General features: G+C 42.3%; 1 protein-coding gene and 1 long non-coding RNA gene across 5 annotated transcripts; both read right to left on the bottom strand.

Annotated features, from left to right (window-relative positions):
• Positions 1 to 11,171: 11,171 nt before the first annotated feature.
• Positions 11,172 to 13,930, bottom strand: LOC135420143 (uncharacterized). The gene is made up of 2 exons (XR_010433392.1): positions 12,988 to 13,930; positions 11,172 to 11,768 (listed from the first exon to the last, which is right to left on the bottom strand). It is a non-coding gene; the product is annotated as an uncharacterized LOC135420143 (long non-coding RNA).
• A 2,663-nt stretch (positions 13,931 to 16,593) lies between these two features.
• Positions 16,594 to 59,245, bottom strand: SHQ1 (SHQ1, H/ACA ribonucleoprotein assembly factor). 4 transcript variants are annotated; one of them, XM_064667173.1, is made up of 12 exons: positions 59,186 to 59,245; positions 57,366 to 57,544; positions 56,839 to 56,903; positions 56,244 to 56,366; positions 55,326 to 55,483; positions 54,250 to 54,362; positions 52,129 to 52,256; positions 46,245 to 46,399; positions 44,898 to 44,951; positions 43,001 to 43,124; positions 37,769 to 37,889; positions 16,594 to 17,497 (listed from the first exon to the last, which is right to left on the bottom strand). In XM_064667173.1, the coding sequence occupies exons 2-12, from the start codon at positions 57,506 to 57,508 to the stop codon at positions 16,855 to 16,857; spliced, it is 1,827 nt and encodes a 608-aa protein (XP_064523243.1). In that variant the 5' UTR covers positions 57,509 to 57,544; positions 59,186 to 59,245; the 3' UTR covers positions 16,594 to 16,854. The 4 variants fall into 4 exon arrangements, with proteins under 4 accessions (XP_064523243.1, XP_064523245.1, XP_064523244.1 ...); XM_064667175.1 differs by lacking the exon at positions 59,186 to 59,245 and adding an exon at positions 58,980 to 59,130; XM_064667174.1 differs by lacking the exon at positions 59,186 to 59,245 and adding an exon at positions 59,016 to 59,097.
• Between the last annotated feature and the right edge of the window lie 365 nt (positions 59,246 to 59,610).

Genomic DNA, 59,610 nt, shown 5'->3' with positions numbered 1-59,610 from the left:
AGTGAGATTTTCATCATTCAGTGGGATAACAAGAGGCAGAGATAAATACTCCTGCGCGCTGCAAGGCTGGGAGGAGTGGTCTTATCTCACACCTCATTAAGTTGCCTGAAACCCTCATCTGCTGTCACTGAGTGCTACTCTAACGGGGCTGGGTGGTTTTCCAGGGACTTGGCTCCGGGAGACACAGCAAAACTTGTATCAAGCAGCTCTTTAAGCCACGGCCTCAGTGATGACTAATAGAAAAAAAAAAACAAACAACTGGCAGAAGAGCAAAATGCAGGTCAGTCAAAGCTGTAGGGGTGGTTCTGCCACCAATTTGCTGCACCAGGAAGGACAGACAGTGGGAGGAAGGAAGGAAACCTGGAGCAGAGGCATCTCAAAGCCTTATTGCAAGATCTGGCATGGGAAGACAAGGACACAGAGTACTGTGGGCAGCAAAGGATTATGAAAGACCATAATTTTCTGGCTTAAATCAGTGTAAATTGGGACTGCCTGTGGAGTTATTAAGGTAAAGCCCAAAGTAACAACTGAGCAACAGAAATATCCATCCCAGAGAGCTGGACTGTGCTGAACTGATCCCAAACATGAGGATGCTGGCCCAGGTCCCCTCCCCCAATACTCCTGCCAGTGCCTCTCAGCAGACCAGTCATGTGCAGGGACTGGGGGATTCAGTCCTGCTCACACAGGACCTTGGAAGTGCCCAGGGCAGCTGTCCCCAAGGATGACAGTGGCCACTGAAGGCCTTGGGTCAGGCTCAGCCCCACTTCCCCCCATCCCACACACCCTGGAGACCTGGGGCCAGCACATCCATCATCTCCTTCACGAGCTTCTGCCACTTTTCTGCCTGGTTTTCCTTCTCATTCAGCACACACAGGGAGGGGTTAAAACCTAAAGCCATTTATAGTAATTATGCTGAAGGTTGTCTACAGATAATGCAGCAAATAACACTGGATTTGGAAAAAAAAAATCACTCTTAGCTTTAATAAAAGCATTTCAAAGCCCTGGAAGGTTATTTATAGGGTGTGTAAATGTAACTGGAGGGGAGGCAGAGTAAAGGGAGTTCAAAGGGTGTCTGTGAAAAGAAAAAACCCACTGTGTTATTGACACTGCTTCCTGCTTTCTCACACTCAACAACCTTCTTAAAACAAACTAGAGGAAACAACAGCAACAACAACTAAAAAAAGCTACTGAGAGCTGTTTGAGATTAAATAATACTTTTTGACAGCTGGTAGGAAAAGGACTGGTTCTGCATTCATGCTTACAATAGCGTGCTGCTCCCGACCCTTACTTGCATTGTAGAAGCATCTGAAAGCCCAGAGGGGGCTGCTGGTCAGGGCTGGCAGGGGGACAGGATGGCAGGGACACAGGGATGGCAGGGAGATGGGGACAGGGATGGCAGGGACGTGGTGTCTGTGGGAAGAGCTGAGCTCTCACCTGCACCATCAGCAGACTGAGGTGACAACAAGGGGCTCCCAAAGGTTCTCCCTGGCACCATCATCCCCTGGCACCACCCACGGCTCGTGCCTGGGGTGTCTGTGTAGGACAAGTGGGTTTCATTCCCCCAGACTGAGGTCCCTGGTTTCCATCTCATGAGGACCCCAGTTATTTCGGGATGCAGCTCTGGCCTGCCCGCCACACTCGCTGCCAGTGGGCTTTGGTGGGAGACAGCACCAGCTGCTGGGGGCTGCCCACGCAGGCTCCGATCAGGATGCGTGGGAGAAGTTTTCCTGGCAGAAACTTGGCTTGAGGCAAAAATAAAATCATGTGGTGCCTTCGTTTCCTCACGGCTTTGGAGCATCCGTAGGCTGAGCAGGGCTAAGGGGAAGGCTGAGGTCTGCCCTGCAGCTCCCAACTTCTCCAAGGAGCAACTGCATCTTCCAGCTCCTGCTCCCTGGCTGTGTCTGGCCCTCAGGAAAGCCAGCCCCGTGCACCCAGAGAAAACCCTCAGATTTTTCCTTCAGCAAGTTCAATTGTAAATCCATCCAGAGCACTTTCCTTGCAGGATCTTTCCAAACCCAATGGCTCACCTCTTTTCTTCTGGCCTGCCCAGGGAATGGGAAGAAGCCTACGTGGGGTTTTAAGAAATGTTCTCTATCCTAGCAGTAAGGAAAAAAAGTCCTTGGAAAGTGATGGAGGAGAAAGAGGCAGTTAAATTCCTTGCAAGAACCAGGATGGGGAGGGAGGCACACTTTGATAAGGACAAGGATTACATCTCTTCTATTCATGCAGTCCCAAGAAGGAAACAGAGGCAGGTTCCCTGAGGTCCCACCAGGAAACCTGCCCCAGTCCTCCAGAGGTGACCCTCCTGCTTCCAACAATTCACACCGAGTGCTAATGAAGCCGGGAGGATTGGAAGCACAGGACACTGAAACTTCACAAACATATACCCTGTAAAATGTGTTTTCTTCTTTTTCTTTTGCTGTTCCCTTAAAATAAAAACAAATCAAGCCACATTACACACTGGATTACTAAATGGACAGAGCGCCCAGGGGCCTGGGAGCCCGTATTCCAAATGAGGAAATCGCAGTGGCCGAGGCCAGCCAGAAGCAGCCTGTGAGCCCCAGGCTTTGCTAATGAGCACTCCCAGCACAGCCAGGGTACACAACATCAGCTGAGTTCGGGGGGGTCCATCCCAGCCCCACATCTTGCCTGGTTTGGGGCAGAGGCATCTTTGAGCAGTGGAGGGAAGGGTTTGGCTGCGCTTGGCTGAGCAGCGCAGAGAGGAGGTGCTGGCAGAAAACAAGGGGCTGTGGGGCACCTTCCTCTTCTCAAAACCCAGCCTGCTGCAGCAGGGCCGGCGGCTCAGCTGGCTGCTCCCTCCTGCTCGGGAGAGCCAGCCAGTGTGCAAGAGATTCATTCATTTTGGGTTAACTATCTTTTCCATTTCTGAACAGCTTCAATTTTCCTGATGTCTCGGGGAATGGTTTATGAGGAAATAGAGCCTTGAGGGTGGACAGATGGAGAAAAATCTCCCTTCTCACCAAATTGATCACTCTAATCTTTCATCTGCTCAGCACAGACCCAGGCTGCTGGCACGTGGAGGTGCCACAGCTCTACCTGTGGAGCTGCTTGTCCAGCAGGATGGTGCATCCAGGTGCCACTTGTTCCTTCCCTGGAATGAGACCTGGGAGAAGAATGCACAGCACAAAGCCAAATCATTTCACCTGACAGAAGGAAGAGGAAAGGAGATGGGAGGGTTCAGATCCAGGGTCCTGCTCCGGTGCTGAGCAGCCTCAGGGTTTGCCCACAGACAGCACCTGCACAGATTTAATTGCTGCCCTTGTCCCCTCCCTGCTAAAAAGGAGAGGAAGAGAAACCCACTGTCCTTATTATGAAGCACTTGTATAACAACATATCCACGCCACAGGCTGTAACCAAAACTGTCAGTGAGACACTGTGGGGTATCCAGTGTTGGCAGAGCTCAAGGATGGGTTAAATAAACAGATGCTGGGAATGATTTTGACACAGATTAACCTGCCTGAGGGCAGGAAAATGGACCTTGCAAGGTCTGTTCCCTTCCCATGTTCCCTGATGCAATGGCTTCACAGGCACAGTTTTCCCTCCCCAGGCCTGGAAAGTTCTGGGGATGCTGAAAACGTGAGCAGCTCAAGCTGGCCACAGATCTGCCAGTGGTAGAAACCATCTTCCCTCAAAGGGAAACCTTGGTTAGCTGGCATTGAGCAGAATAAGTATGTAGAAAGGAACATGCAAGGATCAATGATGATACACAACATTCAACCAGGTCTGAGCTAAGTTTACAGACACCAGCCTACACATGGTGTAATTCAAGTGCCTGCACCCAGATACGCAGGGTGGAGATGCAGTGACTCATTTGACTATCACCCTTCTGGTCCTGAGACTGTTTCTCAATCCTCCTCCTCCCCCAGGGCTCACTTTTCACTTCCAGGCCGTCCAAGCTGCTCTGGAGAGCAGCCCCATCCCACCCAGCTAAACCCAACCTGCTCATTGGTGGCAGGGTGGCAGCACAATTGCCCAGCCACAGGAAGAGGTTTCTTGCCAGGGTCCCCATCAGCAGAAGTTAATACAGACCTGGGATGAACATATCCATGGGAAAGCTGTTGGTAAAGCACCCCATGGGGTGACACAGCCCCTGAGCCAGCACCCAGCTCATCCCCCTGTGCCCTTCTCTCCTTCGGCTCGAGTCACTCCCGTGACTCTCAATTAACATTTAAGATTTCACTGAATAGCTGGCTGATTTATTTTATTTCTAGGGCCAGTAATTTATGGAAATATATTCTTAAAAATCAAATAGAATGCACTTTACTAATAGATGGGCCATTCTCTGACATTTTGCAGAGTAAATGAGCATTTGTGCCCAGTGGCGTGTTGTCCCATGACTGAACCCCTATAAAGGGCTTCAAAAATATCTATTAGCCAAGCTCATTAGCTTAAATATCATTAAAATAAATTATATTTCTCTATACATAGGCCCCAAAGTGAACACTACTCTCAGTGGTTACAGGTCAAACACTCACTTACTCTAAGGACTCTGTGCTGAAAATAGAAAGGGTGTTAAAATTAGTTTACAAAACTGCAGTGGTACAGAAGACTCCTGGTACAGAAATGATGAGTCCGTGCCTCAGTTTAAGAGCATTAACATCGAATATGCAGAATTTATGACAGATTTTCTTTTCCAGAAAAAAACACTTTAAGATTTCCTGCTGGTTCTCTGAACATTAAGAAGATCTTTACCTTAATTTTACTGCTTTTTAGATTTATTCATGTATCCATCTTGCCTGTTTAGAGACCCAGCTTAAGGGAATGCTTTAAGGCGGGTTTATTTTGGTGTAGCTCAGTTTCTTACATTCCTGGTTTCAGTTGTGAGGGGGGGTGGTTTGTTTGTTTTTCCATTAGTCAGGCCAAAAAAACTAAACAAAAGTAGCGCCAGCTCCATTCAAACCACACAAACTCAATTAGGCTGATTTAAACCACTCCCCATCACCAGGGCTGATTTACTGCCCCTGCCGGGCGCCGCGAGGGCACTGCCCCCGCATCCCGCTGGGATCCCACCCTCCTCTGCTGCCAGCAGCTCCCACTGAAGGTCTTGCTGCCCAACCCAGCCCTTGCCCCGAGCCAGGATGTGGCAATGGGCTCACTGGTGGCCCTCAAAGTGCCACCCTCACAAAACAGAGGGCACAAACAAGGCAGGTGTGTGCAAGGAGACCTGGAGATGATGCAGCGACAGCAAATGGACCTTCAGTCCATAAACCAAGTATTTCTGAGGAGCAGAAATGTAGCTGATTTACATTTTCATTGTGGTCGGCTTTGCTGAGCCCAGGCTGCCAAAAGGCTGTGTGTCCTTCTCGTTCTTGTCTTACCATCAAATTATTTCCAAAACTCTAAAGAGTTACATTTATATGATGGTAGGGGCTTACAAGAAGGCTGGAGAGGGGCCTTTTACAAGGGCATGTAGTGATAGGATGAGGGGGAATGGCCTTAAGCTGAAGAAGGGCAGATCTAGGTGGGATATTAGGAAGAAATTCTTCCCTGTGAGGGTGAGGAGGCCCTGGCACAGGTTGCCCAGAGAAGCCGTGGCTGCCCCATCCCTGGAAGTGTTCAAAGCCAGGCTGGACAGGGCTCAGAGCAACCCGATCTAGTGGAAGATATCCCTACCCAGGGCAGGGGTACTGGATGAACTTTAAGGTCCCTTCCAAACCAAACCATTCTGGGATTCTGGGTGGTTTTTTTTTTTTTTTTGTTAGAATATGGAAGTTAATACGATGCAGTGGCATCAGTAAAGACATTACTGGGGGGTGTGTGGTTGCAGAGAGGTCACACAAGCCTTGCTGTGCTCTGCTCAACACCTCTGCTACGGGCAAAGGGATCTCAGGTGGCTCCAACGGCCACGGGCTGAATTTGCAGAACTAATAGTTACCGATGAATAATTTCGTCACGGCACAGTGAGCACGACAACCCTCAGAGTGATTTTCACAGCCCGACAGGCTGAAGCAACGAGACCTTCTGGCCTCGAAAGAACACCCTCCCAAAGCGCTGCTCCCACCTCGGGCAGGTACCTCCCCCAGCCCCGCAGCTGCTCTGACTGCAAACACAAACCAGGCAGCGGGCGGGTACGAGGGCCGGCTCTCAGTCATCTCGGGAGTGAAAAGTACATGTTATTACCGGAGCAATTTGTATGTTGCTATTCTCAAAGCATCACATGAGTTGTATTTTCCTTGTTAGCAGCACCTCGAGAACATTACTGCCAGTGTAACAGAAATCCAGCCCTGAGGTCCCCCCGCCCAGGCTGTGACAGATTGCTCGGAGAAACAACGCGGTGATTGAGGACCTGGACTAATCACGGCAATTGATATAAATTACCATGTCAGCTACACCGATGCCGCAGTCTGCAGGTTCACACCTCATTAAGCTTCCAAGTGCCAAATGAATCAACAGGGTTCAGCAGAACCATTCTTAATTAATTGTTGTAGCAATAGGGAAAAAAGTAACGGAAAAAGAGAATCAGAACTCCCAGCGCAGGCGGGCGGGCTTGCACAGACTGAAACCTTCTCCGATTTAGCATTTGAGATTAAAGCCGCCCACGGACTAATCTCAGCCAGCAAAGAACTGCCAGGGGCTGGTTTTGGACTAGGGTGGAGTGAAAATTCAGGCTGGCGACTTGGAGAAGTTTTTCCTCGAGTTGTGCAGTGTGTTTTGCATAGAGCTCTTCAGGCTCCGAGTTCTGTTGCCTGTGAAATCTCCAGGTTTCGATTTCCCACCCCACCCCAGCGGGCAGAGGCCACTGCTGGGCACCTTGGAGTCTCTTGGAGCTGATGGAAATTGCAATTCAGCAGCTTATTTTTAAACCAAATGTGTCCATTTTTTCCTGTCTATGTTCCCCGAAGCAAGTTGCAAAGTTACCAGTGATGCAAGAAGCCAGGAAAGCTGTGGTCTCACCTCTGGCAAAGCTCCCAGCCTCCTGCTCCATGGAATCCACTGTGCCAGGCTGCTGGAAGGACACAAGTTGAGCTCAGGGGACAAAAGATCAGCAGCGGCAAGAGGCTGAAAAGCAAAGGACTCTCCAGCCACAATGCCCTTGTCCTCACAGGGAGCTCTCCTCCAGCACACAGCCAGAAAGTCTCATCAGAGCCTGGAAGTTCTGGAGCTCAGGGAATGCTGCAGAAAGGCCAGCACAGCCTGTGGGATCACGGCATCTCCTGTGGCTGAACCCAGAGCCAGCCTCTACAGGCATCTTTAGGATGGATTAAACACAGCAGCAGCATCCAGCTCCCCAGAGCAGAGTCACACCCGCACGCCCGTGGAGCAGATCCAGCCCGGGCTGCGGCGAGCGCGGCTCGTGCTCTCCGGAGGAGTTTTGTGTATCTCCTCCTGCCTTCCCTCGCGCGTTCCGCCAGCTTAAACCCTCCCTGGAGCCCACATCTGCTCACCACACAGCGTGTAAGTGCGTGTCTAATGCCGCGGGCAGTTCAGCGCTCAAACCACATTCCCGGCGTTGGATGTCTCCGGGTACTCACACTTTCCCCACTGCTGCCACTCACCAGGCCCGTTTTCCCTGATCTATTAAACATCCAGCTAATATTGATGTCGCAGTGGGGCCCTGACGGCCACAGCTTGTAGCTGTCACTGCTCTGCTCACCAGATCACCCAGTTACTCTGCACCGTTAATTAACCTGTAATCTCGGTAATTTCTGAGTAAAATGTAAATTACAGACAAAAATAGAACATGAAAACAGATTTCACCTCTGTCATGCTCGTGACTGGGGAGCACTGATGCAGAGCAAGGGAGCTTTACTGCTGGCCCTCTAAGGGAAGTGGGGTGCCAGGAGTGTAAGGGAGGTGTCCATGGTCACTCAAGAAGCCCTTGCTTTTACCGGAGCAATTTGTACGTTGCTGTTCTCAAAGCATCACATGAGTTGTATTTTCCTTGTTAGCGGCACCTCGAGAACATTACTGCCAGTGTAACAGAAATCCAGCACTGAGGTCCTCCCATCCGGGTGGGGGACCTTGTTTTAAAAACCTCGGTTTCACCCTTGCAACAGAGTAATGAGTTGAAATGACCCGTCCCCATCACACAACCTCCTGCTCAACCCCTTTTGTGCCTGAGGTGGGAAATACCCAGCCAGTTACAAGGAACTCAGGGCTGTATTAAAACAACATAAGCAGCCAGGAAAACCTGATACTGCAGCTCCAGCCCTTTCTGCAGGGCCTGGTTGGGTCAGAGCCTGGGGGGAAGGCAGACCTTGATCCCTGAGCAGAAGGCAACATGCTCACAGCTTAGTCTTCCCAGCACAATGCCTCCCACATTCCCATGCTCATGGACACGTGTGTCAGGGTCTGTATCACATTATCAATGAAAATAGCTTCCCATGACTTCCCAAAAATCCAGTAGGTTCTCACGTTAATTTGATATCTCCTACCCACCTAATACATCATCATTTTCTCTAGTTTCTCTTTTCCCCATATAAATCTCTGCTAAATTAATAAAGTTGACAATTCTTTAAGCAAAAAATGATCTTAAACCGTATTTCTAAGCTTCAGAATTCCTGTTCTAGCAACTATCAGTATTAAAAAAATACGTTAATTGCAGTTTGGTTTTGGTAAGTTTGGGTCCAAAAGTACTTGTATTATAAATATTTATATTATAAATATTTTGTTCTCTTATGTTTATTACTGCAAGTCAGCCCGATAACATTTCTGCTCTTGTTTTACTTTAAGGGATTTAAGGAGCAAATTGGAGGATTAGCAACCCAAATAGAACAGCAGGAATACAGACAGGCTTCCAAGCCCATTTATAAAAGCCAGTTGCCGAAGTCTCTGCTCACAGGCGAGATGAGCGAGGAGCCCAGCGCTGGGAGGCAGGTTCTTGTGTGGAAAGTCTCTTCACACCTTAATTACAGCTTCTGCCAACCACTTCAGCTCTGGAGTGGGATGTTTTCTCTGCTGAGAGGATACCATTAGCGCAAGGAGCAGCATCCAGGGAAATCACCTCGCAGGGGAAACTCCTCAGACTTCTGTTTTTAGCCACTTTGAAAAGCAAATTGATGAACACACACACACACACATCTGTGTGTGCACACGCGTCCTCTGCCGCCTCTGCTGGATATTCACTGACACCCAACAGCTTTGCAGTTTATAGGCAAAGTGTGATTTAGGACTTTTCATTAGGGTCATTAGGAGCAGGGTATTAAAGCTCCCCGAGCTGACTGTTTCAGCTATCACAGAATGATAAAATATCCTGAGTTGGAAGGGACCCACAAGGATCATCAAAGTCTGACTCCTGCCCCTGCACAGGACAGCCCCAAGAATGCCACCATGTGCCTGAGAGTGTTGTCCAATTATCTGTATAGAACAGGTTCAGGAAGGGTGTAACACTGTAATTATTCATAACTCAAATCCTTCAGGATTTTAGAATGTGTTAGCATGTTAGCACCAGTATCTTCTTGGAATAGAGACTTATCACAATTTTTATACAGTACTATTTCCCTTACTCTCAGGGACCTTACATACCCTCCACTACCGAGGCTGATGGAGTTTGCTGTCAGACATCTGAAGGCAAAAGGCAACTTTCCACTGGTGCCCAGTGCCAAACCCTTGTCCAGTCCTTCTGACCACAGATGAATGAGTGGAGCACTGCCAGGCTCCTCAGTTCAGCTTCGTAGCTCCTGTAGATGATCCTCACAGCTCTGACCTGGACACAACTTGGTGCATCCCTGTGGATGAAGCCATGATATTCCACGTGGTGCCACAGTGAGCTTCCAGGCATGCCAACATTTCTGCTCCTGCATCTCGGCCTCTGTCATTCCCCAAAGCAGCAGGAACAGCGTTGCTTTGCAGGCCCTGAGTGGGGCACCTGTGCCACAGAGTGAGGAAGAAAAGCACATTAAGTGTTAAAACTTACACCAGGTCTCAGGGAGAGGCGATTTCAGCTCACTCCTCTACCCCAGCTACACGGACCAAGCATGAACAGACCAGTCACTCAGGACAGGTATAAAGCAGTGTGGGAAGGTGACTGGAAGGACAGACCAAAAATCTCAACTTTCTATTGCAATCTTGGTTATGTGATCGCTTCAGACAATTTCATTTTTTAATTAATGACAGGACTAGCAAAGTTTGGATATATCACAGATGTGATATATCTACAGCAAAGTTTGGATATATCACAGATGTGTGACTCCTCACAGCCCTGGTCCGTGGTGCAGAAGCCCACAACAAAGTGTTAAAGCAATTTAAAACACAACAGGAAACACACCATGACTTCAGCTTTGACAGCCTTCCCTCTCCAAGTGCGTTGTTCCCAGGATGTTACAGTCCCTGTGCATTTGTTACAACGGCACACACACAACAGGTTCTGGCCATTTTTATCCCTCAGATATTTTCCAGTTGGACTAACAAACTGATTTGATGAGTTACCCGCTCGCAGCAGCAGGAGCCAGCAGGGGAGCAGCAACACGTTACCCTATTGCCACCACTGATCCATCAGAGATCCAGGCAGCGTGAAAGGGAGAAGCAGCTGTGGAGGCAGAAAGCCACTTGTTCAGGACAGCAAGTGCTGACAGCTCATCCCGTGCTCTGCCTGGTGCTCCCTGCACTGGCTCCGGCAGCCCTGAGCAACTTCTTCCTAAATCCTGCAGCACAGAGCACTGCCCTTGCTGTTTGGAATATCACCACTGGAACGCAGAGTCGCAGCTCGGATGCTTTGACCTTGTCTGCTGTGCTTCCATGCTCAGATTTTAAAATTAATCATCTAATTCCAGGTAACTGCCTTTACATTCGGCCGAATGGGGCATGAATCTTGCTGAATGAGAAATGCAGGTCTCTGTAGTGAAATAGATTAAGTGCTGCTACGCTCCCCATTTTGTTTCAGGGCTTCGGTTGCAATTGCCGGCTCTAATTTGAGGTGGGAAGACTCGCTGTAGGGTAATTAAGCACGCGAGGAGCTCAGGAGAGCTGCCTGCCAGCACCTGGCAGTGGGATTCCCCTTCCAGAGGCACCTGCACTAAATGGTAATTCCTCCCCTCCATTTCCCACTTCACTCCCCGATGCTTCTCCCGGCAGCTCGGAGGAACAGATGGAGCAATCACCCTCCTCCTCTCCCCAGCACGGACCCCTGCTGCTACCCAGCGCCTCGTGCAGTTGTAATACACATAATTAGGCAAATCAATGGACAATGCAGCATATTAGGGGAGGAGGAGTTACATCAAGGCAGAACACGAATCCCAATTTATTTACTGCAGGAAATAGGACATTTCTGCATAATTGCCAAAAATTGCAGACATGAGATGAAATGTAATCGCAGCCCTGGGAGGTAGGGTGCTGCCATCAGGTCACTACCTGGATTATATGGAGTGCAGCTGAGGGGAGTTTGGTCTCTTCTGGATATACAGTTGATTTATCCTTTTAACATCTCATTACCATTTATGAGTTACGCTCCCGAATCTCTCACACATCCATAATTAGAGGGAACGATGTTTACAGTCATTCACCCCACCACTGACTCCAGACCCAAAGCACGACTGAAGGTTGCAAAATCCTCACTGCAAGCAGCAGCCAGTCCTGCCCTCCATGGAGAGCCAAGGCCTGCATGGCTGGGCTCAAGCACACACAGCTGCTGGCTCCTGACAAAAGTGGCTGCTGAACTTTCTCCTCCCGTCACTCCCCAGGCACAGTTTTGTTTAAGGTCAGTGCTGGCTCTGTGCTCCCTGCTCAGCAGCTTCACTCCTCTGTGTCTTCTTCATCCCTTGCAGCTCCCACCCCATGGAAAGCAGGGCAAGGTGAGGTCTCGCCGTAGTCTGAGTGGCAGAATAAAAAAAAATTATATAAACATAAAATAATATAAAATATAGTGACATAAAGAGCAGGTGTGCTGCAGACAAGCACCCCGTGAACAGGTGAGGTGTTGAGGGGAGAGGTGAACAGAAAGGGGACCTTGTGGAGCAGGGCAACACACCAGAAGGGGGGTCCTGCATGGAAAAGAGGGGTACAAGCCAAATCAGTGATAGGAATGAGAGTTATTAATTCCTGGGCTCTTCAAGGAAGGTGACCTTCCTGCCAAGAGGAAACGCCAGGGATCTCTTTCCAGTGCTAGAACCAGTCCCACATACACACAGTGGGTTTAATCTTGGTTTATGGACTTGAAGCAAGGCTATGCCCCAGGATTGCCTGGGAACACAACCTTTCCCAGACAACCACCAGAGTCTTGTTAAAGTGGTGCTGAGGCCTCACAGACCCCCCCGGGCAGAGGGCTCAGAGGTTTTATGGAGGTATCGATACACAGTGGAACAGAGGCTGAGCCTTGAGACACATCCTTTTGTTATATTTCTTAAGAGATTTCTGGGACCTAATTTTGGCCAGGTTTGTCAGGTTTTCAGGGGTTTAGAGAAGCAGTGACTCCAGCTGGTGTGGGTGAGCACCACAGCTCCCAAGACACCAACAGCCTTGTCAGACACTCGGACACTGATACACAGAGGGGCATTAGAGAATACATCAGAAATGGTAGATTTTAGCCTCTTATACTCTTGCTCAGCACAAGTCAGTAGCAGATATGGAAGTCTCCACTGTCAGATTTGAGTTTTAATCCTTTTTAATGTATTTTTGTATCCCCTTTCCAAAGTCTGAACCTTCCTGAGTTAGGCTGGGTACCTCTGTGAAAGCAGGGAAAATGATTTCCAGAGTCACTCAGAACATCAACAGCAAAGAGATGGACTGGCCACCAAGCTCCTGGGGTCATTGGTGAGTAACATTACCACCTGCTGACCTTGCTGGTTTCTAAACCTGAACTTTTTGCCCTTTTCCATGCTAATCACTATAAAGGAAGCTTCTCCCACAGAAATCACCTGCTGTTGGGAGCTTTCCTCCTTCACAGAGCTCTGCCAACATCTTAGTCCTTACCTAAGGGATACAGCTCTTGTTTTTATCCCCAAGCATCCTCCAAAATGCCACCAACTGTGCTCATTGTCTTGTGGCTTGTGAATATGAGAAAACAGTTAATGAAATGCACACCAACATTACCAAGAGCATTTTAGATCCAATCTCAGTCAGGTCTCCAAATGCAGCATTTGTCGCAGCGGGACTGTTACTTCTCCAAAACCTAAGAATATAAAAGATGGCATGATATATGGGTACCACAATACTACAAACCCAAATTTGTTGTGTCAATGCAAAATCATGGCTCACATATGCCCACATAACCACAGGCTGCAGCCCACTTACCACCAAAAAGGGGAGGGACAGACCCACGACAGGCTCAGAAAACACTCCAGTGACTCAGACAACTGACATGACACCATTTGTTTGTCTGCTATAGAGGTATAAATACCATCCACTCCTGAAATATTTAAGAAAAGTCTGCAAGTTCACACTGGACATTTTCCTGGGTGCTCACCCTGCTCCCTGCAGATGTGGGGGGACATCATTCTCTCCCTGTGCCAACACCCAAGTGCCACCACAGCAACTCCACATTCATTTTCTTCTCCCTCCTTATCTTCTCCTGGCTTTGGAGTGCATTCTTCCTTATCTTGGAGACAAATGGCCTCCACGGAGAGCTCTAAACAGCAGAGCAATTTATCTGTTTGACATGTGTTTCCCTGTTTGTTTTCTCCAGCCTTGAGCCATCGGCTCGGGCTATGACAACACTCAGCTGTGGCAGTGGCAGAGGGTTGCCCAGCCCCTTCACTCAGTGCTGTGAATCAATTCCTTTGCCATATTTATCATTTATTGCAGTAAATCAAGTCTAATCGATGCTTTCTTCTTTAGACTTAGAGCAAAGCCTTTACAGGCTTTTCAGAAAACTGTTTGGAATTAAGGAAAGCTGGGGGGGGGAGGGGGAATAATTTAATCACAGAGTAGTTAGGGTTGTTAGTCAATTCAGCACTGATTTTTAATTTGGGGAAAGAAGGTGGCAATGTCCTGTGAGTCACACTGTCACCATCAAGAAAAAGGAGAAAAGAGCAAAACCCGCTTCTGTTGATCTCCTTCTGATTGTTTCCAGTATTTCACTTGTTGCTTTGAACACCTTATTCTTAAAGCTCCGTGTGAACAAGCACCTCCCTCACACGATGCATCTCCATCCTTTTCCAGCCAATTCCTGGATGCAAGAGCCTCCCTCCCTCCCCACACACTTCATGTTGCCCCCTCAGTGCAGCCAAAGCCTGAGAGCATCAGATTTGTCTCTGTTTCCATTTACCAGGGCTCAGGGCAGCCCAGGGCAGCAGGACTGGCACTTGTGCCACCAAGAGCACACACAGTTCCCTCTCCTGTTCTCCTTGGCAGGAGCAGAGCTCCAGGATGGCGAACAGACCCCTGCCAGGGCCTCAGGCAGGAATTCAGGCTGCTGCCAATCATTTCCCAGCTTTCCCTAAGGACAGCTCAGCTCTGTGAGGACGTGGGGTTGGGACCTTGCCTTTGCTTGGCTCTGGATAAGAAGGGAGGTCGGTGCTGTCCCAGAGAGGTCCATGGACAAGTGTCAGGATGTTACCTGGAGCCGTCTCCCCACAGACACCTTCACTGGCCCCAGGGGAGCTCTGCCACACACAGAACAGTCTAGCTGCCCTAATCACTGATATAAGCTTCACTGATTAACAACAATAAACAAATTATATTGCCAACCCAACTCTTTTAATCTCTCCCCCAGAGCACTCCAGACACCTCAGACAAGCTGCTTTCCCCTCCTCCAGCAAAATGCCCCAGCATTCCTCCCTCAGGCTTAGCTCATATTCAAACATATTTCCAGGACAGACACTGCAGTTCTGTTCCTTTTGGGAAGATTATGATGATGAGCAACAAATGCCTTAAAATCAAGTACTGGCTGTGCTACTAATCATCCTGGGTGCACAGGGTGGGGAAGGGCACTAGAGACAGGGAGAATTTTAAAGCCAACCAAACAGACTATACAGCAGCTGATTTTCAGCCTGGAAGATTTGCAAAACAATTCCTATGGATTCATCATTTCTGGAGCTCCTCTCCAGAAATCTGACTCCTTACCATAATTCCCTGGCTTCTTTCAGAACTCACAGGAGCTTATGGGATTGAGGGGTCAGGGGTAGTGGTGGGATTTAGTTTTTTTTTTGTTTTCCCAAGTGTTGGTGGTTCACAGATTCAGTAAGCCTTAATTCTGGCTAAACAACATTAGAGCTCCACTTCTCTTTTAGAAGTGTCTCTGTGCATTCTTTTTGGAGAAGCAGGGCTTCTTTTTCATACAGGTGCTGCTCATCCAAAGCACTCCAGTTGTGGTGGATAATGCAGCCACAAGTGAAAAAACTCAATACGGAAAAATTTCCCACCTCATCACTACAGAGGTCACATAAAATTGCCATCAATCAACATACAACAATCAAATGCCATTCTCATGACCAGAAAACAGTTTTGCAAAAAGGCACAGAGTTTCTCCAGCCCCTGTTCAGCTGCAGGAAGTTCCAGAATTCACACCTGTAATTTGGGGAAAGCAGGAGGACCTTTGCTTTTTTTCCCCTCTCAGACAGCAGCAGCTCCAGCACAGATTTTATAGCTGGCATTTAGAAGAGTAAATGCTCCCTGACACACAGGATGGGAAAGGTTTCTCCCCCAGGGAACAGAACACAGAGACTGATTAAGCGACCAGCAGGTATTTAAGAACATAAAAAATAGTGGCAGATCAGGGCTGCAGCTCTCACTGAACAGGAGCCAGCACAGGAACAGAGCTCACCTGCTGATTTCCAGCAGGGAATAGCACTGGTGAAGAGCAAATCCTTAAGCTTGGGATTTTTACACACTTTTTAATAGCAAGAAGGTTGAATAGTAATCACAACTTGCTCCTTCAGAGGTGTGAATCAGGGGGCTCCTGGTGGGTTTGTGCCCCTGCTGATTCCAAACCTGGTGGTCCATGTTCCATCCTCCTTCCTTCCCAAATCCTTCTGTAGAGATTAAATAGCAGCTGATAATTTGCAGTAGCCATCTGATTTCAACAACAGAAACTAGTTAACGAAATATATCAAGTCACTGAATTGTTTTAATATTATAAGGACAAAAAGGAGCAGGTAAGTTGGCCAAAGGTACGTGCCAGACCAGCAAAGTCAGGACCAGAGAGCCCAGGTTTGCTCTCAGTCCTGTGCTCATGACCCACGTGCCACATTGTTCCTTCATTTTGGTTAACATTACTGGAATGGTAATAGGGCCATATGCAGGAATAAGAAATAACTGGGATTTCTGTTCTCTAAAGAGCAACAGAAATGTCCACAGGAGTGCCCAATATTTCAAAAACAACAAAAAAGAATAAATAGATGACAAAACTGCTAAAATAACTTCTATAAGAACTGCAGAAATATAAGTTTCTATCCCTTGGACACATAAGATGACCATTTTTTCTTGTACTGACGACAAAGACATAGCCTTTATTTTGTACAAAAATTTAGAAAATATATATTTAAAAATAATTTGCAATCAACTATTTAGACTTTTAAACTTGTAACCACTATTTTTGAAGTGGTTAGCTATAAAGCATTTTAAAATTAAGAAATAGTAGTTCAATGTCAAAAAAGTTTATAGAAACATGATATTTTTTCAAGTAAATCCCAACAGCTAAAGATAACTAAAATCATGCTACAACTCATTTCAGTTGTATTTCACTAGGACATCACTGAATAAGCTTTATGACGACTGTTTCTAGAAGTTTATTGAAATTATACATTCCCACATCAAAACTCAGACTGTTGAATCAGAGGAGAAAAATAAAAATTAACTGTGAAGGTGTCTAACACACAGTCATACAAATTCTTTTCAAAGCAGTCTTGTCCTCCAACAAAAAACAAAAACATGTTTCTGCAGCTCAGGACAGCCTTGGGACATCTCATCACAGTGATGAGCTGTGTGCCCGTGGGTCACACTGTGTTCCTACAGGGTCCTTTAGTCTTCATTTGTGCTGCAGAGAAAAAGCAACGGGTTTGGCTTTGAAGACACCTCCAAGAAACTTCCCTTCCCAGCAGCATCTTCTGAAAATCTGTCAGGTTTGGGTACAGGGTTTTCTGTCTGTTCCTGTGAAACGCAGCTCACAGTAGCCAATCCTTCAGGCTGCTCTGAAAGCCTCATTGCAGAGTGCATTTGCATTTCCAATTCCTCTATCAATTTCCTGGGAAGAGACACAGATTGCAAAGAAGCCTCTGCTGTTCCATCACTAACCCCCAGCGCCGAGGTGTTTGTGCCCTGCCTCAGTCCATTACAGTCAATAAGTGGAGCTGTCCTCTCCTCCTCAAGTGTGCCTTGGAAGGAATTTATTTCCCCATCTTCACTGGTCGAGGACTCTTGCTCATCTGAATCAGAGCCTTCTGTCTCAGATGATGAAGTGCTGCTTGATTCTTCAGAGTCACTCGTCTCCGACTCCGAGGAAAGCAGCTGTTGCTTGGAAACTGTGCCAGCAGCTTTTAACGCGTTCTCTTCCTCCTGTACCAGCACTGCTGCTGCTTCCAGCTCCTCCAGTTCCATCCCCATGTGGGACTTGGTGAGCGTGGTTTTCTGCAAGGACTCAGAGAGTGCAGCCAACTTCTTTGACCTTTAACAAAAGAACAAGATGTATTACTGAACTTTACAAACAGAACTTTCCCGTTCGGTAACGAGAACACAAACCTTCAAACATTTCTACTATTTGCTTGCTGTGCAGAACAGCTTCTTCAGTCCTGATTGTAAAAGCAGATGCTACAGGAGGGGTAAATAATAAAAAGTACTCATAATTACGATTATTTGGGGTAACTTTGCCCACAAGGTTAGACAATGTCCCACGGAAAGTCTTCGTGATACTTTCAGAAAAGATATGGCTGCTTTGGTGCTGCAGCAGTGCACAGTGAGGGAGAAGGCAGTTCAGAACAAACCTTTCCAGGACTGCTGTCTTTGGCAGCACATGTGGCTGGCTGCATTAAGTTTATATGCAGCAAAATCATTTTGTAGATGTAGATGTGTCTGTTAAATGTGTATGAACCAGCAGGACTTGCTGATCGGGGCCATCTCAGTGATCCATTCTCCCCTCCCAGCCAGCCTGGTGCACCCATTATCACAGGAAATGCTCAGTACTCTGTAGATGTGCTTTACCTTTCACTTGGAATTCAGCTGAAATATAATTCAACAGGAATAACAGGAGCATTTAGATCAACGCATCTAATAAAGCAGACACACCACATGGGCTTCCAACCCTTGGTGCAGCCCCATCCATTCCCTCGAGTGTTTGGAAGTCAGCACGTGCCTTCCCAGAAAAGGGCATCGTGGATTTATAAACAGAGGCCAAAAAACAAGAGGGTGCCTTGAAATGGAGGGTGGTGAGGGCAGAGGGGAAAATGGGTCTAAAATAACAAACATACATCCTGTTTCTTGTTGTAGAGTTTTGCCTCAGACCATCAATCAGCTTTTCACCACTTCCTGCAGCAGCAGGTCTGCAATAAATCCTGCAGTAACTGACTGGGTTTCATTTCCTCTGCCAAAGCTGCAAACCTGCAAGGCACGACACACTGACACTGGAGCAAGGAGCTGGGGATGTAATACATGACTCCTGCGAGGCAAAAGTTAAAGTGCTTGTTCTCTCAGTTGAATGATTTTAAAGATCTTTATATTCTATTTCCCAGGGGGCATAATTACTCAGTAGAAGCTTCCATATTTTTTTTTCTCCTAAAGGAATTGTATTTATAAGGGGGGGAAGGGAAATTCGGTGCAGCTTCTTACACACTTTACAGACAGTGCAACATTTAAAAGCTGATCTTGGAACAGAACATAATAAACTTCCTTAGTTCAACCCACAGACTAAAAAAACTAAGTTTCCCAGAAGTGAAGCAACAGAAAACAATTTATATTTCTATGATTTTTAAATGTAAAGCTAAGAATTAAATATAACATCATCCTAGCAGTCTCTACTATAAAGTCAGGTACCAAATTTTAAAAATCTGCATACTTAACATTATTCTGATGTTTTCTTTTTGGCAATTTACATCCATTTTATTTTTGTCAAGATCTTGATTTTTTTTTTCTTAAAAAGTTATGGAGGATTTGAGAAATTGCCAACCTAATTGGGAACAAAGAAAGCATTCTCCCTGCTCCATCATTAAAAAAAAAAGGAAAAGAAGCCAAGTGATACACTGAGAGGTTCATGGAGCCTTGCAGGTAGGTGGGAGCACAACAACTGGCTTGCAGGGAAATCTGCTTCCTGAGCACATTGGTGAGAAGCTGATTTATACCCCGAGTCACCAGAGTTTATATCCCTTTCAGAAAGCATTTGGCTTTGCTTTTGAAACAGTCTCCTTCCTCCCCTCCAGCTCTATGTTGGTGTCCCCTTCCCCTGTGAGAGCTGTCAGTAACATGAAGGTACAGCCCCTCTTCCTGTGCTATTCCCTGACTGTCCACAGCAATAGGAGCTCCCAAAGCTGGATGTGCCCTGGGACAGAGAACACTGTTTTGTCCCAGTTTTAAATGTGGCTCCCTTTAATTTCATTGACAGCCACGAACAACTAACTCACAACACACCCTCTGGCACAATTTGCTCTGGTGACACACCTACAGCTCCCACTGCCTCAGTCTCACCCACCTGTTCCACTGCTGCCATTACAGACTGAAAATCAAATTTCAAAGTCCTGTTTCTCCTCAGATTTCTATCATGTCTGTCAATTTGTTTCCCAGTTCTGTATGTATTATTTGGCTTTTTCCTATTTCTGCTGTTCTCATTTTCCATGCATGTTTTTCCCTGCTTGATATTCTCAGTCCTTAAAATCCTCTCCTCCTCTTTCACTATTCTCTTATAATGTAGTTTATAGATATAGAAACATATCCCATAACTGCATCAAGTATTAAGGAGGTGTATGACATCATGTGCTTTTTTGGCCTTAATAAATACTTTACTGGGCTCCAGATTACTTAATGCCAAATGTCAGGGAAAAAAAACCACAGTGATATATTCATTTGGCTCAACACACATGATGTTACTAAATTCAATGTGGTCCTACTGACAGATAAAAGAATAGTCTCTCTTAAGCAATAAGCTGCTTTTTTTAGCTCTTAGACACATCAGGTATCTGTCCCTGCTCATTGCAGGGGGGTCAGACTGGATGGCCTTTATAGGTCCCTTCCAACCCAAAATATTCTGTGATTCTATGAAAAAGTCTCTTTTCAGTTCCTCAGATTTCTTAGTAGGCCAAATGTTTCTTCCCAACTTTCACTCTGGTCCTTGAGGTCTCTATCAGAAAAAAAATGGACAATCTGCAGAGCTCGACTTTTCAATATGAGAGACAAAGTCAAACTGTCACCTATTGACAAATTTATACATAAAAGCAGAAAATTCCACTCTCCAACTTCCCAATCTTCTATTAAATGGAAAAAAAAAGAGCACTTAAAGAACAGGTTGAGGAGTTTTTTCCTCCCCCTGTGCAAGGGACTAAGAGAATTACAATTAGCTATCAGTTCATTTACTTTAAGGCAATTATCTAATTTGAAGGAGAACTGAGTTTCAGGAGTGCATTTCACATCAGCCTTAAGAAAAGGTGGGGGCATTCCCTGGACAAAAAACAAGGCAAACAGCCTAAAAGTCAGAGCATGGAAATGCTTTCAATGGGAGACTGAAGTCCCTGAGCTAATGATTTCCCAAGCTGAAAGATAAGCAAAAATGAGATCTCATGTATTAGAGACTTGCAGTAAACAGGTCCTGCTGTTTCCAAAATCTTTCGAGTAGTGTTTGAGAGATTAGACAGCAAATACTTTAATTTTTCAAGTATGATTAATGGAATCCATGATTACTTTAAGACATGCTCATTCAGTATGCACATTTGTGGTAATGATATCTTATTATTATGGTAATAGTGTTCTTACATAAACATGCATAATAGGTTTTAAAGGTGCTACACATGATAATTATTAGTTATCACGATGTCAGTTGCTTAAGGAAAATGTTTAATTACAGGTTAAACTGATCAGATGCATGTTTTGTTTAATGTATAGCTTTGAGGAACAGATAACAGAGGCATCTCGGGGCTTGTCCGTGTAGTCTGGAATTAAAATTCCAAGACAGAACTACAGTAATCCTTGCCTAAGCACAAGAGAGTTTCTTCAGGTGCTAGAAGAAGAAAAAAAAAATCTTGTTCTACAGATCTTAGATTATAAAAGAGTGAAACTGGGCTGAAAAGAACAAAGAATGAAAGGAGATTTAGCAAATAAAGGGAGATGGAGAAAACAAGGAGAGGAAAAAAAGGAGGATTATGGCAACAGGAAAGGGAAATCATTACAGGTTTCCAGCAAAGGCCTCCTGTGGCAGCATGAGGAGAGGTGATGGTGATGGGACTGACTGCAGGGCTGAGGGATGGGAGGAGAGCAGGACACGTCTCCAGGTGAAGATGAACACTCCTGTGAGCTCCTTCTGTTCCAAGGAGTACAGAAGGCAGAGGGATTTGAAGAATCAAGATAGCTGTTATCTCCAGAACAGAGAGCTATGAGAAACAGGTCTCACAGAAGACATACATTAGGGATTTGATTGTTTCCAAGGAAGATTTAACATAATGCTGGAAGGAAAAACAAAAGTCAGCCTAGGCACTCAGAGTAAAAATAAATGCAGGACTTGGGTGGGGGGATACATCCAGCCACAAAATCCTCTAATTTTTCCCAAAGGCTAAAAATAATAAGTAATTATGCTTCTGTATCTTATGTCCATCAGTCAGAAATCACAGTATGAAAGGAGAAGTTTTAAAGAAAGTGTTAATGGGCCAGACCTTTTCATCTGCCTGGTACTTGCCTTACATCCAATTCTCTTGCTTTAGCAGTTAAAAAAACCCCAAACAACTCAAAGAGAACTTGAATAAATGAAAACCAGCATTCTGTTCCTGATTCTGTATGATGATGGCACTGCACACCATCATGGCAAGGGAATTACACATCTAAAAATCTGTACTGAGTGTTTGCAAACATGGGAGCAAATGTTGTTGCCCAGAGAGGTTGTGGACTCCTCATCCCTGGAAGTGTTCAGGTCCAGGCTGGATGGGGCTCTGAGCAACCTGGTCTGGTGGAGGTGTCCCTGTCCATGGCAGGAGGGTGGAACAAGATATCTTTAAGGTCCTTTCTAATTCAAACCATTCTGTGAGTTTATGAAATAGTCACACTGGCAGCACAGCCTCCCAAAGCCGGAATCAGTCACATTTTGCTGTGGAATGAGAAGTGACTTTCCTTGCACAGGCACAAGCTGCAGCTTGCTTTTGTTTTTGTAAACAATAGAGGGATTATTTCTACTGCCTCATCAATTTGGCTTTGCATCTCACAGATGCATACAAACAACCACTGTGCCGAGTACACAGTGTAAACAAGGTGTAAGACACAGCAAAATGCAACAGAATTTCTTTGTTATCTGCCCTGGCTCAGTCACAGCCAAGTGACAGCACAAGGAGCTGCCACAGCAGATGAAGCTGTTCCTGCCCAAGCAGAGCAGGAGCAGAATAAAGCATGGGAACCTGAGTACCACAAGCACTGACAGCAGCTTTGCTTACCAGCCTGGTGTCTGAATGTGACCTAACTGGTCTTGGAACCAAGCTGGAACTTAACTAATCTCAGAACTAACCAAAGTCTTGATGCATTCTGTTGTTCCCATGCGGTCGGGGCCTGCTTGCTGTGCTACACTGGGAATCAGTCCTCCACGCTAGCAGGGCTCTGACTTGGCTCCACGGGGCTGACAAGACGTTTTAAGTGTAAAACACTTTACATTAATTATCTTTAAGCCTCGCGGGCAAGATAAACAGGTCTCAAAGAACCAGCAGATACTTCAAGCGCAGACGTGCCTTTGGAGCGATGGAGGTTCCACCAAATATGAAAATGGGCCTGTCTCCCTGCCAAGCTCTGGTCCCCTGGTAGCCCTGCAGTTCCTTGGGATGCATTCAAATACAAACTAGCAGCATGCTGTGCCAGTCAGCAGGGCTGACAGATACAGAAAGGGCACTTATTTAACTTATCTCCACTCAGCAGGAGCTCTGGACACACAGGATCCATATAATAGTAAAGCTGTTGCATTAGGCAAAAGGTTTTCTGCCTGCTGGATCACAAGATATTCCCAGGGCCTTAACTGTACATGTTTAACATGAGAAGTTACCAAGTTTAAGGAGAAAGCATCAGGCTCTATTTACACTACCCTTGTCCACAAGGCCTGGCAAAACTGACTCATGAAAAAGTTTCACAGATAAAACAGATAAGATATCAAGCAATGCAACCAGCCAAGAGTATCCCGTTAAATGTGCTCCAAATTACATACCTGGCAGCACTGCTTACAATTTCCCACAATTATTCATTTAGCCAGAGGCACTGTAAGTATTAAGACAACCCCAGAGTTAAAATCATCTCAGACATCACCAGATATTATCCCAAAGTAGAGCCTCAGCAGTTCAGATACAGAGGACGTGCAGATTTACTATCTGGAAGATATTGAAATGTCAGTTAAACTGTTAAGGAATAGTGGAATTTCCTGCCTTGCCACCAGACTGGTTGAGGACAGGTTGCAATAGGACATAACTGATGTTTCTGCACGGTCTGTCACTGCTGAACAAAAGGGCACCTGCAAAGGGCCAGACCCTCCACACCCTTCAGATCATCTTATTTTCCTCCTGCCCCGAGTGGCTCTTGCTGGATTCCATCCATCACTGTCTTCCAGCCCAAGCCTTATCTGCCCAGACAAAAGGGGTATGAAGAGACATTGTTCAACATTCAGTCTCCTGATAATGCCAAATGAACTTCCCGCAGGAACCCTGTCACGATCTTGATGGAAATTAATCTCCCTATGGCAGTAAGTCTGCAGCTTAAGGTCTCTTGAAGCAGAAGGCTCAACAAGGTACAGCCAAACGTGATAGCAGAAGACAACAAAGTAAGCTCATACAAGAATGATCCAACTAGTCTTACATATAATCAAGAAGGAAATAAATTGCTCTAAAATTCAGATGCAGTTTGTGTCTAGCTCTGCACAGCTACTTGAGCAATCAAACTGGTGATCTCTGGGGAAAATGTGTCTCTTGAAACTGGTAACTGAGCTCACTCTGTTAAGCAACACCTTAAGTCACTAGATCAGCATATTCTGAGAGCCAGGGGTGGGGGATAAATGGGGGAGACACATACTCTTGAGTGGCTGTAACAGAACTTAAATTTCAGGGTTCTAGCCCAACAGTAGAATGATTCCTTCAGAAGGGCAACTAATAATGACAAACATCCCTCCACATCTGACATACAATTTCCAGCAGCTTGAAGGAAAAAAAATAATATAATGATTGAATTCTTATGATACAGAATTGACAGGCAATTTGATTTTAATAAAATATTCAAGACATGAAACAGTCTAGGTTTGATCAACCCTGACTGCTAAGACACAGAAGTGATAACGATGATGGTGTTGAATGCAAAAGCAGAATTCATTAATGCAGAAACAGCTCAAGTCAACAGGCACAAAAAAAAAAGGCACAAATGGTCGAACAATGAGATTCGATCACAAAAAATCCCCCAGTTCAGGAAAAGAATCCTTGCAAATTTACCTGCAATGAGAAACTCATCACACTAAACACATCATCCATTTGCCCAAACTAAGCTTTAGAAGTCATGGGTTACAAAAGAACATGAGCCTCAGAGTCTGCCTGGAGACAAGAGATTAAGGCTCAATTACACCTTTTAGCATGTGTTTTATGTGAGATGCCATATTTCACCATTTTTTTATTTCACTTCCAAGGTTATTTGTAATGAGTGCTTCAATTATACACTAGTCAATGACCTCCAACAATAGTGAAATAGCTGTGAAAAAGCAAGCTCAGAAGCAGTGACCAAAAATACTCCAATTTAAGTTCTGAAAGAAATTCTGAGTAGAAAGTAGTCCTGGTAAATGTGAACTGATAGTGCCAACCACTTTGCCTATCCATGCACACTGTTGTAGTGCAGACTATGACAACAACTCTAACTTCACACTGTTTTCATTGCTCAGTACTTTGTACACACCTTTACCCCAACTCCCCCACAAGCTCAGGGAATCTATGCAAACATTTTATTTCACCCAGCTCTGGGAACATAACTGTTCCCTACAGTGAAACATGGCTAAAACAAAGCATAACAATAATACTATGAAGTTTAAGGCATGAACTGGAAAACACACACCTCGTTCAGAAGAACACAGATAATATTATTTCATAATCATCAGAAAGATGAACATGCAACATCTACCAAATCCCTTCCCAGCCTTTATTAGCTGGTTAGCTCATCATGACCCTACCTGGCTTATGAGATTTGAAAGGATCACAGAAGGGGTTGTACAATTAACAGCCAGAGAGATAAACACAAACACCACCATTCAACAGTTTCATGTGCTTAGTTTATTATACATTTTTATAGTAAGAGGCAGAAGCAATAAATAACGCCATTAAAATCTCATTAGCTCTGATCAATGAGTACAGAAGATAACAGAAGAACAAAGCTGAATTTAATGTGTTGGTAAAGGAGAAACAGAAAATTTTCTTCAAGACTCAGGTAAAAATTGACCTAAACTTTAACTAATCTTCTGCCTTACCAGCAGCAAAAGAAAGACAGATGAGTGTAAACACACCAACAATAACACATTTGCTCACATGAATTAGTCCTGGAGTAACCACTGTTTTCTTAGGAAAGAAAGAAACCATCTCCCCTAAAGACTGTTCAAATTCTGCACTTCTTATGAAAAGCAGCTGCTGAAATAAAAGCTACTCAATCTGTGCAAGATATTTTATGCAATTACAGGTAAGAATTCATGCTTTCTATTTTTCAAGATGATGGATTCTGATTTTTAGCCTAAATAACTTAGGTTTAAACAATTACACTCTCCATGTCCATACTAACTGTTAATTATTTCCTTTCTAAGTACTCCTGGAAACATTAGGCAACTTCATCAAATTTAAGAGCAACTAGAATTTAAAGGAGACCTTTATATTTCATGAAAATAAGCAGAGATATAAATAATGAGCCTCATGAGAAAAGGCTGGCAGGACACAGCTCTCATGGCCTGACTTGGTAGGAGGCCATGGCACGCACACACCAGCCAGCTGATCCATGCTAATTCCAGCTGTGGAAATGCCTGGTGGAAGTATCAAGGGATGGGAGGAAGAGACAACAGCACAAGGCTTGGGTTGGGAAGTCCATAGAATCTTTTTTTATCTCCTTGTCTTGTAGACACCATATAAAGCAGAGACTGAAGAGCGTTCCCTGCACACCAAACCTTCGTTGTAAACACGGGAAAACCACACTGTAAAAAAGGAGCACTGGGTTCAAAGAGAAGTCTGGAAAATACATCTCTTTGTAAGCAAGATGCCACCACTTCAAATGGATGGGATGGGAAGAGCAGAGAGGCAGCACGAACAGACTACTTTGGACAAGAGAAACCCCCCCTTCTCTTCAGGTGACAGAAAACAGCCCTGCACCGTAAACAACGGCTGATGGGGAGAATCCAGCGGGTTTAAGGGGAACACAAAGTGCTTTAATCTTGAAATTCTGGCTTTCAAAGGGCATTACATGGATCCTGAAACTAAGAGAGTGATGTACTTACAGTGCAATCCAACTGGCAGTCTTGTAAACATGAACTGCTATCTACATAGCTTAAAGTATTACGGTTTGTTAACCATAAATCAAATATAAAACATAGCACCATCGTTTCAATTTAAGTGACTTCTTTTATGTTAATAAGTCTGAATGTTTCAAGTGACTTTCCTCCATATTTATTCTGAAATTCCACGGTGCTTCTTTCATAATGAATCTAAATACTGCATGAGCTGAACTTCACATTTATAAATATTTAAAAAAAAGATGAAACTTTCCAATATAACATCTTATTTTCATTACTTGGTGTTTTTGATAAGTTGAAACCAAACAGATCATGGATTATAAAAAAAATCAAGTACAGCTTACTTATGTAGATGATATTATGAAAATATTCATAAGAGAAAACAGACTTGGAATTAATATTGGACTATAAAAAGAAACTGAACGGTATTTATAAGTTTTAAAAACAGTTTAATGGATCTTTGTTGCCAAAATATCTCCAGTAAGTTGCAGCCAGTCCAAACATCTAACAATGGCACAGCTTCCAAAGTTATATATGACAAACACAAATAATGAAAGATGAATAGATAACTCACCACAAAACAGATGCAGAGAAAGAAAGATTTTATGATGTGATAGTAATACTGGCTGCATACAGAAATGGAACACACAGTTGTTCTACATTAGCTCCATCTCCCTCACATTCTGAACTGCCATTACCTAGAACTGGGTCTTCACCATCACTGCTGGTGATCCAGGAGAAAGCTCTCCCAGCACTGCAAATGATACAATTTGTGTTACAATATGTGAATAAAAGCTACTCACAGCCAGCAGGGCAGAAAACGTGAATTTTAGTGCCAGGATAACGCCAGTGAAGTCCTGCATTACAAAAATAACAACAATGGCAGGGAACAGCCTTAAAGGCACAATTACAAACACACTACTCCAACATGATCCTACCCCTTTGCAGTGGAATTTTTCCACCAAAAACACAGTGAGGTCAATCAGTTTTAACTCTTATGCTGCTCCATCTCTTCGGACTGACACCCCTAACACTTGAAGGGGAAACACCACCTGTAGCCTTCCCACTCACAGTCCATTCTCACCTCACACAATCTGAACAGGAAAAGACACCAAACCCAAGCATCTTGCAAATTCCTGGCAGATTTTCACAAGGGTCTCAACTGAACAGCTGCTCCCAGCTTCTCCCACACCCCCCCAGTGTGTTGGGGCACCTGGTACCAGCTGCTCCAGGGCAGGACAGGACAAGGGGTGATGGGTTTAAACTGCAGGAGGGTCCATTTATATTACATACAGGAAAGAAGTTTTTTACAATGAGGGTGGTATAACACTGGCACAGGTTGCCCAGAGAAGCTGTGGGTGCCCTATCCCTGGAAACATTCAAGGTCAGGTTGGATGGGGCTCTCAGCAACCTGGTCTAGTTGAAGATGTCCCTGCCCATGGCAGGGGGCTGGAACTAGATGGTCCTTAAGGTCCCAACCCAAACTACTCTATGATTCCATGATCATGCCTTTTAGGAACAATAATTATTATTAAGCTAGCTACTGACCACACTGGAAGCAAACCAGGAAGGCATTTTCAGCCTGGAGATCAGCTTCCCACTTGGACCAGAGCTGCAGATTCCACCTGTTTGGAAAGGGAACAATCACACGAGCTCAGCCTTCCCCTCCCCAAACCAGAGAACGAGTCAGCTGAGATGTGCTGACTGAAGAGACATGACACAGCTCACTGACCCTTCTGTAGGCAGGTAGGAAATGCCTCCCCACAACTTTGGAAAATCAAAGCTGTAGCCTGAGGGGGGGAAAAAAATGGCTTTCTTCTTTTGCCTTCTCTGCCCACAGCAAGGTACATTCAGACACAGCCTGAAGGAACAGGAGCTGCAGAAAAATGATGGAATAAATAGGAAAAAACAACAGAGGGCAGGAGAGGAAAAACATCAAAGGAAATTGCAGCTAGCAGCTGGGAGGAGAGATTAAATCCCTTGTTAAAAATCCATGTTTTACAGGGCTTGCTAAAACATACATGAAGGGAAACATCTGGTATTATACCCACCTGTCTATCACCTTTTTGGGCCCTCAGGGCAAACAGTGTTTTGCCTTAAGGCTCTTAAATCAGTATATTATATTACCTGGGTATTGTTATTTACAAAGTGCTCTGTGTGCACCTCCTGCTACACAGACAATTGAAGTGACAGCTCAGGCCTTAAAAAAGATGCAACACTTAAGGAGAGGCATTGGCAGCTCGTGATGGCAGCAAACAAACAAACTGTATTAAAAACATGCATCAAAACAGTGAAAGAGGAGACACATCATGTGCCTGCAAATTATTAGTTACTATTTTTAAATCAAAGAACTGTGATCTAAGGTTTAAGAGCAGAGGACTTGGGATGAAAATAAATAAATCTGGGTTTTCTTCCAACAGTCAGTGTACTCTTTGATAAATTGGTTTACTCTTTATCTAAGTTTTAAGGAAAATGATAGCATTTCCTCTTGTGAGGCTGTTTTAGTAGCATAACAAATTGCACAGAATCTCCAATACATTCTGCACCAGACCCAGAGCTCAAGTTTGAGCCACAAGGTGTTTTTTTGAGCTATGCTATCATGATGGAAACAAATAAGACAGTACAGAATTACCAAGCAACTCAGGGAGAATGAGCCAACTCCTAATTCCTCTTCGCTAGGAAAATGCAAAAACTTCTGTCTGAATTTTTCCTGCTTTCTGTTCAACTAGATGCATTTGTAATTTTTTGTTCTATTACCCAGTGGCTAAACCCCCAAATCTCTGTCTCATCATACTTGAAGACAAGTCTAGATCAGCCTTTAGCTTTCTTACCAATGAACTGCTGAGTTTACCTGGTGTCTTTGCCTTGACATAGATCAGTCAGGGAACATTTTTTCCCCCTAATTCTCTCCATTTTTCAGCATCTTTTTGAACAGACACGAGAATCAGTCTGTGTTTTAACACAGTCTTACAAATGATGCATTCTAAGGTCATACCACTTCCTTCTTCTAAATGATACCACTCTATCTCTGAGCAGGTGAGAGGGTGAACACACTTCAGCTGAAGAAACAAAGAGGTGCTCAGGTTCAAACTGTTCTCAAGCATGACCCAACCTATTTTTCTGAAGCTGCTGCCCTCAACTGTCTTATATTCTCCAATCCATAACTCGACCTACAATCTTTTATCGAGTGTGTCATTTTATACTTGATTGTATTAAAATGCAGGTTGTTCAAATAGGCACTTAGGGCCAGTCTGGGGCAGCCTGTGCAATTAATTTTCAGCCTTGAAATAAATAACATTTAACACCACAAAAAATTTATCTAAAAAGACACATACTGTATTTTCTTAAGGATTTTTAAATCTCAAAGACACCACCTGAAGTAGCCACTCCCATTATTGGTAAAAGCTTGAAGAGCAGCTGGGGCACCTCAAAGTTAATTCACCACCACAGGCCACCAAGGAAGTGAATGAGAAGCAAACCTAGAGCAGCACAATTACTCCAAGCAGTGAGAAAACGTGCTGCCTGCTGAACTGGCTGCCAGCACTAGTAATGCCAGCTTGTAAAACCTGCTAAGAAGGAATTACAATAATTGGGGATTGTAGTCATGAGCTACTGCTGCAAGTCATCACAGGACAGGGAAGGTGCAGCCCTGATGAACCCTGTCTTCCTCACCCTGTGCATCAAGAGGTGCAATCACAAGCTGCACCAAGATTTTTTGATTTATCCCTTGTACCTGTGTGGCTCTTATTAAGCCAAAACAGCAAAGGAAAGAATAGCCTTCAAATTAAAAAAATCCCCCAAATCCAATGAGTTCTTTTTGTTTTGCAGAGAGTGGGGGCAGAGAGTTAAGTGGCTCCAGTGTATCCACAGTGACAATATCATTAAAGAGATTTAGTGAAAAATATAATCCTCTAACTACAAAACAGATCAAAATAAGGCATTTTCTGATGGGGCTGTTACAGACTCTTATATCTAACACAACTGTCTACATCAGAACCCAGGCTAAAAGCATATGCTAATGGCAAAGCTGCTTTCAGAGCAGCACCATGAAAGCAATTTGGCTTTTCTCTGCACCACCTACTTCGAAAACTGGAGTTTTGTCAAACTTGAAATTACTGCAGCCTTCACTAAACTAAGATTGACATGGGCAGCAAGGGAGGTAGAGTCAAAGTGCAACTCCAGCCAAAGAAAGCAGAGAAGAGCTGACCATGGGACTGCAAGGCACAGAAAATGCAATACTATGAGGTGCATTTTTCCTCAGGACTCCACTGTATGAAGTGCATTAAACATGCTGTACAAATCAGATTAATCCCACAGAGCCAAGAGGCAGGATTTTCATCCAGAATATATTACTGCTTATGCCTTTGTTCTTTTCAATCACGGCTGCTGAATCCAAGAGGTTAACAGCTGAAAATTAGCATATTCCTCTAACATTTGAGAATGCTTTAAAGCACTGATTCATTTTTATTATGTTTTACACATTCCCTCTTCCCCCCATCACAAATCAAATATTTAATAAACTAACATTAGTAGTGCATCATTCGAAAGCCTTTTAGGACAGTTTTGTTCCTGAATCCTTCTGTCTGAACTTTATATTTTCACAGTAGAGGTGCACAGCTTACAAGAGTTACTCTGTTCACCCCTCATTTAGCAGGACAGTCCTGAGTTTCAGAAGTTACAGTTAATTCCTTCCTGGGAACATGAAAATGCCATAAAGAGGGAATAGGATTTCATTACTATGGGCAGGTTTAGATTAGATATTAGGAAGAAATTCTTCCCTGTGAGGGTGGGGAGGCCCTGGCACAGGGTTCCCAGAGAAGCTGTGGCTGCCCCAACCCTGGAAGTGTCCAAGGCCAGGTTGTACTGGATTGGAGCAATGTGGATTAGTGGAAGGTGTCCCTGCCCATGGCAGGGAGTGGAACTGGATGATCTTTAAGGTCCCTTCCAAAAGTCCCAAACCACTCTATGATTCTGTAAATATTAACTCCACAATCAGCAAAAAAGGAAAAACAAAAGTCTTTTAAAAGCCTGGGGGGGATTTGTCTTTTCAAGTATTTTGAGCTTTACAAAACCCTAAACCCCTAAAGAAAACAAAACTGTCAAGAAGAAACAGCTGCAAAAATGGCACAATCAAAACAGTTTCTACATACTTTGAAGCATTTTTCAAAGTTTTCCAGATCTTAGCAAATAATAAGTGGATCAAATTTCCTAGGTTTGCAGATAGATGATCCATTTCACAAATTATTTCAACATACCATTGGAATGCATGCTAAAATTCTATTTAAATTCATACAAAGATCATGATATCTGGCCACAGAAGCTTAAAGATGTTACATGTTCCAAAATATTTCCCCAAGTCTAGCAAAAGCCTGAAGTAATTCTTTCAGGAAGGCTGCAACACATGCCCTGCTCCCAAATGCTTTTTGCCCCATGAGCAAGCACAGCACAGGATATGGTGAGCCCATGTGTGCAACAGGATACAAGGAAAATAAATAAGAGACTATACAGAGCAGAGAACTTAATGCAAATTAATAAGAGGCCTATAAAGCCATGCAAATACTTATATAGACCAAAGAGAGGCTTTTGCAGATTCAGTGTGATACAGTGTGTTTAAATGGACATGAGAGCAATCAAACTACCAACACTCCTCTGATTATCAGAAGTATGCTCTAAAGAATGTTACTAGGCTGTCTTCTACATTCAAACCTGGTCTTTTTTAGCAAATATAAAGAGATGGTAACTTGTAAAATACATTTTTACTAAACTTTAACCAACGCGATGGACTGAAACTGCGATGCCACAGGTTGAGTTCCTGACTCCCTTTCGTGCACTTTATGATCTGATGTGACACAGGCAGTAAAAAAAATCCTCAATCTCACAACTCTTATTTTTTTTTTTCTGAGAGACTTGGGCTTCTTAAAGCCTTTGCAATATCAGGCCTTAACACTTCAGGCCAAGACTACAGTGTATTGATTAAACAAGTGATTCAGAAAACCTGGGGAAAAGAGGAGGGGGGGCTGAATGATTAGAGTTGATCTCTTCACCTCCATGACATGCTGTGAATGTAATTAATCCTACATTTATTTAGAGAAATTCACATCCTACAATACAGCAGCAACTCCCTGCTGGCTTCAGACCAGGTAATTATGCTGCAACAAGGACTAGGTTTCGATTCCAATGAAGAGATGAAAAGGAAAGCAGGCCTATGAGGCCGACCTACCTTTCAGGGTATGTCTCACCTGCAAATCAGGGAAAAGCCAGTACAGGTCAGGAATATCTGGCTTAGCTTTAATTCAGTTAGTTCCAATAAAGACAGCAGCTTCCACAAAGATTGTATAAATGCCACCGGGAACCCTGTTTTTTTTCCCAAACTTTAAATCAAAGAATCCATGCTCAAACTGGCATGTTACACCTACAGTCACCAAAATTAGCGATGTTACATTTGTCTTAGGTTGGGGAGCACATATTTGTGAAGGATAACAAAGCAAGTTGTAGATACAGTTCCACAGAACACACCAAGGCAATTTAACAGCTTATTTGTCTTAACACACAGATCTCCTTCACTGCACAAGTTGAAGCTACTACAATACACAATCATTTTATAATATTTTTTTTTTGCAGTAGAACATGAACAAAAGGTCAGATGGTAAATTAAAAAGTAGAAAAATAGTGATAGTGAAAAATATACCTTATTCTCCTGCATGTCTCATACCCACAAAACTTTGAGCAGATTAATCCCAACTATACAACAGCCAGGCTGGATGGGGCTCTGAGCAACCTGGTCTAGTGGAAGGGAGGTGGAACAAGATGATCTTTAAAGTTCTTTCCAACCCAAACCATTCTGTGATTCTGTACTAAGTGTACCACCCCCTGGAAAACTTCCAGGAACACTCAGAACTTCACCTCCATTTCAGGAACACAGAATATGCTCATTTACTGACACTAAAGTGGTAAATGTTTAAAACTAAATATGCAAGTAAACAGTAGGTAAGAGTATTTTAAATTGACATGGGCTCAAGTTTTTCCTCTCAGGCAGGGCTGCAGAACAGCATGGACTTATTGCCTGCCTGGACAAGGACTCATAGGAAGCTGTACAGCCTTCCACCCATGTCATGGTCAGCAGGCACATATGTACAACAGTGACCAAAAACCAGTATGAATAGAGCCTGGCACAAAGGGGAACACAAAACACTGGAGAAAGACATCAGGCCACACAAAGGAACCTCAGCACAGCAAGAGGCAGTGGGTAAACTATTCTGACTTCTGTAAAGGACAACTCCTGTGGGGTCACAGACACAGAACTCCTCTCCAGAGGGAGAAAAGGCTCTCCTGCAACAAGCCTGCACCTGGATTCCCCTGGTCTCAGCAGCCCCTATTGCAGCTGCCAACCAACCAGTGGTTTCCCCAAAACTCCCTCTCCTCTCCCTCATCTCCTTCTGCTCAAAGGAAGGTGTGGAAGACAGAGAAAACCTGAGATTTGTAATACAAATTCAGTTACAACTTCACCTCAGAGGCTGCCACATGTATCAGAACGGCCTGTAAAAGCTCGGACCTAAAGAACAAAGGCATGCAAAGCAGACAAATTAAATTTAATTTTATTATGGAAATGAAAGCAATAACAGAAGTGACAGCAGGGTGGATGATAAGCTCACTTAGCAGGGGGATCAAATGAAGTGATGACATGTCATTATGACCTCAGGGGTTAAAGATGCAATTTTCCATCTGGCTGCATCTGGCTTTTCAACAGAAATGTTGACACCACCTGCCGAGATTTACCACAAGCTGCCTCCATAGGTCTTTGTTATCCAGGTTAACATTTACTTCTCCCTCTTTCTGCTAAGTTTTGCTGAGCAACATGGTCCCTTTCTCCAAAGCCTAGTAACAGTTAACAGGATTTACATGCCAGTTCATACAGCAGTTGAAATTATTAATAGTCACCTCAAAAGCAGCTTAAAGAGAAATACTAGAAACCTAGAAAGCAGGTAAAACTAGCTTTAAGATTGTAAACAGGAAGGCAAAATTTTAGCTATACTTGCTAATATCTTGACTAAGACATTTGGGAATCTATTTTTCTCTTAGTACCAGGCACCTGATTAAAACAATTTTTCTAAAAAAGAAAATAAAATCCTTAGCATTAAAGACCTAGTTTGTATCCCCATACCCAACTGACTATTAGCCACCTGCATGTGTTTTATTCAGCAGCTTAATCATTTCCAATTCCAGATACACTGTGCTTAAAATAAATCAGCTCTTGCCAGCCCAGTGACACATTCACTTATTCATCTAATTTCCCCACAGCCAAACCATGATCTCAAAGCAAATTTGTAATCAGCCATTGACACACTGCTGGCTATAAGGTTTTTGTTTCCACGTGGAATATTTAAAAGCTGGTACCTACCAGGGGAGTTCCCCTTCATCTGGAATAGGACTGTGTGCCTACTGCCACTGGATTCATCCATTACAGTTTTGCCTGTGCCAAGCTTGTTTCCTAAACCTGCATCTCCCAGACTGTTCTCTGCCAGCACAGGTGAGCTAAAAAGTTTGCTTCCAGCTGTTTTTAAAGTGACCAGATTCTTCTTTCAAAAGAACCTACAGGCTGTTTTAACTGTTTATAAAAAAAAAATAAAAAAAAAAGAGGCCCAACCTCCACTAGGACTTGGTTACATACCAGGGAAAGAGGGGAAGAAAAGGAAAACCTTCCATGGATTTTGAGAGCACTCTCAGTTATGAGAAGACAGGAGGAAATGGAGACAAAGAAGCTTCCATGGAGCAAAGAATAGCCAAGAAACAAACCAGAAAGTATCCAGACCCACTGGAGATGAAAATAATTACATTGAAAGACCACCACAAAAATACCTATGAATACCTTCTCCTCACAGAACTCTCTCACCACAAAGGCAATTATAGAATCATAGAATGGGTTTTGGGTTGGAAGGGACCTTAAAGCTCATCCAGTCCCACCCCCTGCCCTGGGCAGGGACACCTTCCACTAGCCCAGGCTGCTCCAAGCCCTGTCCAACCTGGCCTTGGGCACTTTCAGGGATGGGGCACCCACAGCTTCTCTGGGCAACCTCTGTGTCAGTGCTTCAGAGGGAGTTAGCAGAGGGATGTCATAACCTTCTTCCCCTGGAATGGAAGATGCACCACCCTCCTCTTCAGATGCCTCACCCTGGGGAGCTGGGAACCCTTGTCCTGAACAGACAATTGGTCGCCCATTTCTGCATCTGTCAAGGTATTTTCTGAATGACAAGTGAACTTTTGGTTTTCCCTTCAACATAAAGGAATAAAACAAAGTGTTCCCATTCACTTTGCACATGCTGAACTTAAAACACATGCTTCACTGCTAAACTGAACAGGAATGACTTCAGCATATGCTTAAATGCTGTCCTGATTCAGACCTAAAAATAGGAATGGTTTCTGCAGTTCCTCTTTCTCCTGCTCTGCTAATGACAGACAGCTATTGTGCCCTGTCACTCTGACAATAAGAGAGCTTAATTGCCCTCTTTCCAGCAGCTGTCAGTTCTGCTTAACTGGGACATAATGTGAGAGTCTGGGAGGAAACGTGTTAATCTATCAGTCACTTATAGCTACTGTGCATTTTCCTGGGCTGGATTTAAAGAAAACCCTGGGGTTTATGACTGACTTGCTAGAGATTATATTCATTGATATGGGCAGCAGTGATATTACTGTCTTATGACTCATTTCTTTGTGAAAGATCCATGAAATAACTATCTCCTTTATTTACTGCACTTTTTCATCTCAACTTCAACCTGAACATGAATTTCCCCATACCTGGGGAATTTCCCACACATTTAAGGTGTGGCCAAAAAAGGCCTCCTCAAATATGACAGTGTAAAATGAACTGGCTGATCCTGGAATTAACGAGGATTGATGAATCAGAATGTTTGGAAACACCTGTAGTTGCTTTAGAGTGTTTTGTGCATTTCTATTTATAGGAACACAGTCACTGAAAGCACACAGAGGAGAATAAGAATCAACATCATCTACAATGCATAATAAGCAGCTATAAACTGAGAGTCTTGAATTCTCCAAGAAGTTCTGATAAGGTCACACCTAAACCTACAGCCTGTGCAGGCTCAGTTCTCTGTCCCATTCCCCTTTCTGATCATAATTATTACCAATTTCCCTCTATATCCCCTCACTGCTCCTTGTGTCTCGTGCACTGAAGTTATTTTTCTCCCACACTCTCTTGTTAAATTGTGAACTGAAAAGCAAAGACTAATTTTAACCAGTTTTATGAGTCTACATTTTGCTATATTAACCAGTATGAAAATGGCATTTTTTTGTGTTTACATCAGTAATGCCTATTCCAACTCACACCTTTTGTGGCCCTTCAGAGAAGGCTGTGAAGACATAAAAAGGAAGGAAGAAAATACAAAAGCTGTATGGAAAACAGAATAAATCTGACAAGAACAATATAAAGCTTAGCAAGATTTGAACATGCAGATTGCTTTAATCATTTAATCCACTTTCCACTGTTTTCCTACCGACACTTTTGGTTTTAAGCCATTAAAACATGCTGATATTGTAACCAGTCTGGCTGCAAACTTCCCAAAACTCTGGAAATAAGCCATGCTGACTCTGTTGAAAGAACACAGGTGAGGCACAGAAGTGCTGAAGTGCAGGGACTTTGCCTGGAAGTGGCAGAGTCACTGTTTCCTCTCAAGTGAAGTGGAAGCCAAAGCACATTGTCAGGGAGAGGGAGCTGGCAAACAGCTCCAGGGGCAGGAGCACACAGTGCATGGAGATTTGTGACACTTACTCTGGTGTTGATAATCAATTGCTACAACTGCTACAGCCCATAAATCAATGTTTCCTACAGCTGTCAATGGTCTGCCTGTGCTGTCAATTCAATTCAGAACTAGGAGTTATTTCTTACCTTTATCCTGAAGTTATATAAGTGATATATAAGCTTTTTTCTTCCTGAGAGATTGCAATAGAATGAAAATTCCCCAGAAGCTGTTTTTTTCCCCAAAAAAACATCTATTAATAGATTCACAAAAACCTCACATTTTTATTTAAAATGCAATTCCTCCCTCCTTTCTCCAGTTATGTCACTACATAAAAAAATGCACTGAATATCTCCACAAGAATAGCTGGACAGACACAGCTACTAAATGAAGAAGAGTGATCTTATTTCCACGTATAGGGGACAGAATTTCTTTTTGCTTTGCTGATACTTGTTCACAGATGAAGTATGCTGAAAACATTACCCACACCAATAACTACTGAAGAACTTACTTGATTTTTTGAATCCAGATGCAATAGTCTGTAATGAAGAGATCGTTAAGGATGTAGGCAGGGTCACTCTCCCTGAAAATCTTGTGAATGTCCAGCAGACACTTCAAAACTGCAGCTTTTCCTGGAAATAGATTTTTGTTTTTGTGAATCACTAGAAATCTTAATAGATCATATTTATCATCATCTCACCTGTGAGGCTTTAATAACCACGGTATCTACAACCATCCTGGAACTTTGGAGTTGAATCACAGGCTCAGGACAGCAGCAGTGTAACTGTGTCCTTTGGTATCCACATCCCTCTGAATTCAGTGGGAATCTCTCTGCAAGACTAAAGCCTCAAGGCACAGTCATGCATGTAATTCTCCACAGCTGAAGGAGCCCCTTCCCCCAGCTTTTCCACTTGTCCAAGCTCTGCTGTCCCAGACTTTGTAACAGGCACAGAGTGCATGGTATTTTGACCAAAAAAAAAAAAAAAAAAGAGTAAACTGAAAAGCAACTCACAAATAACAAAAAGTTATGCCCCATCATTTCTCTGAAGGAAAACACATTTCCCTTTATGCCTCCACAAATACCTGTGGTGGAAAATAGCAGGTTTGGGAAGACACAGCCCTCAGCAGGGTCAAGCACATGGAATTGTGTGAGGCAGTGTAATGATGCCACTGCCCAACAGCTCACCAGGGCCCAAAATTAAGGAAAACTTTTCCTGCTTCTGACTAGTTACTGAATAATTTGGCAAAATGCAAGAAAAACTCCCTTTAGGCCCAATAAAGGGCCATTTGACACACAGATAATCAACTCAGTAAAAGATGAAAAACATAAATGATTTATCATTCCACAACCAGAAGACTTTCTGTTGTCAGTTTGATTTTTCCTTCATATGCAACAATCCAATTAGCTGGAATCTCCTCCCTTAGTTTTCTGATTACAGTTGCTAAAGGGTTAAGTGCTGGAACACTTAAAAAAAATTATTTTCGCTGTTTAATGGGGGAAAAAACCCACCATATTCAAATGAAAACAGCCACTACTGCAAATGGAATCTAATAACCCTCTCCCAAGAGACTGGCTCCTCCTAGGCCATGAAACCTGAACAGGGATGAAATTACATTTTACAGATTTAGAAGAGCAGGGAAGGGAAGAAAAAAAAAAATAAAAAAAAAAAGATCAGAACTCCCCCTGCTGTTCAAGCACAACATTTGTTTATTTGTTTGTAAGTAGTTCCATGCTGCAAAAATAGAGACAGAGACTGAAAGTTAAAGGATGAGGAAGATGGCAATAAGGAGAAAGAACAAAGAGCAATAAGCCACGGCAAAGAACTGAAAAACTCGCTGGTTTGGGAAACCTACTGAAGAAATCAGGTAAGAAAACAAAATCCCAAATATAACTGATAACTTTTAGACTGTATCCCCATCAATGCTTGTCAAGCCAAGCTTGTCAGACTTCACTATTTTGACTAAAAAGAAGTGAGCTCTTTTAAAAAGAAATGATATGTGGAATTAAAATCTTGCTAATTTTCTCAGGTTCCAGCTGTCAAGCTGTCAGCCCAAAGCATTTACAACATCCACTCCTGCTACTCATCTGCCAAGCGACAACGCACAGCAGTGAATATCGCACTAATTCTCAATTAAAAAGTCTTTCTTCATAAATTAAAAGTTTTGGATTCCAGGAGCTTAATGGGTCTCTAATTAGAGAGGCTGCAAATCTTGCCAGACATGGAATAGGGAATCCTGAGTCAAGGCAAACACGGAGCACAGCAAACTACCAAATGTCTGCTTTTAGAGTGTGAGTCCATATGATTTAACCCAGTTTTTGCATCTCTTCTGTGTGAAGTCACAGCTCTGCATTTAACTGATCAATAAATACACTGCTTTTTATGTGCAGATACTATTTCTTGATTATGCAAAAGATCCCAACAGTTTTAAAAGCACAAATATAAAAAGGTCCCAACATCTCTAACAGAAAATCCAGAGCAATTGTCTGCAGATCACTGGGTTGTTCTGGAGTTCCTTGCTATGACAGCTGCTACCCCACAGCCTGCAACTTGAATTCTACATTTTAAGAAAGCCAGTCCTCTTTTCACAGACTATTTAAAAAAAAATGATGCAATTTGACCCCAGCTCTGTATCTGCCATTTGATAGAACAAATTATACTGATTCTACACCATCATGAAATTCTACCACCTTTCATACTGTGTATTTGGAAGCAAAGGAAATTTAAAGTCACATATATCTATTTTACATTATTTTTCCTGAAGAGTTCTGTACGTTTTTCCACATTTTCAAGGAGAAGCATTCATCTAAGAGGATAAACTGAACTTTACTGTTTCATTTAAAAGAGAGAAAAACAGCATTTTTAAACACAAGAAAAGAACCCTCAAAGGCTTTTAAATTGAAACATCCTGGTAATAACTTACCCAGTTAGGCAACAGTACTATCTGTTTTTAATGGGCAATTGCAGAATTGTAAATATATTAGTGTTAGGTTCTGCATGAAAAGAAGCAAAGGATATTTTATGTTGCAAAAAAGAGCCCAAATGAGTTTTTATTACCATAGATGACAACTTCAAAATCACAGAATCAGAGGATGGTTCAGGTTGGAAGGGACCACAATGGGTCACCTGCTCTGGCAGGGTCATGGATGTACCACTGCCATTTCATTCCCTTTTTCAATCCTACCCAAAGAACAGATAAATACAGTCAATAACTACGTTGATTTTGAACAGTTTCGTGAAGTACTTTAAGTACCACAGATCACTAAAATAGCATATGAAAAAATCTGCTGAGAACCTCAATATTAATCAGCTCATTTGTCTTACAATTAAGACTTTGGCAGGAAGTCTTAATGCAAAATAAAGTGTTTCAACCACATGCAAGGATCCTTAATAGCTTAAAAATGCAGTATCCTGTATCTTGGAAGTGATCCATCAACACAGGACTAATATTTTTAAAGTCAAGTAACATAACTTGAGGCATTCAGTGCCATCAGAATTCTTTAGTATTTTAAAATATATTAGTTTACTGTGCTTATTATCAGTGAAACATTGCATTATACCACGTCCCAGCTTCTGTCAACAGCATCCTGAAAGAAATCTCAAGCAGGAGAGGTCAATTTAAATCAATTCTTCCTTTAAGTTAAACAGCAGTCCTTGAATCTACATGAAAAGCAAGTTTTGTGTTACTATTTAATTGAATTCATTATCTGTTATTGATTTTTACCTATGTCCCTCACACCCATACAGTGCCAAATCGGTGATGCATAATTTCCAAAGAGGGTAACAGTGTTTAATGTTATTTTAGTCCTAGTCTGATTTGCACAGTGCATACTTTGCTAAGTATTTTGTAAAAACAGAAGTTCCCCAAAAGAATGGTTCAAATACCACTGAAGACTGAAAGGGGAAAGTTTTTGACTGAACAAATGTGTCTTGGTGGTACAAGCATTACCTACAACCCTATTTCTTTTAACAATACCTACACACACTCTCTTCCCCCACCCTGCTTCTGACTACAGATGGGTAACCCATCCACTTGGTACTTTTCCAATTCTTTGGCAGTTGGTTCCTTAAAAAAATCAGCACTTTTCACACTCTACACTCACCATAACAGTAAATACTGATTTGATACACAAACCCCAGAACTTTCAGAAGTTCACATTCATCACCATTACTTTCATCACTACACTGCCCATGCCACACCCAACGGATTTATGTCCATATGAAGTGGAATCACAGAATGGTTTGGGTTGGAAGGGACCTTAAAGACCACCCAGTTCCACCCCCTTGCTCTGGGCAGGGACACCTTCCACCAGCCCAGGTTGCTCCAAGCCCTGTCCAACCTGGCCTTGGACACTTCCAGGGCTGGAGCAGCCACAGCTTCTCTGGGCACCCTGTGCCAGGGCCTCCCCACCCTGACAGGGAAGGATTCCTTCCCAACATCCCATCTAACCCTGCCCTTCTTCAGCTGAAGGTCTTTCCCCCTTGTCCGATTACTCCATACCCTTGTCCAAAGTCCCTCTCAAGCCTTCTTATGTGCCCCCTTTAAGTACTGGAAGGGCCTCTAAGGTCTCCATGAAGCCTCTTCTTCTCCAGACTGAACAACCCCCAGCTCTTCTCAGCTTTTCCTCATCTCCCTTACCAAGCTACTAAAGAAATTTTGCTGGATCACTGAAAGTTCACTGCAGTACCATTTTCCATCATGACATTGAAAGAAAAGCAAGTATCTTATCTCTCATGTACTATCCTCCTTAGAAAAAAACAAATCCAAAAGGCTGACAGCACTGGATCATTGCAGTTTTGTTACCAGAATTTTATTTTTTCACATGTATGAACAGCAACATAAGCCAGTGGAGATAAGTGAAGAAGGACAGCATCTATCTCCCCCTTAAAACTTCACTACCTGACTGCTATAATGTAAATAGTATTTTGAATCAATAGTTTTTGGCAGTGGTAGAGATTAATATTGTCATTTGTGTGGGTTTTTAATCCTGCAATTGAAAATAAACCACTGAAGTGCTGCTTCTCAGTGATTCTTCTGTCCAAAAAAATTAATCTTAACCCTGAATGTGTTTTTTTTTTTAAAAAGTAGTAACTCATGATAAATAGAAAAGTTGCAAGTAACTTTAATAACCCAAGATATAAACATGGTTGTGTACAACTGCAAAACTGGAGCTGGAAAAGCCATAGGCTTGAAGATCTGTACTGTTACAGGAAAGCTCTCTGGGATAAACAGGGAATATAGAAAAAGAATATCACTGCTGAAGGAATAATTTGCAGTCAGTCAGATGCCAGCTCCACTCCTCAAGGGGAAACAAAAAGCTAAAAAAACACAGTGTACAGCCAGTTTTTTATTCTTTGGGGTCACCTCAACCATTTTGCCTTAAACCTGCAAAGAACTGTAACACTGAGTAGGAGCCACAGAAGTACCCCTTCTCCTCAGGTGTGTGATTCTGCACAGCAGCACTGAACTGCCCCACACCATGGAACACCTCAGGAATACTGCTTGTATTATCTGCTGCCTAAGAAATTAGTTGCTTCAGAGGTTTTCTACTGCTAAAGGCACTCATTTTTTTTTTTTCCTCTTCTCTCCACAGCCCCATTTTCACAAAACCACCACATGTCCAGAAATGTTGGTACTTCAAGTTTGGGTGAAACTGGCCAAAGGGATTCAAAGTTATTAAAGCAAACAGACATACAAACAAGGTGGCTCTACAGGCATCACTTCCAACCCCTAAAAAACTCACCTAATTGCAGTATCATGACTGTGTCACTGAAGGCACGTGTCACTAACCCAAAATGTCTGTACAGGGGGTAGCAGAGCACTCTTCTTCCAAAAGATACCAGGACATCATGGATGCAAGTGAAGCTCTGTGTATATCAGTGAAAAAAATCTGAATTAGTCTTTGTGCTTGTTTGTTTTCCTTTAAGGAAAAAGGTCATAGCAGAATAGGAGCAAAAAAAAGTAAATTTTTATATATTATGCCTCTAAAAAGCTGTATTTGAATAGATATGGAAATCAACATGTTAAACAGAAACAAGACACTGCACATTTGGTTTGCATGGCAGGATGACAGAAGTCCTGTACATTTTAGTGGTTTTGGATTAAAAAAAGAACGTAGAGAACATCAGAATAAAACATCTACCTCAGGACTTTGCCATCCTTTAGATTAAAGCAATAAATTACATCTGTCCCACATTATTATATATATTAAGGAGAAGCTATAAAAAGCCTTTTAAAAATAAAGAAAAATTAAATCCACATGATATTAACCAAATACATGTGTACATATAAGATCTTTAGAAATGATACATGACTCTGCCTTCCATGAAAATTATAGATATTCAAGACAAGGATAAATATACCTGCCTGGGGAGAGCAGTTCCTTGTCCTCCTTTATGAGTGAGGAAGACCTCTAATTTACTCAGGCCAGAGGCATTAAGGTGGTATTAAAGACTTTTTTAAAGGAGTGATTTTCTTCCCAGCTCTCACTTTTCAAGACAAAATACTCCATTTATGAATTCAAATAAAAATACCTATTTCATCTTGAATCCTCAATTTATTAAAATTAATAAAAACACTTTGCTGACAGTCAGCACTTCTCTGCACCGTGACTACCTCAACCCATTTTTCATTTTAATGGATGACCAGCAAGCATTTAAATCATTTATGGTTTGTGATTTAATATTTAAAGGCTAAGGTGTGTGTACATGTCATGCCCAGCAAAATGGCAGCCAGTTCAAACAAACCAGAGCTCAGGCAATTTTGTTTACAGAATGATGAAAACACCCACCCTACATGGTTTGTATAACAGATAGTTATTAGCAGCTTGGTGCCAGGAGACTGAATTTTCTGAGTATGAAATACACAGTTGGCACAGGCTGCACCAAGAACTGCTATATCATAAGGACATGCAGAAAACCCCTTTACTATGTTAGGACATGGATCTGAAAAAGATAAATCAGGAATTGAGGCAATCAGTGCATTTTAAGTGCACTCTTTTGTGACCTACTACTGCAGAATTAATAATAAAAGATCTAGAAAACCTGTTGTCAGAATAAGTTATTAGTGAATGTAAATTCATCACCACTAGAAAAGTTCAAAGGATGAACCTAAAAGTCCTGCCAAATTTCAGTTTTGATCCTGCAAACTGAGACTTGGCTCAGTAACTTCAGGAATGGGGCTGGGACAGTCCTTCCCATCTTGCTGCATCATGACAGTGAGTGGATTACAGGCCATCCCTTCCACTGCCAGCTCTTTAGCAACTTCTTTACACAGGTCTGTGTACACTCAGTGAACAGTGTCAATGTGGAAAGAACAGAATTCAGTGTTTCCTCTTATCTGTGTTGGCTTCAAAGGGTGAGCAGCAACCAACCAAACAGGGATGTGGCACTTGGACAGGGTTTAACAGGGAACAAGGGGGTGGTGCTGGGATGATGGTTGGACCTGATGACCTTAAAGGTCTTCTCCAACCTTCATAATTCTATAAATAAGGCTGAAAAGACAGGGAGCAGGTAAAGCAACACATATCCACTAACATTCAATACTGAAAGAGTAAACTTTGCCCAAAAGCAACACACAACACCCATAAACCCCCAGTATACAGCAAAACTACATAATACAAAACTTTAGTTTTGCCTCACCTCCAGCCAGCACAACGTTGCACTCAGTTTCCTGATGTTCCAAGACGATTCAACCTAATTTTAAGAGAAGACAGTAAAATAAGTGTTATCTAACCCCACACTCAGGACTGCTGGCAAACTATTTAAGATAACATTCTGGCAGCAATTTAAGAACCTTCGTGAATAAGCAGCAGTAATTACATTACGTGCATTGAAATGGCCACAGGACAGCATTAAAAATTATATTGCAATGCAGATGTTGGTTTGCATAGTGGGAATATTGAGCCCATGCACAAAGCCTTTGAAATACAACAGCAATGCACAAAAAAGCAGTATTTTAGTGGAATTCTGTCCCTTTGCACAAAGCAACAGAAACTTGAATCAACAAAGCCAAGTTCAACTGCCTTGTTTCATGAAAACAGCTCAAGACTTTTGGCTTTGGGAGAGGGTCCCAAAGCCAGCAGTATATGTAAAATGTCATTATTCTTAAAATGTGACAGATTCACAGTATTTGTGTGCAAGTGTGGTCTAGTGGGATGATTAGGGCAAAAAGCCAGAAAGCCTTGATCTGTAATCCTGGCTCTAGTAAAGATTTGTGTGGCCTGAATGTCTTGGTTTTCCTATTAAACAGGAATAAAAGAAAAAAAAAAGAGGGGAAAAAAGGACAAAACCCACAGTGTGTTTTCTGCATATCCCATACACTCACTGCAAACCAAATAAAGAATTGTACAATTGTGTTCCTGGCAGATTTGCAATTTTGTGCAGCACTAACACACAAAACAACAATCCCAGATTATTCTGTTCAATAAAGAGGTCTGGACATTTCTGCTTCTCTTTCTACAAACCATGCCCTCCAAGCCAATCTGATTAAGACAGAACAGAATTTTGATTACAAGTCCCAATATTTTGATTAAAAGCATTCAGAAAACACCTCACTGGTTGATACCAGCAGAGGAGATTCAAGGCTCAAAGCTGTACTTGGGAAGCAAGTCCATTTCCAAAAGGGCAAGTTATCCACATAACAGCATAGAACAAAAAAAGAACAATTATTTTGTTAAATTTCCATTTACATAAACCAAGACCCATCACAACACAAATCAGAAACAACAGAATTGTCTGAAATCTCCTGCAATTCCACATCTCTCCTACTAAAATGCTGCTGCAGAAGAACACAAGTATTTTGAAATCCCAGTAATCCCCACATACATCCCAACAGCTCAATCCAGAGATACAAAGTCCTTAATTTTAAGTTAATCATATATTTTTAGTGCTTGGAAGTAAGTTCACTTTAAAAAATAAGTTTCCTAAATGGCAGGACAGGGTCCAGCACTAGGTTCCTAACACATATTTTTATTTTTTCTAACTTACATTTTTGTCCCCTTCATTGACACAGATCTCATAGCAATATGCCAGGAGGATATCAATTAATCCAAGATATACACAATGACGGCTCCTTTTATCCAGCAGGTAAGATTTATTTGTGAACTTTCTGAGCTGCTCTCTCTCTTCCTCAGAGAAGACAACTATAAAAAGTAAAAGGATAATTGATTATGAATTTAAAGCTGGCACATTCATTTTAATAGGTGGTAATACTACTTGAACAGTCTCTTTAAAAAGGAGCATGTAACTAATCACAAGTCACTCATCACTCAAGGAAAAGCTTAAATCATTCTTACTTTCATTTTAACTTTTATTAAACTCTGATATATTCCTTTCAATGTCAAGCTCCAGCCCTGCAGTCTACTGCATGCACACACTGATGATTTGGAACCTCTCAAAGTGCCAAGGATTTCTGCCTGGATGCACAATCAGAAGCTGAGTAAGATGAAGTTTAAGTCCACCTTGTGTGGGAGAAATAAAAGAAGATAGGATAAAAAGATTTTCTTACTGGAGAAAAGGGTAAGAACTAAAAGAATAGGGAAGGGGAAAAAAAAAAAGTACAATTCTGTTTTCCAAGCCTCATCCATTTTGACTCACGACCTAGGCATGGTTGAGGAGAAAATATTTTAACGTTACAAATCTATCCGTTCCTTAAAAGTTTTTGAACAGTGAACTATCCAGGCCTGAAACTCATTATTCATCATCATCATGGCTAGGCTTTGCAAACGAAGATTTGGGAAGGACTCTACCCACATTTACTACAAAACTCACTATTAACACACCCAAATCACCACCTTCTTTGTTTTCCCAGTTCAAAAAGCCAAGTACACGGAGTATGAACAAGTGAAATTGTAATTGCACTTTCTGCTGCATTAAGCTGTGCACTTCCACACACTTGCATTACCAACATTTTACTTAATAGTCTGTACAACAATTAATATTAATCTGATGCAAAGCAGAAGCTGATGGTACTTATCAAGTCTAAATTTGCAAGTTTTCTGTAACTTTGACTTTACATTGCTTTGTACATTTGTCAGTGGCAAAACCACCCTTCTAGCCACAGTGAAACTGTTAATATATGCAAGCCTAAAGGACTGAGACAAATTCACCTCACAAAGTTACTGATAGATAGTCCTGCAGAGATTACCTTTACACTTTAATCACCTCTCTTACATACTTTAAACTGGCCATTCCTCATGTTAAAATAAAGATATTTCAAATTGCCCTTCAGAACCTGAGTGTCAATGAAGCACAGTTTAATCTCTGAGGGGAGGATGAGGTCTGACAGCCAGAGGGTGTTTTGTTACAGCCTTACTGGTATTTTGCTGCGATAACACCACTTAAATCACTGTAAGATCTGTATCTCCAGACCACTATGACACTTCCAGTTCTAAATGTGTTAGGGGCACTTAGATAAGATGTGCTATATCTGCACAGAGAGCTGACTCAGTGGTCAGATCAGGAAAGCACAGGTCAGGAAGGACCTCTGATAACCAGCTGTTTTCTGGTGAGAGCAGAGCCTTGGCTTAAGGTCCTGTCAAGCCAAGCCTTGAATCCCACAGCTCTCTCTCGAAAAAGAACTGAGGAGAACTGATCCCTCCTTATTTTATGTTTTAAATTAAAATATTATTTTACCATATTGAGGTTTTTAAATGTGTACTTCTATCCCTGTAGGTTAAGGAATCAGCAACAGCAGATAAAGGAGGAGATTAGTCAGCAGAGAGAGGATTAGTCAGGAATAAAGTTAGTTATTGATATTAATCAGTAGCAAACAAGTCTCTTTTCAAGCTCTTCCTAAGCCATTAAGAGATAAAAGGCAGCACTACTCTGCCTAGAAAGATGCCCAAAGGCTTTGTGCAGGATCAGCATTTTCCCCAGTGCTGGATACTGCCTTGAAAATACTTGATAGTAACGGACTTAAACAAGTGACTGAACTAATGAAGCTGATTTTTTATTGATTTGTCTCTTGTGCTTGAATTTGTTGTGAGGTTTATGAGAGGTTACTGAACCTTCCCACAGTGCTGACATCCTGATAACCTCTCTTTCCTGTATGGACTCCACATTTAAAAACGTGGCACTGAATATTCAAAAAAAGCTCTTTCCCTTGTACACGGGGCCATTTTTGGAGAAGTTGCAGATGGGCCCATCCTTAGGACCCCCTAAAGCTCTGTCAGGGAGACTTGTGATGAGAAGAGCCTCAGTTTTACAGGAAGTGAACTAGGAGGTCTAAAAACACAAAGCTATCCTCCTGTGCACATCTATATTCCCTCTAAACTATGATCAGCCAAGTCTGCTTTGTTCATCCCTCCCCTTTCTTTGCCTTTCTTCCATTAAAATTTTAGCTCCTTCACTAATATATTTTCTTCCCTGCACTTCTTGAATCAACACATTTCCTCCACATCACTTCTGACTTTCTTCCTCCAGGCATTCTCCATGAAATCATTGGACTTGGACAGTCTTTCCTGGATCTCACAATCTCCTTATACTAATTTTTCCCATTATTCTTTAAGAAACACACAGTTCCTGCAAACCATATCAAAGCCATACATCATTCTTTCTTCTTACTCTTCTTGCCTTTTAAAACCTGAGGTACTTTACAGAGGAGACAGATCATTAAGGATTTTGCATGAATAAAAAGCAATCTTCCCTCACATGACAAATACCTGCTCTGCAGCAGAGCAGTGCCAGGAAGACAGACATGATGCAAAGGTGGCAGAGCAATTGCAGAAATCTGATAAAAAAGGAAAAATTATTCATCTTAAACTTATGAATCTACCAGTAATGGTATATATTTGAGCCAAGCTCTACTGAAAGGCGGATCTTTAAGAGGAAATTGCTTCTCATTCTATAAAGAAATCAGGAGAATGGTCACAGGTTACCCTGAACAAAATAAGATATCCTTGGAGCATATAAATGTTAGATTGAATACATATGTCAGCCTGAGCCTTTGAAGATTATTGTGTTGCCTAAAGAGGAGTTTTTACAGTTGTGCAACTGGAAGTAGAATAAAAATGAACTTTTAACCAAGCTGAATGTGACTGTTAGAAAATACAAACCCTTTCATCTGAAATCTGTAGAAGCAGGAGACACTGATGTAAACTTCAGCAGCAGCAAAAAGAAAGCTTTCCAGAAGTTTTATTCCCTCATGTGAAAGGCTGGGTAATTAGTTGGGCTTTATGGAATATTACTTGACTTGCATTAGACACTGTAAGTGTGAGCAAAACGGGCCAGAAGAGATGATACACAGTAAAATGTAAAAAAAGGACCAAAGAAAGAAGTGACATTAAGGACAAAAAAAGAATAAATTAAAAAAAGGCAAAATACACACACCATGCACACGAGCTGGAGAAAAAGGTCAAATAAAAATAGATTCAAGGTAAGGACAGAAGAGAGACAAAGACTTTAAATGTTAATGAGAAAAGATAATCCAAAAAGAAAAAAAAAAAATCTGGTAATGAGACATTAGAAAAACCTGATGATGTAAAAACAGGGAGAAAATAACCAGAGATGAATATAAGAGCAGTAATCAACCAAAGAAAATCTTCAGTTAATTGTAATGCCATGCAAAAAATAAGAAATGCCATCTCTATTCCTAATTAGTCCTCGCAGTCAAAGACGAAGACAAACATAATGAAGTTTTTAGTTCCAAGAAAACACTGAAGAGAACGACTAAAAGGACGTCAATATAAGTAAGGAAAAAGAAGAAACAAAAACTTATTCCATTCATTCAGTGTTTCTGAATAAGAAAATAAACATTTTCTAAGAGCTTTGGAACAGCACATGTTTAAATCAAGAACAAAACCTTCCTTCACACAGGACAGACAAAAGTTTTTGCAAGCTGGCCAGGGCAGTACACCTGCCATGAGCTGTACACATTTTAAACATCTCAATATTTGAAGTCTCTTTACAGGCTGTATGCTTGGAAGTCCTCATCATGGAAGGTGGTGGAAATGACCTTATTTTAGATGCTTTCCTTAACAGAAGACATGAATTTGGAACTCAGGAAGAGAAAGAAATCTGGGTACCTTCATTTTATGCTTCTTCTCCATAAGCAGTAAAAAACAACCCTGCATCAAGATTTCAATCCCTCTTTCTTTATGCCCTTAAACAAGTTCAGAAGTAAACAGGTGACATTTCTATCTGATTTTTGTAGGAAAAAAGGTTTGACCTCCCACCTTCCTGTATACACAGGCTCAAAGAATCACCACACATCATACAACACCTTGGAACAATCTGCAACATGGATAGTGTTTGTGCCCTTAGAGCTTCTGTGCTCGAGTACCCTCTGGCTTTTTACAGCTAAGCACTTGTGTTCAAAGGCTCCTCACTAGGAGCACACTCCAGTGCAGTGAAAGCCTCCTTATCCTTCTCCCTGTACAGCACACCCTGGCTTAGTGCAGGTAGACTTCTCGGGTTTAGTGGAGATAACATGGGATTTCTCAAGCAGTAAAGAAGGCCCTTCACTTAACACAGTTCCTTTTATGTGCCTGTTCTGTCACCTCCACTCCCCAGGCAGGATGGAACACACAGTCAGGCAGGTGTGCAGTCCAACTGCACCCAGATTGTAAGGATTCCTGGATCTGTAACTCTGATTAGCTGGACCATCCTTTGATTGGATGAAGCAACAAAAACCCACAGGAAACTCATCCTGCTGATGATCAGATTCCAGAGGGAACAGCCTGGACCCACCTCCTGCCCTTTTGTATTACCTTCATAGACCTTCAAGTGGAACCTGCACTCCCTCTCATGGTGGTTTCCCTCACCACAACTCACTCAGGTTTAAGAGCCTCCACTGGTCTCAGTCACTTGCCATTCAAACAGTACAAATGTTACCAAAACTGAGGTCTTTCAAAGGGAAAGGGTGGGTTGTTGTCATTAGCATCATCCAAACACCACATCACTTATTTTGTCACTTAAATTTTCTCAAGATCCACAAAACTACACAATCCTCTTCACTCAACCATATCTGACTCAGACCAAATTTTTTTTTATCATTCTTATAACAAATGGTTTAGAGAAAAATGCCCTTAATGTAGCTCCATTTTCTGTGTAATTTTCATTAGCAGGCTTGCCAAGCTCTCAAGTAGTTTTTCTGTTGTTGATGCCCCTAAAACCCAGCAACACACTGAAGAAAAACATACCTATCTCAATACCTTCCTCAATAAAATCATCCAGCAGCTCTTCATTTTAATGATATTCCTTAACACAGGCAAACAGTAAGAGTGTTTCATTTACTAAGGAGTGAATGGATAAAAACAAACAAAAGAACCCCTCATTATTCTGTTTTGAAGCTTCTTTGTACCTTTGTCCAATGCTTTTTAAATCAAATATTTATGATGGATATAATTAACAATTTCTTGCTTCAGAGGCTGAAAAGAGACCAGGAATGAAGATAAGATTACATTCACAGTAAAATACACAACATTTACCCAAATTCCATTGTTCTTCTCCTGTAGCAAATGTGAAAGTGCAGGTATTATTAGTGCACTAAGAACCTCTGGTGAAGGGATTATCATTATCTACTTTCAATATCAGATTTTCATACTACAAAGGAAATGAGCAAAGGACAATAGAAGAATATGCATAATAGTAACTTGCAGTGCTCTCTGCAGTCACTGTGACCTCAGTTTTCTGTTAACAGTGCTCTTACAAGGTCATCTACTAACCCTGAAAACATCCCTTTAGGTTTCCAAAAAGACACAATTTTCCTTCAAAAAAAGGCTGAGACCCACAAAAATAATAGTAAAGTAATAAATTTCCTTTAAGAACAATAACCTAGAACATAACATGGCATCACAGCAATTATCATTCAAGCAACAGGTGTGTGTACAGCTATATATAGAGATAGATAGATATATAAGCATGTTCTCACCAAATGTATGAGTGTCATGTTCCTGATGACTTTCCCTCTGCAAGGCTGTCAGCTTTTTATGTGCATCAACCCACCAGGGTTTGTACTTTAAAACATGCTGAATAGCTTCATCTTCAAAAAAATCAGCTCTAGGGAAAAGAAATAGAAAAGTCATATGCTATTTATTTCAGTTCATAGTGCATGTGGGTATATATTAATGCACATATAATACACCTCACTGGGCTCTGGGCTATTTTCCACACATTAGAGATATGTTCTTTGACTTAAAAGCAGAAAATAATCATTATTAAAAGCATAAACAACATTCTCTTATCTTATAGTATCCCTTCCTTACTTCTTCCACCTTCCCTGAGCCACCCAGAATCCCAGGATGTTGATGAGCATGCAGCATGACACAAAGCTGAACAAACATGATTTGTTCTGGATGTATGAAAAGGAAAATATTCCAAAGAGAAGGCTCCTCAGACAAATCACTTGTTTTAATGGGAAGCTCTCCCACTCAAGAACTAGGTATTCTGTGGGGAGGAAGGGTGTGCAGCTGAAGGGTAAACACAAAGTAGGGATGGACTTTTAGGTAAACAAGGACATGAAGCAGGAAAGTTGAAAAAGAAGAGTTGTACATGAATTCTGGAAGAGAGATTACATCCATCTCAGCACAAAGCCACTGTGGTAAAAACCTCAGGGTAGTAATTCTGGGAGGATTTCTACTAAAGGACTCAAGTTCTAAGCCTCCTTTTACCATATGAGCTTTTTCTTCGAGCCAAACAATGGTATAAATACAGAGAACTGAAAAAAACTGCAGGAAATTTCTTAAAACCTTCTTAATCACCACACAAAACCTGCCCAGTCTACTGAACAGAGAATGGAATTTGCTTCACTCTCACGCTGACAGATGTTTTTGTTGCCTTCCTTCAATGTCATTATAAAGTCACTTAGAGATATCAGTCAGTGTACACTTTGCTCAAAGGCACCAGAACACTTGTTTGCCACCATTTCTCCCAGAGCTTCTGTTCTTAATCAGGGTACTTGGGAAAACAATTTTTCTTGAAGAAAGGCTGGGATCATCTGTTCTGAAGCAACCAAAACACAGTCATTAAACTAAATGGTGTAACTCATCCACCAGGCCAGAACACAGAGTCTAAAGTGGAAACTTAGAATTACTGTAATTTGCATCCCATTATAGGTTAGGAACTACTTCAGTTCTAGTGAAATGTACTTCCAAGTGATATTTCCAGAAAGCTGTTCTATTTTCTGTGTGCTACAGAAAGACATGAGGCTGCCTCTGAAACACCCAACTGGGGAAAAATTCCAGGTTTGCAAAGATACCTTCTGAAAAAAACTCAGGAGTGGGTAAAGCCTTCCTGACCCCCACAAAACACACCAGAGGACTAGTTCTCCCTACTGGGGACTAAACTCTTCCCCCATCAAACTCATCTTGCAGAAATCAATGTATATTAATAGATCTCATGGCTCCAACTTATTTTATTTACAGCTTCTAAACCTAACTTGACCTGAAAAAAACCAACCTGAAAAGAACAGGAAGAATCACTTCCATGTTCATTACATGGAATGAAGCACATAAGAAACAAAGTAGCACAAAAGAAACACAAAGTTTTGATTTGGAACTTTTCCTCATTCTGCTTTAAAACAGCTTTCATGTGAAAGCAAAAAACAAAGTGGTCAAGACAAAATATTCCTAACTTCAAAACTGAAATTACCTCCTCATAGACCAGGATGGTTCATTAATCCTTGTTTCACAAGAGGAAAACAAAGTTCTGACATCTACAACCCAAAATGCTGGCAGGGATTGGCTGCTCAGCTGCTGAAGAGGTGAACTATGAAACAATGTTCTGCAAGAGTTCACAGCAGCCCCACTTGAACAGGGACTTAAGCAGTAATTAAACAGTTGAGTAACCCCAAAACAGATGGGCAATGTCTTGTGTGCCACACTAAGAAAACCCTCCAGGGCCTGCCCTGATGAGACAAAGAAAGAGACAAATGAAAAGTGAAATTATTCTTTCCAGACATGATCTTTAAACCAAATAATTTATGAAAAGGAAAAGTGAATGTATTTCAGCTGAGGTACCTCTCCTTGAGCAGGTGAAGTCAATCAATACTCACAGGTAATGATCAGGCTCAAACTTGGCAGCCTCAGCTTCCAGGCGTCTCCTCCTTCGTTCATCCGCAGGAGTCTGGTCTGGATCCTTGATGTCAATCACATCACTGAGCTCATCCTGCAAAGGGAGCCAAAGTTATAGGACCAAGCCACACGTATGACATGCAAGACTGATTTAGCAATAATTTAGGAAGGGATCAGCATTACACTGAAATCCCTGGATCTTCAACCTCCCTTTCCAAATTCTGCCTTCACTGTGCAAGTGAAACATCCAAATTCCAAGGAAATGCAATTATTTGAAGCCTCTTAGAATTCATGATGTTATTAAGTCTATTCAGGACATTTTATCATAAGGCAGGGAGGTTATTTTGCATTATTGTAAAAGTTGAAATATTTAACAAAAGCACACAACCACAATGAAGACAAGATAAAAATCACAGATACTGTTCTTGTGACTTTTGAGATTACTCTCGCTCTCTGAAGTGGCTGTACATGAATTAATAGGCAATTGCAGTGCCCTTTTAAACATCATTAAGCAGTGGTACTTTAATGCTGCTGGGAAATGTATTTCTTCACAAGTAAACCAGTATGTATATTCTAACAGAATATAAATACTTTCTCCATAAATAGCAATCCTTCTGCTCCAAAACCTGAAAATACTACAATTCATGCAATAATTAGAGTTCCAGAATTAAGCTGCTTTAAACAGCTGCAACTTAGTTGCTTAGAGCAAGAACACTACAAAAAAATCATCATCTATTTTAATAACAGTGCTGTGGACTACAAGTATTGTTGTACTACTCAGCATGCTACAGGTTTTAGATTAGTTTCAATCAATTCATGGCTAAAAGAAACTGCTGAAGGCACAAGAGCAGAGTAACAGCATTTGAAGTCTCCTATCCTACCAATCAACCCACAAAAGCAAATTTAGATGCCTCAGCATAATGCTAGTGAACCCCAGACAGCAGGTGGACAGACACCTTGAAGAGTCCACTCCTCAAAAGTTGCCTTGTGAGCCAGAGAGCCTACACAGCCAGTTAAACAGAACTTTTATGACAGAAAAAGACAAAAATGCACCTACCTGCAGCCTCTGGAACACCCCTGACCGCAAATTCCCAAATCCATAAGGGTGCTGCAGTGGTGGAGTGCTTTCTGAACTTTCTTCATAAGGGGTCTGTTCTATTTCCCAGTCAAATTCTTCTTCTTCCTCCTCCTCCTCAGACAGCTCAGCAGAGGCAGCTGCATATATTGCATGGTCAGAGAAAGAAAATCAGTGCACAGAAAACATATATATGATTTCCTAGAAAGGCAAACACTGGTAGCACAGAAAGCCTTTCTCATTTTACTACATCTTTTAAGAAATCTTACACAACACTGGGGGGTCATACAGGTCAGTGACCCATAGGTCCTGCTTCTAACTCTCCCACTTTCAAAACTGAAGACCAGGAATGCTAAATTTAAGTGTACTCCCTCAAAGACTGAAATACTTGTTCCACAGATTTCAACAAGATCAGAATTTGATGTTAAGAGGACCCTGACAGAAGTGATGTTATCAATAATTTAAGATAGGTACTAAAAGTTTAAACAGAGATAGTCAAACATTTCTGTCTGTTAAATACTGATGTTAAGCAAGATATCCATCAGAACCTGGGGTTTTAATCAGCTGCTCATATGAGCTAAAAGTCCAGTTGTGGTAGTTTGTAGAAAGCAGAAGACTCCAATGTGTGTGTGCTCTACAGCCACTAGAGGGGTACAAAGATCTACAGAGAATTAGCATATTTTAAAGCACATTTTGGAAAAATTTTAACATAACTAAACCTATAAAGCTGACATGTATATTGTCTACAACATACTTATTTCTACATTTATTCATACCCTTCTCACACCTAGGACTAGCCAGTAATAAATACTGTATTTTTCCACATATATCACTTTAGATCTAAAACTGTTTCATTATGTACATATATCATTAGTATAAACACGATTTTTCTTATCATACCTATCTCTTCTACCAAAGGCTTTGCTGATCTTGATTTCTTTGGTGCTAAAAGAGATGTCAGCATGTCCAGGCCCTCAAAATATTGGCCAGGAACCTCCTTGGGTAACCGAATTGTAAAAGTTCCTTAAAAGAAAGTCAGAACGTAGTTAGGGCATTAAAATATCCAAGACAAACAAAAATGTGCATTTTTCCTCTCATCAAAAAGGCTCAGAGGAAGTGGGACACATACTGGTAGCATTTCATTATGCATCAATCTCTGTGCATGTTTTTAACCTTATTTCACAAAGCTGAAAGATTTTAATGATAAAACATCAAAGAGAATATCTAATCAGTTGTGGTCTCCTGACTCACATTGTATAAACACAAACCAACAGAAGAATACAAGCTCTGTTTTATTTTTAATCCTTCCACCAAACAAGTTACAGAAGATCATAAGAAACTCCTTCAGCAAACTGACTGTCTTAAGTCAAGCATGCAATAAACACTCTGCAAGCAACAAATTTATAGGCTTTATTGCTTTTTTTGTTTTCAAGTATAAATTACTGGAGTTAGTAGCATTTTTAATGACATATATACCAATAACATGAACCAATACCTTCATCTGTATTATAGGATGCTTTTTCTCTGCCATCTTCTACACTTCTCCCAGGAAGTGTCAATCTGTGGGCAAAAAATGAGATGCAGAATTAGTCAGGCTTTCAATGAGGCAACTTAACATCTCAGCCTATAAAAATGTAAGGCACATTCCAAAAGCAGCACAAAGGATTAGACTACGTGACTCCTTTTGACAGTAATGGAAGCCACGCAGTTAAATCCCCATGGATTCCTCTCAGGAAAAGACACACTTGTTCTACAAAACTACAGCCAGAGAACTGTCTGGCCGTCTCACAATTAAAAATATATTGTAAGTTAAATTTAGAAAAGTTTCTTTCAATTCTCTTTAATGTGATTTAATGCCTAAGAACAAAGAGGCCAGACCCAAAATAACAGATCTTTGCATGAAGTGGGCTGTCTGCAGCCACCCTTGTAAAAGCTGCAGATGAGGAATGTTCTGGAGGGACCAAAATTAAGTTCAATCTCTACTATGAAGTTCAAATTTTATTAAGTTTTTCCACTACTTGCCTGAGAAAGTATGGCTTAGCATAAAATTTAAAGTCTTCCCCTTCAAAATACACATCAAACTCTGAAGCTCTGGCATAAGGTACTCTGATTATTATCGTGAGAAAATCCGGATCCTGGGTCAGTTCAAAAGCTGGAGTTATCATGATGGATCCAGCAGGAAAAGCAATGACTGTGTGGCCCTATAAAAATAAGAAAAAGATTATTGTAGTTTCCAGTTTATGAGAGCAAATTGTGTCTCTTCAGAATTTGTTAAGAAGAACATTTCAGATTCTCACAAAATGATCGTCCACATGCTCAAGAAGAAAACACTCATGACAACAACATCAAAGTGTTATCCAGAATGTGAAGGTACCACCTCTGCACCTTAATGAAACACCTGAATGTTAATAGATGCAAAAAGCACCTGTTATATTCCACATAAAAAACCCACACTGAATTTGGCCCTAAAACTTTTCAACTTTTTGTAACTGTTATTTATAATCTCACATATAGACCTTTACAGTTCTTTAGTGAACTGATCATAAACCACTAATAGAAAACACTGAAAAAGAGTAAAACTTGCAAAAAAAAAAAAAAAAATAGAGCTGTATTTTATAGTTCACACACACATTGGCCAGAAAACGAGCAACAGATGCAAGGTCAGTTTAGATGAACATCCATCAGAACCACATGTGTGTATACACACCAGCACATTTACATATTTAGCCCGAGAGAAGGAATTTACATAGAACTATTCACCCAATATACAACTTGTCTGACTCTTCAATAGCTTCTAAATATGAGATAATTCATCAGGTGGAATCCAGTTGTGGACTGGAGTTTTGTTTGTTTGGGGAGGGCATGTTTACAAACGGCCACACAGTTTTGAAAACTAACTTTTTAAAACAAAAATATTTTAGCCAAAAAATGCAGAATAGAACTAAACTGTGAAAGTGACTGAAAAGTACCACTTTCCCAGATAAATGTTTGTTAAATATATCCCCTTTGTGACAATTTCATGAACAGACAGCAACCATTAACAGGGCCAAATTAACAGATTACCTTTTTCTTCATATGGGTAATCTACCTCATTTGGCACACGTGAAAAAAATTAAACTCCCCATTGCACCGTACTACTTAATTCAAGGGCAACATTCCCACCCTTTCCAGGCTGAAAAGCTGCCAGGTGTTTATATAAAGTTGTGCCTGGATAGGGAACACCTGCAAACCAAAAGTACAGCGCTATGGGCTTTCTTCTTGTCTACTTCAACACCGCAAACCGGGATACAAAAATCCAGCCGCTCGTTTAGACCCCTCAGGGGGCGTCAGTCGGCAAGTTTTATTTCCTTAAGTCAGAGTTTCATCTATTAAGAGCAGTCCCAAAGCCAGGCCCAGCCGTCCCTGCGCTGCTGCTGCACTTGGAGCATCCCTGACCCAAAGGAACGACCCCAAACCCCTCCGGAGGCTGCCACGCAACCCCTCCGGTATCTCACGGCTGAGGAACGGCGATAACACGCCGCTGAAGCCGCATGTATCCCGAATAATCCCGTTTCCCAGCCCTTCCCGAGCAAACACCGCTGCGCTCCAGGGAAACGCGCAGGGAGCAGGACGGGGGGGGGTCCGGCAAAACACAACCTCCCACCGCTGGCTCACACCGGGCCGAGGGCCCACCTGCGCCCGTAACCCCTCGGGGCCACCCTCCCGAGCCCTCCAGCGGGACAGAGCATTCCGAGGAAACGGCTCCCAGGGGGAAGAGCCCCGCGATAAGGGGATGAGGAAGGCATGATGAGCCCCATCCGCGCCCGCCCGCGCCGCCACTCACCGCCCGCGCCGCCACTCACCGCCCGCGCCGCTTCCCGCGCCCGCCCGCACCGGGGGCGGGGCCGCGCAGGCGCGAAAGGGCCCCGCCCCGCCCCTTAATGGCGGCCCCTGCGCCCGCCCGCAGAGAGCGTCCTGCCCGGCCAGCCTGGGCACAGCCGGCTGCTTGTCTGTACCCCTGCTGGTTTTCGCGAAACACACGGGAATTCAGACATCATCTTTAAATTCGAGTCGCTCTTAAAAATCTGATGGAGTTGCGCGATGTCTCCCAGAGTTGCTAGAAAGGAAATGGTTAACAGTTAGTGTGGACATGGTCAGTGTAACTGTGTAAAACCTAAGTTGTTTAGGCTAAAAATCAGAATCCGCCCCCTTGAGAAATGGAAAGAATGGATTCTTACCTGCAGTTGCATAAAATGTGTTGCACGCGCTCTGCATGTTTTATTTCAGC

This window comes from Pseudopipra pipra, chromosome 11 (assembly GCF_036250125.1).
Source record: "Pseudopipra pipra isolate bDixPip1 chromosome 11, bDixPip1.hap1, whole genome shotgun sequence".
NCBI lineage: Eukaryota > Metazoa > Chordata > Aves > Passeriformes > Pipridae > Pseudopipra > Pseudopipra pipra.
This window is presented reverse-complemented; position numbering and strand designations above follow the sequence as displayed.

Excerpts from the sequence above, each read along its gene's own strand:
- SHQ1 (XM_064667173.1), bottom strand. The coding sequence starts at position 57,508 with ATGATAACTCCAGCTTTTGAACTGACCCAGGATCCGGATTTTCTCACG. Across the intron at positions 44,952-46,244 it reads TCAATGAAGGGGACAAAAAT|GTTGAATCGTCTTGGAACAT; the intron begins GTAAGTTAGAAA and ends TCTTAAAATTAG. Across the intron at positions 37,890-43,000 it reads AGTCATGATACTGCAATTAG|GAAAAGCTGCAGTTTTGAAG; the intron begins GTGAGTTTTTTA and ends ATCTATTTCCAG.